Below are 71361 nucleotides of genomic sequence, written 5' to 3' on the forward strand. Positions count from 1 at the left end.
TGTGCAGCCTGTCATTATTACTTTGTTCCTCTGTCTTTCTCCTGGCTTGCTTGTGTATAGCGGAAAACATGGACTATCACATTCAGCGCTTTTGTATGTATTCTCCCTTGCAGACTATGACGGTTTTAATAGCAAGCTGCTACTGTCTCTTTAGCATGCTTTGCATGCTTTTCTTGTACGCGTGTTGGAGGCAGCCAGGTGAGAAACAAGTTGCTATAGACAAAATGGGTTAGAAAATGCCCATTAAATTTCACACTGGAACTTGAAAATTAGTCATGCTTAATTTTAATGTAATCTCACAGTAAACTCTTCTAGCTGATGCGATTACAAGTGAGTACCTTCACAGAAACCACCTCCTCCTCCTGTGCATGTCACACTGCTAATGCTCCAAGGCCTTTTCTGCTGCGTGAATTACTACGGGGACCTCTGGCTTAACCGTGAGGAGCTGAATGGAGAGGAGCTGACACTGGGTTAAGTAAATCCATGTAGGGTAAGGTGGGCTGTCCTGACCATCGTACAAGCGTGTGCAGCAAACCTGCCCGATGCTGTACACGTTAGTGCCCATCTGCTGTTATGGGCTTGGTGATACAGCAGGGTGCTGTGAGCAGTGCTGTGCGGCTCAAATCCTGCAGCACAGGAGAAACTTGCTCTTGCAGCCTCAAGGTAAAAGCAATAGACAGAGGCTACTCTGAAAAGGTAAGGTAGCAAGGCGAGTCCTGTACATCTCACTCCCTTACATTTATCAGGGCTGGGAAAGGAAAGTAGATGTCCAATTACCTCATACATCTCCTGCCTCTTCCTTTCAGGAGATATTTTACTTGCAAATTTGAAGCGTTGTGCAGACTAAACTCCACTTGTGATGGTGTTTCTCCTTCTCTTCCCTAAAGCAGTAGACACGGATAATTTGAGCTGTTGTTGAAATACCTCTTGCAGCTGAGGTGCTGCGGGAGAGGATCTCTTGTGCTGAGGATCCTGACATTACAGGAGAAACTCAGTCTTGCAAATGGATCTTCATTGGCCTTTTGAACTAATACAGCTCAATTGAAACATTCAAAATTGACCTTAGCGGACTGAAAAATGAAAGGGCTGGTGCTGCCATTTAGTTTGAAAGTGAATTTCATCCTTTAAAGTTAACTTTCCCAGTACTTTGAATAAGAAAGACGTTTTTTGCTAATTTATACCAGGTTGACCTCGATAGCAAATGCACTATAAAACAAGTAATGTAATGGTATGTCTACGATCCGTTTATTTTTTTTCAGGAATAACATACGTAATGCCTTGGGCGGATTCAAAATATCATGCGAATATCATTATAATAGTTATTGTTCCCTGATGTAAAACTCATTAAACTTTGTACAGTCTCCAGAAAGCAGAGTGGATCTCCCATGGTTTGGCTGAGGTCACTGGTGTTCTACAGGGAGTGCTCACTCGCTCTTCTCTAGTCTCAGAGGAGCATGACGGCCTCGAAAGGGTGATTAAATGACATGCTCGTTTGAGAGGTGAGACCTCTTCTCCCACTCTCTTTATTCGGGTTACTCAGCTGACTTCTCCTGCAGTTATTCTGGTTTGCGCAAGCATGAGCAGACAGAGAATCAGGTCCTAGCTTTTAAGACTCCTCACAAACCAGAGAAGTCGGTGTGATCTAACAGCTGTTAAAGTAAGTGAATAATTAAGACCGTCCCTTTTTTGGAGAAGGTCCTTTATATGCAGGAAATGTTTGTGCTTGCCACATCTCTCTCTGCTTGTAGCATAATGTGTTTCAAATAAATAATGTACGTTGCTGCTCTATCAGTTACCATGCTTGCTGCAAAGAGTGGGGATGCTAATCTGGTTCCAGTGCCTCCAGCCACCGCTGCTGAAGCACAATTTCCAACGCTATATCCAGCGAGACGTAGCATTTCAAGTAATAAGGACTGTGCCCTTGGCTGTGTTGCTTGCCGTGCAGAAGCCGTCCATCAGCACGGTGCCAGGACACCCGCCAGCAGCGTGACTTACAGCAGTCGTGCAGCATTGCTGTGCTCTGCGTGACTGCTCACAATGGCCCTGGACAGCAGATCGGTGCGCGGGGGCAGCAGGCCATGGCTTTGGGCTGCTGTGCCCGTGGTCTGCAGAGCCGCGAGACCCCCGTGGGTGTGTGGGCAGGCTGGCGTCCCACCAGCCCTGCCCATCCCTGCTACTCCCTCCCTCCAGCCTGGCACCAGCAGGTGCATGGGCCAGGGAGCATCCCTGGCCCTCCTGCCCCTCCTCTCACTGTGCTGGGGCCATGGCGTGAGCTGGACTGGGATTGCTTACACCAGAAGAGTTTTCTAGGAGGGAAGGGAAAAAAAGACCTCAAATGTGTGGATCTTTTATAATAAGACCCAATAATAATTAAAAAAAGATTACTCCATCAGCTGATCTGCTCCTTGAGACAAGGATTTTGTCTAAAATTCACAGCATCTCCAGGTTTTCCTGTGATACATAGTTGTACACAAGTTCCGTGGTATGTCTGGTCGACAGCCAGCTGAACATGAGCCGGCCGTGTGCCCAGGTGGCCAAGAAGGCCAACGGCATCCTGGCCTGTATCAGAACTAGTGTGGCCAGCAGGAGCAGGGAGGTGATCGTGCCCCTGTACTGGGCACTGGTGAGGCCGCACCTCGAATCCTGTGTTCAGTTTTGGGCCCCTCACTACAAGAAGGACATTGGGGTGCTGGAGCGTGTCCAGAGGAGGGCAACGAAGCTGGTGAAGGGCCTGGAGCACAAGTCTGATGGGGAGCGGCTGAGGGAACTGGGGGTGTTTAGTCTGGAGAAGAGGAGACTGAGGGAAGACCTCCTCGCGCTCTACAACTACCTGAAAGGAGGTTGTAGCGAGGGGGGGTCGGTCTCTTCTCCCAAGTAACAGCGATAGGACGAGAGGAAATGGCCTCAAGTTGCGCCAAGGGAGGTTTAGATTGGACATCAGGAGAAATTTCTTTACTGAAAGAGTGGTCAGGCCTTGGAACAGGCTGCCCAGGGAAGTGGTTGAGTCTCCATCCCTGGAGGTATTTAAAAGACGTGTAGATGAGTCGCTTAGGGACATGGTGTAGTGGGCATGGTGGTGTTGGGTTGACGGTTGGACTCGATGATCTTAGAGGTCTTTTCCAATGTTTATGATTCTATGATCCTGTATAGGAGGACACAGGCTTAAATTAGTCCAGACTCGTGTATATTAGGTACATTCCAGGTGCATCCTATTTATTGTTGTAGTAATCAAACACAAACCCTTAATTTATCTTCTAATTGGGACTAAATTGTCATTATTATTCCTAAAAACTGAAATAATACTACTACTTGATCCCCTAAGACTATTACTATGCCAGGAAAATCCTTGCAAATAGACATTTTGACAGACTACATACTTAGTCAATGGCAACTGGCAGCTACGCGGTTTTATGCAAAATTAAAATGCTTAATTCTTCCCTTCTTTTTGGAAAACCTTATGCACTTTGTAGTTTGCCAGTTTTCTGAGCAATGTGTAGATGATAATGTTCCATATTGAGGAGAAAAGTACATGCTCGTTTTAGGTCACTTTTTCCCCCCCATCTACTGTTTAATATTGATGATATAAGTTGCTGTGTCAAAATATTAAATAATTGTAACCTGTATAGGAAAGGAGTTTTATTTTAACCTTTGAAAACTATATTTACATGTTTTAGTATGTATGAATAATGCATAAAGTTAGGCGCTAAGGTTATTTTCAAAGTCAGTCATTTCAGGATCAAGCTGTAGAAAACAATAAAAGAGAAGAGCGGTTTCTTTTCTCTTGCTCTCCCCCTTTCTTTAATTCCCCACGATTCAGGAAATAGCATTGAAGTCTTATGCCATTGGGATTTCTCACTAAACTTCAAAGCTTAATTTAGTCTCTGCTGGAATGGAGAGAGGCATAAAACAGGCACAGTGGAATCCATTTAAATGAGTGACTGCGAAAGAAATACAGTTTCTAAGAAAACAAATGTTCTGCACAGTCTTTAAACAAAAACTCCATCAGAGCACAGGGGCTGCAACGCAGCCATGTCCCCCCACCCTCCGCACGGCGCTGCCCGAGCTGTGCCCCCCCCGCGGCACAGGGACGGCGGAGCCCAGCTGGGGATGCGGGTGGGGGTCCTGGCCCTGCGCACCCCAAGGCAGTGCAGCGGCTCCAGGGGACTCGAGGCAGGACAAACCTCCTGGTCCCTTGGCAAAGGACGCGGGACCAACTGCCCATGCGGTCACACGTGCTTGCATGCGTTTGACAATTTTCCAGAACATCATTTTAATAGGGTAAGTCGGCATGGAAGATTTGGTTTATTTTCCAGCATATTTGATGCTTCATGAAGGATGCAGTTTTACTTCAGACCGCTCCTTTATAACCCTACTCGTCAAAGAAATGTTCTTGTCATTAGCAAGGTGTTTCCTTTAAATCATTTCCCTATCTGTATTTTTTATCCATTGTGATGTGAATTTTCTTCTACGAAATGAGCTGTATAATTTTGCTAAGGCAGTGGTTAAGTGCTTTATTTTAGAAGCATTATAGGTTAATGCAGACTTTCGACATATCTTAAAAACCAAAGGCTATGATCGTTTGTTCTGCTTCTGCAGTGGTTTTATGATAATTGCTTGTAATCCAGTCAATGCGTATCTGCAGGAACTGCTCCAGCTACACAGTATTTCTTCTAACCCACCCCACTGATGCAGAACTGACCTTGAAAGATCTCTCCACTATGGTCCACACGAGAAAATTATTCTGCTTTTCAATAATTGTAAGAGCTTGCAATTACATAGCATCTCCTGTCTGCAAGCCTCAGTGCTTTACGTTTGGCAGTGCTGAAGGGCAGCAGCAATAACCAGGTGGGCAGCCAGATGTTGTTCATTGCACTGGGGCAGGACCTGAAGGAGCTCTAGCCAAGGCTCTGCCAGGGTGGGCGGGAGGCAGGAGCCAAATTGGCGGCTGCGGACCACCCTCCCCTGGGCCGGGAGGGGACGAACAGGCTCCAAAAATAGGGGAGAGACACAGCTCTGCAGTAAAGGGGCGGGCAGGGAGAGACCGGCTTGATGAAATGAGATAGCATTAATTAGAACTGATTTCATTTAAAAATCTTTGGGTCTATCACACCGTCTTAACTATTGCATAAAACATTTCATTTTAATAATGCACTTCAATCATACCTCTTTTCATTTATGGGAGTGCTTGACACCATTTCATGTGTCTGAGAGCAGCCGTTCTCTTTGCTGCTCTTACAGATAGCTTGGTCAAAAAATATGCATCTATTAATGATAACCATGCCCCATGTGTAGAAATGATATACTTTCTGATACGTTTCTTGCATTTTCTTGGACATGCATGTGAGTTGCTGTATTTGTAAGAAAAGTAGCATTATGGTACCACTTGAGAGGCCTGCGGATTGAAACTGGACCACGGTATTTGGGTGGTAGGCTGAGTACTGCAATTGGAAAAACTTCTGACCTGAGAACCATTAATTGCAGACAAATAGATGCTGTAAGGAACCAGAACAAATGCTGAGAAATAGATATGTTTGCTGGTCTGAGTATGAAAAAGGCTAAAAAATGCCTTCCTATGAGACGTTGTGGTTCAAAGGGCAAGAGCTGATTTACAGTCCATTATAATTTGTACATCTGGAAAATTGTTAGAGTAATTAAATGCTAATATAAAGAGGAGATTCAAAGGGATAGCTTCCTTAAAGATTACTCTCAACTACCCAGGGTCAAAAGTAAATTATAAGTAATGCAGTTGAGAAGTTGGATCTTTCTGGCTGAGAAAAGCTGTAACTCAACTTTCTATATTTGAACAGCTCATTATATTCTAGGCCATTGAAAGACACATTAGGTTCCAGAGAGGTGACACGTAAGGTCTCATGCTGATAATCCATCCTTTAATTATTTTATGGAGGTTAATGTTGCTGTAGCAGAGTAGTAGCTTGGTCTTAGCAGTGAATAATAGGTTTTAGTAGAAATGAGTTTAATGGAAAATTAATAAAGCAGTGTAGAATGGCTGAATTGCATATGAAGGCTGGTGATGATGTTCATGCTTTTTTAGTATTGCTTTAAAGGCTTTATTTTGCAGTTGGTTTCCAGGAAGCAAACCCATTTTCCTCTGTTCCTAGTAAGGTTTACCTCCCTTCCCCCACCCCGCATAGAACAGTGCAAGTGCACTTGAGGAGTAAGTAGATCTCTAACTGAGATACCGACCCAGTCTCTCTATAGAGAGGTTGTCTCCCACCTACATGTAAAAGTTTTCCAGGACCTCAGCTTTGATAGGGGGAGAGGGGCTCACTGTTCCTGTCTTCAAGCCAAGTCTGGCAAAACTTGGTTTTGGTTTTGTGCTGTTACAGCATGTGTCTATAGTGAGGTTACGTGCATACGGCGGCCTGGTTTGTAGGGAATGTGCTCACCTGCATTGTTGCTGCCTGTCAGCTTCGGGGATGTTAGCCTGAGCGAGCAGGCTTTTCGGTATTCGAGCACCCGGGGAACGTTGCTCATTGACAGGGGTTGCAGAGTGGTGGGGAGGGTGTCTGCAGATGTTTTATCCTGTAGGTCCTGGCAGTGGCTATTCTGGAAGGAGAGGAGAAATGCAAAGCATGAGCAACTTCTTTCTTTAAGAGAAAGCTAGGTGGTGTGGTTGGAGGTTGTCTTTGAGCTCTTGAGTCAACAGGAGAGCAGCTGGGATCAAACAGGAGAGTGGTTGGGGTAACCTGAATCCAGATGTGCAGCAGGACAAAATGTAGCTGCAATTTAATGGAGAATCTTGATTCCAAGTTGTTTATTGTGACAGTTGTTCACTTTGAAAAATTCAAGTGTTAAACTTTTCTCCTTTTTCAAATGTAGCATCTCTGGTTTGTTCTAGTTGCCTGCTTATGACTTACCACAGCCTTAACTTTCCTGAAGAAAGCTTGAGGGAATTGCATGCATGTTTCTATTTCTAATATGCTACTACTGAATATAAAATAAGAAGGAAAATGTACATGGAGTGAACATCAACATGGCTTTTAATGGCATGATAGCTTTTTTTTTTTGACTAAAACATCCTGGTTAATTAAAGCTCAGTGTTATAAGCACAGAGCTTGTTGAGTGTAGGAAAACCTGCCTTGCAGGGAAATTGCTTGGGTTTTTTTCAGTCGTTTTCTTCATCTGCCCCTATGTTTCATTAAAATGGATGCAGGGGGAGAAATAATTCAATAAAACCTGACAGTCACCGATAGGCTTCTACTGCGTGACAGTTCCAAATGAAACTTAATTTGGCTGACTTCAGTAGGTTTATTGCTAGTGGCATGAAGCAGAGGAGTCCCAGTAAAATTTGGTCCAAGATCTGTACTGGATATAACAATCTGCTGCTTCAGAACCTTCTGTTCTCTCGATCCTCGTGGCAGGTTTTGGACTCTGACCATTGCTTCACCTACCCAGGTACATGGAGAGGTTTACCTGGGCAGCTTGCAATGTATGAGGGTCTAAAATGTTATGTTACTTTGGGATATTCTCTATTTAGAGATAACCCCAGGGAGAGCGGGAAGGATAAGCAATCTCTGAACTAAGTTCTGGGGTTCACTCTTCCTTCTTTTGTGTGTCTGACCAGAGTGCGTCCACCCAGCTGTGACATAAGTGAAACTTGCATGCTGTTTTTGAAAGAAATGCATATTTTCATATTCCATGAATGGGTATAATATCTGTGCAAAATTCATGCAGCGCAGTGCAGCATGCCGGCATCAGTGTCTGCTGTGCAAACCTACTGCAGTGCTTAGGTCAGCTGTGGCAGAGAGCTTTGTCTTTCCAAATGCTATTGAATTGCTGACTTAGGATACAAGGCTAAAGCAGCACAGATTATTTGCCCTTGCAAGATGGAGCTTGAGAGTGGATATGATCAATGTCTGCGAGCACATCTGGAGGCAAATAAGAAGGCCTACTTAAGATAAAAGACAATGCTGGCAAAAAAAAAAGGGGGGGGGGGAGGACAGCATGAGCTCCACGTATGGTCAGGCTGTCGGTTTGGAGGTGGTTCCTAACCATCAGAGGAAAAAGATTCTGCAACCTTCTTCCTAGGAGAGTCGGGTAAAAATACTGCAACTGTTTTTAACGTAGAAGTCAATGTATTTGTGTGAATAACTTGCATGTGGTGATGCAGGTAGTAGCAGGGATTGTGTGCAATGGCCCAAGAAGTCCTTGTCTATTCCAACGGTCTTAAATGAACCCTTGCAGAACATATACCAAGCTGATACGTACATATGTGTATGTATACATATATATGTATAATGTATATAATGTGTGTTTATATCTATTTTATAAAAAATATATAAATAAAAAGGCAGTCCCTATACCTCATTTATTAAGAATTGGTTAGCTACAATTTCTTTTTTAAATGAGCTGATTTTTGGCATGCATACAGCTAATGAATATTCATAATTTTTGCCAGTTCTAATTTTAGCCACCTAGAGTCTTCATTACAGGACATGCACATAATTAAATAGCCTTGAGAGTTCACAAACTGTCCTTACTCTCACCATTTCCAGGTTTGAAATGATCAAAATATTTTTTAAATGATCCTATAAAGCTATACCAGGCTAGAAAGGCAATATAATAAAATGTCATTCTCATAATCTTAATGTTTTGTGGTGGACCCAGATTCTGGTCTGTGGTCTCATGCGTGTGATTCAGTGAGGCAGAGAGCACCTTCTCTCTGTGAAGTATTTGTGCACCTTGCATAGGCTGGGCTCAAATTCCACAGGACGTAACCCACATCCACCAACAGCAACTGGTGCCCAAATGGACCTTCGAAGCGTTTTAATGCCTAATTTCAGAAAGAATCTGCTCTTTACTAAGTCACAGTGAAGATGATGATAGTCCTGTTTTGTAGCATCCTAATTTATCCACTTCGTGCGTATGTTTCTGTACCTGTGTGTTTATATATTATCTGTGGTGTTTGCTATATCTATCTAGCACAATATTATTTGTTTTTGAGGCTAGTAGGGGACCTGTGGAGAGAATATTAAAAACACTAATGCGCACAGCAAGGTAGCAGTCCCAGGCAGAACGAGCCTGGGTGTTTGGCATCTCCTCCCCAGCAGGCGCTCTAATGGCTGTATTTGCACCCATGACTCCCTGATCCCCAGCCCACACTGCCGGGAAGCCCTGCTCCGTGTGGGGGCCGCATGGCATCCCGGGGAGGGCTGCACCCGTGCCGGCACCGCAGGGTCTGTGGCACACGGCCTCGCGCATGCTGCGCCCTGATGCCTGCCTGCGCCCCCCGCAAGTGCACGCGAACAGCGGCCAAGTGCAAGAGCAGGGAAGGCTCCAGCTCGCTGAAATCGGGATTTGCTGATTTGAAGGCAATGTACAGTGCAGTGTGTATACTGTTTTAGAAATATGACCGTTTTTGCTATTTAAAGCAAGTACTTTTAAAAATTCTTCCACTTGCCTTTGTCTGGACTTCCAGCATTCTAATTCAGTTGCTTTTCTTCAAGCTGTGCCACTTCCATAAACAAAAGGAGATTTCGGCTTTCCTTGTGAACCAGCTTGGTCGACCACAATCCCACACCACTTCCCTGCGGCACTGGGGCCTTTGCTGCTGGGGGAGGAACTGGGGACTGGAGATGGAGGCACGAGAGCCCCGCAGCGAGGCCCGTGCCCGCCGGGTGGTCCTGAGCACAAAGACGAGCCACGTGTGGAGCGCAAACAGGGAGAGACTCAGGCCAAAGTGTGCTCCATGTCCTGTATTTTTTTTAAAGCACCAGTGATACACATGCAGAGGAAGTCCACCTTCCTTTATATAAACTTGTTTTATTAAAATTAGTATTTTTCACTCGAGTTTTTAAGGAATCCTTTATTTCACATGATCAAAAGCATCTTGCAGCAGGGCAGCCCCCTGGGCTGTGCGGTTTAACCATCTCTGAGTTGCTCCGTCGGCTCCTGCCTGCAGGCAGGACCATGAGGCCGGCCGCCCCTGCACCGCACCGCGCTCCCTCTGCACGACACACGCGGCCCAGCACGGGATGAAACAAACCACAGGGAACTGCAGTGAGTTAGAAATAAAACACGCATCGCTGCTGGGGATGGCTCCAGAGAGCAGCAATAAGTAGCTCAACGTTTTTCAGGTTGGACTTCCTCAGTCTTCCTCCAGGGATGGGAGGGGAGGTGGGATCCTGCCCATGCTGGGGCTGGCAGAGCTGGGGCTCATCCCCTTTGGCCCTGCTCCCCGTGTGGTCTGGGCTCACATCAGTGCTGCCTGGCCATGGTCACTTCTAGCACCAAGCGCACCGAGCGCGGTGACATTTGGCCCGGTGTCTCCCCAAACCCACCGTGACTCTCTGGGTTTCTCTGGATGGGGGCACAGAAACCTGTGCTGAGCCCCTGGCCTGGGGAAGCAGCCCCTCCTCTCCCACATCTCTGGGGCCTCCTCCACGCCCCTGGGGCCAGGTCTTGGGTCTGTTCAAGACTGGTGACACCCAGGGATTTCCACCTCCAGCCATGCTGAATTTCTGGTTTCTCCTGGCCGTGTACCTCACTGCGGGGGGATGCTGCGGCCGCCCACCTCCCTGCGGAGCTCGCGTGGCCATGCTGTTCCTGCAGGGAAGCCTTGGGTCGGGTCTGAAGCATCTCTCTGCGCAGCATCCGGGGCGCCTTCACCCACCGGTGCTTTTCTCCCCCTGCACCTCTGACACCACTGTGGCAGGGGACCTGACCAGCAAACCTGAGAGAAAGAAACTAGTGGGCTATACTAAGAAGAAAGTAACTGATTTTCTTAAATGCTTAGATGAAAATTGTTGATCAGTGTTAAGACTTCCCCCCGCTCCTTCCCCCTTTACGTATGTCCATTTCCAACACAGTTGCTGTGAAAACCCAAGCAGCCCCTGGCAGCTCTGTCATGGCAGCGGGGGCAAGAAAGCAGGATGCCCGGCGCAGAAGCAGGGGTGCTCCGCTCGAAGTTCTGAGCCGTTTGTGCAGGGAGGGGCACACACAGGTAGACAGTAATAGCTTTTTGCCTTGGTTTATAACCCAATTTCCATCCTTCATTGCTTGCCTTCTTGGAGCACTTAGTGCCCTGAACAACACCCAAGAGTGAAGAGAATTTGCACTGTTCAGCAGACTCCACAAGTATCTTTGCTTTAGCTGCTATAAAGCTCTGGTCTCTTTTTTTTTTTTTTTTTTTGAAAAAATTATTTTATTTTTAAACACAGCAGAGTGCTACCAAGCTATCATCTTGGCACATACTCTCTGGGCAGCCCTGTGAAGTTTCTTCCTCTCAGGGCTTCATCCACTGTCAGGATGTATCTGTTGATAAGATCTTTCATTTCCTGGGTGAATGGCTCAAAATCTTTTTGCTTAGCACCAGACCGCTTGAAATTCCCATCCCTGTTGTTCTCGACACAGAGCAGTCGGTCTTCTGTCACCGTCATGTTCAGAAACTCCACCATTTCCTTCAGCTTGGGGATGAGGCTCTGCTTCAGGTCCTCATAGTGGATGATGAGCAGGCGCTTCCCGTACTTCAGCCAGTCCAGGACGTGGGAGGCCCACCAGGACGCATAACTGTTCACGAAATCAGGCCACTCTAGAGGACCAGAAAACCAGGAAAATGAGACAATGTTAGCTATGCTGCATTTCAGCAGTTTTCCAAATGTTACCTTGCGCAACAAGACTGGGGTTGCTGGGCATGGTCTGATGTTGCTGGATGGGCGCGTGCTGGAGAAGCGCAGTGTGGCCGGCTGCTGGGGTACGGCAGCTTGGCTTTGCAGCTTCTGGTGTGGAGACAGATGATGCTTAACCCTGCTGCCCCCCAGTCACCTGGACTGTGCAGGCCTCGTGGCTCTTAACAGGGCTGGGACTGTCACCGAGTTGCCTAGGAGTCCCAGGGGAGGGACAGGGCACGGCAGCAGCCAGGCGCGCAGAGCTGCAACTTCGCATCTTTACTGTGCCTTACGGGTAGGAGTTGAGCTCTCTGTGCACGCCAGCGGTGTGTGTACCGGGCAGGCGGCTCTGCGCAGGGGCTGGGGGAGAAGGGAGGGAAGAGTTCCAGGGGAAGAGTTCGACTGAAAGCCAGTGAAGGGGTATGAGCAGGGAAGGCAGCAGGTCCCGCTCAGATGGTGGCTTAAGCAATGCTTTGCCATGTAACTTCAAGCAGATTCTTTTACTTCTGTGGTTTTCCTACCCTTTTACCTCCATTTCAAATGTAGACTGAGAGAGAGACACGTTTATTTTTTAATATATATGTAAACAAATAATATATATAATAATTATATAATAATAGATTAACTTTTTTATTATGTAAATGCAGCATCAAGACACTGATCTTGGCTGGGGCCCAAGGTGTTCTTGATTTCCAAAGCTGTCAAATAACATATCTTTCTGCATGCCTACCAACCTGCTTATGGGGAGACTGGATAAGGAAATAGGATTAATAGGGAAGACTCTTCTGTTCCTGGCACATGGGAGGGATATAGGGTCACCTGCCAGGATCCCTGGGACAAAATGTACTGAATTATTTTCCCACCTTTGCCTTGGGCATTAATGACACGTCAATCTCTATTTGCTGTCTCTGACAATTTAATTTTCTGAGGATCAGGACAGTCCTAACTAAAGTTTTTGGGCTGGACAAAGAGCATTTGTGGCTGAAATGTAACAATTTGTAGTTTGCAGTACAGGAAAGCCATTCCCTCCAGACTTTTTCTCTCTTCTAAGAGCTGTTTTGTCTGTTTTTTGATGAATAGGTCTTGAGTTGTGACTGATGAAAGGTGATACATGAAATATGCTGTGACAGAGGACACTTCCCCCCAGCCACCCCCAGCCCTGTGCCGTGTCGTTTGCCAAGCCACAGGTGTAATGCCTAAAATATGCATGAAGAGAAATGCAAGCCGAATCTCTTCCCTGCTGCAGAGTCTGAATGCAGCAGTGTATTCAGTGGGGAAATTGCAGTCACACCATCCAGCTTGCCAGTCAAATGCATGAAGCGTGGCAGGCATATTCTGAAATATTTTCATGTGTTCAAGGAACACTGAATCTCAAGTCCCCTTATTGCTGTTACCCTTATTTATCTGCAGTGCAGTAGCACCTGTGCAGTGCTGTAAAATTTCCTTTAGGGAATGTCATGCTCCATTGAATCCTCCAAATCTTAAATTTGATTTCTCATGGTTAATACATGCTGCAGGGGCAAATTTTCTTCACCTCACATAGCTTGGCAAATGGGCTGTACACAGGGGTGTTGTATTTGGACATGTTTTCTCTGCCAAACAGTATGACGGCAGCAATGTTGCTACATGCCTGTGGCCACAGCGTTGGTGCTGTGCTACCTTCCTCTCCATGGTGGTGGATGTATGGCAAGACCACTCCCAAAGTGCAGGTCTGAGTGCTTTGGGGACTGATCTCGGCTGCGGTGGGACTCAAGTCCCACTGAATTTGTTTGCAGTGCTCACTCAGGTCCCAGCGCGTTACCCGCTTCCCAGCATGCCGAGAAGAGAAGTGTCAAACTGTGTCCAAAGCGGCAGCGGGCACCCCCAGCCCGTGCCGGGGCGGTGCGTTACCTTTGCTCTTCCAGTTGCGGTCGGTGGCGTACCCCAGGTGCCCGGCGTATTTCCTGTTGAACTCCGCCATCAGGGATTTGTACGGGTTCCTTATCAACAGGATCGCAGAGTCGAACATTTCAATCTCCGTCTTGCCACTTTCATGTGTTTTCACACAGATGGTCCTTCTACTTCTCCAGTGGTCTTTTTCTCCTTTAAAACCTGTTTTACAAGACAGGATGGTTGGCTTTTTCATTTGATTATATGTCTGTGCCTTTTCACGCTCTAAATCATTCCCTACAGTGGTGTAAAACTGTTGTGAAAGTACCAGTCAATTAAACGCATCCCTGGGACCAGGGCTGAATTTTATTCCTGGCCTGCCACTGACCTGCAAGGCTTATTGACTTTACTTGGTTGGGAACCATCTTCTTGTGTGCTTCTCCATGCCTGCTGTAAGGAGAACCCTGTCCCTGGCTGGAGCCCCAGCCGCTGAGCGGGCTTTCCTCCGCTGGGGAGGACTTCGTTGGCATCTCGCTGCAAAGGGGCTGTTTTTCACAGGGTCAATGCTTGGCGCTTGCTAAATATCGTGCCCCCTCAGGAGACTGTCCTCCCAGAATAATTAGTAACATTTAAAAATTCAACCCTTGTGTTTCATGTGCTACTGAAGGGTCTTACCCTCAGGGTTTAGTCAACTTTTTTTAGTCAACTGGTCCTTTGGACCAGTCTTTTAGACGGGAGCTGCACACGTGCATGTGCATAGCAGCACAAATGCAGGTGACATGCAAATTTTGCAAATCGAGAGCCTGGCTGTTGTCTGTGAAAGTAGCTGCCTGTCAGGCTCAGCGTGCTGCTGGAGCAGTCCCTGCTGCTGTCTGCAGCACATGAGACTGCTTGTTCCAGGCATGTGTTTAAATTTTACCGAATGTGCTGACAGTGCCAGCCTTTGGTGGCTCCAAGCAGAAGGATGCCAGAACGAATAAGTAAAGCTTTGTGCCTCGGAAGGGCTTTGTGTGTCCCATCCCTCTGGATACGGTACCTTTGTTGTAGAGGGCTCCATCGAAGTAGTAGCTTCCCGTGTAGTATCCTGTGGCATGCTCTATCAAATGGCGAGCCCACGTATTCCCAGCCCCAGGAAAGCTCGACAAAGCAACAAACACTTTGGATTTGGTGGTTAAGAATTTCCTGTCCGTGCAGCGTGTGTCTGCAAGTACAGAAGATATTTCATTGTTAGCATTGTGGCTTTTTAATAATTCCACTGACAGCTCTTGATTACAGGGTTATTGCTTCTTTCTTCTCTCTCTTATGAATATAAGATATCAATTTGAGTCCAGTTGTGAGTCAGCTACTTCCCAAAATTAATTCAGCCATAAGAGACCAAAGAGATTATCCTCACAAGAGGTTTTTGCTGGTTCTGTGTTAGGCAACGCTTTTTTGATAAAGCTGCGGCAAACCATTGTACTTGCCAGCAAGTTGTGATAAAAGCCCCTCGATGCCTGTTTGTTAATGGCTATTTGTCTGGCAGGTTGGCTCTTCAATGAAACCTTAAATGTGGCATTACATCTGGAAATTACAAGTTTTATAACGCAGAAGAAACTCCTCCTACTGAAAGGAGCTGGCATTCAGTTAAACCTCTAGGCTGTCATTCCCCTCTGAAGGGTGCAAGGCAGTGATGAGCTCACACTGCGTTAATCTCCCGTGGGGGCTAGACACCTGGTTTCCATACATGCTTTCGTAAATCCTAACCTTATTTCTTAGTGTGCCAATAAAAGCAAGGATAGGATGAGAACCAATCTTGACCCTCTGTGACGATTCAAAAAGAAGCCAGGAAATAAATTAGAAATTACTGTCTCCATTCTTCAAAGCAGCCTCTAGATGAAGCCATGCTAGAAAGTCCCAGCACAGTCCAGAGGAGGCTGTCTTCTGGCACTACTGATCTACGCAGATGTGGGAAGTACTAGCAATTTCATGAAAGCAATTGTTCTTGCACGATCTTTTCAGGTGCTGATGTCTGCAGTCTACCTCTGAACTGGGAGATGGAGGGAAGAAAAGGGTGTCGGAGAAAAAAAGCCCAGCACCAATCCCAAAAAACACTTAATTTGTTCGATTTTAAGCTTATGAGAAGTTTCATTGAACTCAGTGCAAATCATTGTATGCATAAAGTTGCCAGTACCACCTAAATGGTTTACTGGATTGGAGCCTTACTTTCTGCTTTATTTTCCGGCTTTGAAACATGTATGCAGATGAATATTTTAGAGCAAGATGGGTAGAGCAAAATTAGCGCTGCAGAGCTGCTTTGGTGGCTGGGTAACGTGGGAGCCAGGTGTGTGTTTAACAAGCAGGACTGGAACCAGAGTATGGGGTCCTCGTCCCCTGATGCCCGGGGTGCTGCATGGCTCAGGGTATGCCTTCCCAGGCTTGGCCTTGTTCTCGCCATCTGTAAAATAATTATATTTTTCCAGGGCGGGGGGGAGGCTGTGCTGCTTAATGAGAGGATGGAAAGATGCATATTTACGAGTACGATTGCAAGGAGGGGATTTAGATAGGGCTGTCTCCTAAATTCCTGCCTGTATTGAAATATAAACCATTGTGGCTAAGACTGCTGTAAACTAGATTACTTTTACCCACTGCAGAAAGGGCGCAGGGGCTATTTCCAGCAGTGGTGGGTCTGGCCCTGGCACAACGAGGCTGGAGCTTGTACCTTGCACTGGTGTTTGGTAGACCAGGCAGTATTTTCCCTCGGCAGCGCTGCTGGCGTTGTGCATCCCGCTGCAGAGCAGCCGGTTTGAGGCGTCGTGCAGTGAGAAGCGCCCGGTGGGGTAGCCGCAGTAGCACTCCCGCCCTTGGATGACTGCCAAGGGAAACTCCTACGAAAGAGAGAAAATAGATCAGTGCGTAAATGCCACAGCATCAACAGCCTGCGGGGAATGCTGCTGCTATACAAAGAAAAATAAATCTTCACAAGGCCACTGTCAAGATCAAAGCAGTGTTTGATATATCATTGTAAAGCTCATGCTTCTTATACTACTGCTGTCTTTCATATGCAATTTCTTAAAAATTGGTTTCCAGACACAAGCCTTGTAAAGCTTGAAAATTCACAATATTCTGGGTTTTTTCATTATTCGTAAAAATAATGTTATAATATTCCTGCAGCACCTAGTACGTAGTTCCACCTGCAAAACATCAGTGTGGGAAAAGTTGTTCTTATTTACCCCAAAATAAGCATTTTGAATTGATTATCTTTTAAACTTCCATTTGTATTCCCCCAAACTGAGCAGTCAGCTGTTAAACGGTTTGCCTTATACAGTTGATTTTAGCAGAGTTTGTGTGGAGGAAACTTGCCCTTAAACTTAAAGAATTTAAGCGAAGAAGGAAATTTAGACCCACTAACTACTGCAATCAAGTTTAAAAATAGAAAAAAAAAAATCCAAGCCGTAAAAAAAAGTATGCATCTTAGTCTGGCTTCTTCACAGTTTGCAAAAAATGAATGTGCATGGAGGGGCTGATACAGAGTTTGAGAGCTACTGTGTATATTTTTGGAAAAACTATTTAGAAATACGGTACCAAGTAATTTTTGGTACATCTATTCAGAGGGACTGTGCTGATGGCGAACATGGGGCTGCACCAGAAAAGGCAGAGGGGGACCTGGGGTGCCTAAGCACAGCCGTAGCCGTACCTGGTGCTGGGCGCGAGCTAAGGGCACGCACGGCTCTGCCTGCTGGTGCACGCAGGGTTAGCTCAGCTGGCGCCTGGGCTCTGTCTTCAGGCATGGACACTTCTTGTTTTTTGTTACCTTGCTTCTAGGTAGGGAAACTTCATATGAAATCCAGACTGATGGTTGCAAATGACAGGTATCTCAGCAGAGTGTAAAATGTGCAACTAAGGAAAATTATAGGTAGTGTTCACTGCAAGGAAGCAATTCCCAAAGAAAATTTCTGGCTCTAAGAAATTTCTTTTCAATGCATTTGATGAAAAGTAATTCAGGTTTTGGTGTACGAGTCTTCCCAAAACAGGCAACAGGCTGCAAAGCAGCGTTGCTGTGTGGTGGCAGAGCACTGAGGCTGGGCTGCTGGGCTAATATTGATGACAATTAAAAGAAGTTTGAGAGAAACGTGTGCTAATTATTTGCTGAAGAAATTAGCAGTCGCTTATGTGCTCAGTAGAAAAAGCACACTTAGTACTTCGCTGAAACTGGCCCTAAAATTCAGGCTTTCTCCTCTTTACCAGGAGGACTGGGGTTGTTTTTCCCTGGGTTTCCAAAGTCCCCCGGATGGCTTGCTCAGCGGCAGGGGGGTGCATTGGCGTGCAGGGGTGGGCTCGGTGCAGCGACAGAATGGCTAAAGGAAGCTCCGGGGTTATTCGAGCGCAGAGCATTCAATTCCACCTATTCCATATCAAAACTTCTTGCCTTTTAAAAGTCTTTTGGAGTCTGGGAGTGCGTGACAGGACTGCTGAGCAGCTTATCTCTCACTCTTCCCCACGTGTTCATCCTTTGATAAGGAGTCAAATACAATGCATGTGCCATCTGTGCCCAAACAGCCAACATTTGCTTAGCAAATGAGATATGACATTGTCAAAAACAACTTACAGATTTGATCCAAGGGCAGAATAGTTCTGTTTCTGCCTGCAAACAGCATTTTTTCCTTTACAATGAAGCAGTGTTTCTCAGTTTGAGAAATTAATAAGTGTCCCGGCCATCAAACACAGCCTAGAATAAAAATGTACCTTTACCTCGTGCCAAGTGGCACCTGCAAGCGATTGACTTTTCTGGAAGGCTGGAGGTTTTGTGAAGAGACCTAAGCAAATGCTTCTCCATACTCCTGCATCTGCAGAAGCACTGGTCACTACGGTGCTGTTCTGCAGCCACTCCGCATGCGGTTCAGGGTAATGGAGGTGCGGGGTGCCCAGCCCTTCAGGAAGCAGGGGCGATCGGGCTGCCCGCACCTGTGCAGCCTTCCTGCTGCTCGAGCAGCAAGTGGTTGGAGGAAGGGGAGAAATGGGGAGTGGGCTTCACAAGTGAAAGTTTCAAGTTTTCAGTGATGGCAGCACATGCACTGAAAGAAGCACGACAGTAGTTCTGGGAATCGCACCAGGATCCACAGCGTTGGTGCAAAGCGCTGTAATCAGCGGCTGATTATTTGGACTGTGCGTCTACCTGATGCAGCGCACAAAGTGACTGCAAAGTATTCAATCTTGACTTCCCATCAATATTTAATCAAAACTACAAGTTTAATCAAAACTACAAGCCATCCACTTTGCTCACCTGTGTATTTATGTATGCCCCAAGCTGTGGTTATGGCTTTAAGCAACCGTCTAACTTTTAAGTGCAGAACTAGTCCTCAAGCTCAGCACACACAAATCTGCGATGCTTCACTTCAGTTACACACAAGTGTATCACCAGAAAAATCTGTGGGTCTATGAATAAGTATTTTTCTGGATTAAGCTTTAGAGCATGCATTGACAGGCTCAGGTGTCCATCCTGCAAGCTGTAATTCAGTGAGAGTTGATGTCAATGGGACTATTTACATAAGAATTTGTTAGATGAAGCCTCAACAGGTAGTTTAAGTGCTGTAAGGAAAGCAGTCATTCTCCAGTAGCAACACAGATGATGTGATGATTCAATCACTAATTGTTTTTTATTAGATTGTATTCAAATTAAGAATTATGACTAGATTAAAAATACATTTAACTGGTTCTACTCTGATTACTCTGCTAAATCACTTTCTTTTCCAACTTCCTATACTAACTCTCCCATCTGACGCAGTTAAGCACCAATCTACCAGAGATGGGGGGCTAATCACAGAAGGAAGTCTCTCTCCCAAGTAAAAATGACGGGTTTGGTTTATTTAAAAATGGGCATGTTCATTTTGCAGCAAACCTAGAAGTCATTCTTCAAGTTTTCATTGAACTGGATATGCTAAAAGCAAAGAATGAATACCATAAAGCCAATCATGTCCTCGCATAAAAATTCTGTCTTGTTTTACACTGTGATCTGTTGAGGCCAGGGGACAATTCCTCAGTGCACTGTTATACCCAATGTGACCCTGATTTTAAATGCTCGTCTCTCACTGCTGCAATAAAGTCAGCAAGGCTGTGGTTATCTGCACCAGTTGAGGTTCTGGCCTACTTACCTTTGTTTTATTGTGTTTAAAAAAAATATCTAAATGAAGCTATGGAAACACTCTGGATGAATTCTACAATGGGATTTGGATCAAAATCCCAGGAGTCTTTTGTTTATGAATAAATAATGGCACAGAGCTACATCTGGAATCCAAAATAGCAGGTCTGTTTTTGAAATAAGAAGATTGCTGTATTCTGCGTATTGTTGTATAAAGAAAAGAAAAAGCACCTTAGAGTTGGTCATGTTCAAGTGTGCAAACTTGCTGGCATGGCTTTTGGATGCATTGAGATACTGGGGTTCTCTCCTCAGGCTTAGTGTTCTTCCAGATTTTATTCATATCGTCATATATAACTGCATACAGCAGCTGAGTGGTAAAAGGACCGTTTATTTAAAAATATAAATTTGAATGGAGACAGCTCGTTTAGTATGCAGGTTGGCTTATAAAAGAGCATATATGAAAATTATGGCTTCTGGCCAAGGGACCTAGCACAGAAACACATTCATGGATCTGTGTTATGGGGTGATAATGGGTTGCTATTAAGCCATGTCATCACTCTGTTAATTAAGAAAGAAGTTGATAATTAAGGGTATTTAGCAGGTTTCATCTGAAGTTGTTACCTCAAATTCATATCTCAAATGCTTCCAAGGGCTGGAGCTACCATTTCAGCTGCACAAAGCAATTTGCAAGGCTAACAAATAAATATGGTATGCCTCAATTTGCTTTTCTTCTAAGTCCCAAAGAGCAAAAGACTTATTAATGTGTTTAAGCATCCAACTAGTTCCATTTAAAAGCCCACGAGCTTTTTCAGGATACATAGAAATTGGTGGGATAATTCCTTTCAGCATAACAGGCTGGACTAAAATGACAGTGCCTTCCTGATTTCAGGAGAGCTAAGTATGTTGCTATCAGCTAGGAAGTTGTCCATCTTATTTTGAAAGGAAAGGAACCAAAGTCGGAACAAACGTTTGTAGTGTCATAATAGGACTTGTTTTGGTATCTAGAGTTAAAGCTCAAATCAGCGTGTAACAATTGGACTTGTGGATATGCAATTGCTGCTTCTTAAGAGGAGGGAGACCTTGCCAGTCTTTTTGTAGGCAAATATTCTCTAATAGTCACTTTCTAAAGGGTAGCATGGTGCCTAGCAAAGCTAAAGGAGGGGGGGGAAGGATAAGCAGGTTGTTACCTGCACCGTTTTAGGGAAGGAATAAATGAGAACGGTACCAAACCTTTTCTTCACCTTCCTTCAGTACCTTTTCCTCTTAATGTTATCATTTCTGCAACCCTCTCCATGCTCTCTGTGCAGAAGGAGTCTGTTTAGATAATCCCTTAGAATATCTGGTTTGCTGATGGCTTTCTCACACAAGCTTCCTCAAGCAAATATGCATTGACTCAACTCTGGGAAGGCACTAGCTGTTCTGAGAGATGGACAGTTTCCTCCATCCTGCTGCTCTCCTCTATCCTGGTCCTGTTTGAAAGTCATGCTAACATGGTACATTTTGGTTGTGGTCCTTTTCCTACCTTTCTCAGTCACCAGTAATTTCAGATGCTTCCACTTTTTGGCTGCACAGCCAGAAAACCTTGAAGGAACTACACTTCTGAAAACCCACTTATTTAGAAAAGTAATCTCCCCAAACCAGAATGGCATGACTGTGCTTAAAAACATTGACCTCATGTTTGAGCACATCTGAAAACAACTTCTCCAGATATTTCATACCATTCTCCCAGATAGAGAAGCAATAATTAGTTGCACTTCATCAGTAAATATTAATAAAATGATGTTACATGTGGATAAACGGACACAGAAAGATTAAGATTTTTTCCCACCATTAAACAATAGATAATGGCACAGCTTGGAAAGAATTGCTCATGAAGTCCTGCTTTACTGAACATTTATATGCATGGAGGATGTGAGAGTGTGTTTGTATGCATGTTTGTAAGGTATTATATACAGGGTATATGGGTGATTCACTGCAATTTGCTGCACTGAGTTAATTCCGTGATGCATTCTTAAAACACTGATGAGCTGGTATAGAGGATATGTTGACTGGGAAAAGCTCTACCTAGTAATTAAGAAGGTTTGTTGTTCATGCCTTAATAGTTTTAATCAATTTTGTGATGCTAGAAGACAAAGTAATTGAATGTTCAGTTTAGTGCATGAGGCTGAATGTGGCTGCAGGCTAAATCTGACCACACAGTGAACCCTCCTCTGTACAAAAAAATAAGCCCCATTGGAGTGGGGAGGAAGGGAAGGGAACCAGCCTCAGCAACAGCCACTAAAGCAGAGGATGCCCTGGGCCAAACGTTCCCTCCTGTGAGGATACCCGAGTCCATCAAAGTCAAACTCCTTCAGTTCTGAAATTCATGGCCTTACTCTGCATTAAGTGTGGAGGATGAGCAAAGGTGATGCTTCAGGCCAAGAGTATGCACAAGGACAGTGGATGTTAGTATGTCCCTTCTCACCTTCTGTCCAAAGCTAATAAGCACACAACTGACCTTATTCGTTGCTTTCGTGTAGTCTTAGATATCAGCATGAAGTTCTACAATGGTTCCATTTTAAATTAAAATATATTACATTTAAACTACACAGGTTATAGTGAAAGTGGTATAAATTCTTCTGGTGTGGAAAGAGACACATCTGTATAAAAGTACCAGGAAAGTCCACCTGCTTTCAGTGTGCTTATCTGCTAAAATTTTTCTCTGGCAGCTTTTTTTTTTAATGTTTGAGATTGTATCACGTTCCTAGCCAACACAGTTACACACTGATGTAAAAATTGTGTGTAGATACCTCAGCATTAAATCCTCTTGTTCGCTATGGCAGTGCCTGCTGCTGCACTGTCAAGGAGCTTGAGACCAAAAGGACCGCCTTGGAGGGGAGCAGACAGGGCTGCACAAAGTGGAGGGTGCTGGGGGTGGATTCTCCCTGCCCTGCCCACGCACTGCACGCGGCTCCCTGAGGGCTGAGTGGGGACCAGCTCCCCGGAGGGCACTGGAGCCACGTTTTGGGTGCTGCTCAGCCCACATCCACCCTCTGGCAGCGTGTCTCCCCATGAGCCACAGCCACCGAGACCTCCCCCGGGGTCAGATCTGGCTCTGGGCTTGGTTTGAATGTGACATGGAAATGGTATCGATTTCCTCATGGTCGATACTCGTCACTTAGAACGGCTTTTCTGTGCATTGTATTTAGTGGCATCACTCTGATGGCTTTCCCTCCCGCCTTCCCCACTCGAGAGAGCGATTGGACCAGATGCATCACTGGGTATTTACTCTGATGAGTTTTGTCCTATAGAAACTCATTTACAAATTCAAAGCTCTAAGGCACTAATCTCTGCTATTCCCTTAGTAGATTAAAATTTAAAATAAAAAAGAAGAAAGGATGTGAAATGAGAACTGTTCTTACTTTCTTGGAGCAAAATTCAGAGCACATCTCCACCGTCAAATTGGGCTGTATCAAAGAGGCTGGAAAGGTGTCTGTTAAATTTTCTGGAGCTCTAAAACATCCTCGATAGATAACATTCCTCCCTGCAGGGATATGAAATAGGTTTCTCTTGAGAAAACAATGTCCGTAGTATCCTGCCTCTTTCACAAAGAACAATATTAGGTTCAGAAGCTAAAAATAATAAAATAAATTTTGTATTCTAAATGCTGTAGAAATAAGAGAAACCATGATATGCACTAGAAAAATGTGTTGCAAATCCTGTGGTACTAAAAGGAGCACATGCCTTTAGCTTTGTACTAACCACTGAAAGTAGGGCTGCAGCAAAGAGTTTAAATTAAATTCCACCAGTGGAGGGCATTGCTATTGTTTGCAAGTCCCAGTTTTATTTTGAAGATGTGCTTTCTCCTGAAAGACTTAAAAGCCCCGATAAAAATCTACAAAGCTTCCCGTGATCTGCACCAGAAAAGGAGAGGAATTTAAATGAATCCTGAGAGCCCCCACAGGGACCCACCTTCCTGCACATCTGCTCAGTTGCTGAGCTATCCCTCTCCTCTTCCCATTCCTTCTTTTCAGGGCAAGGGAGTTTGCTGCAGCCTTCGAAATCTGAACTAGGCTTTTGTAAGCTGTTCAGGGAGAACAGCTTTCTTCAAGTCTTTAGCTCAGCCTCTGATCTCACCTGCCTCTGTATAAATGCCACAGAGCTTGGCAGAATTGCTCCATTTTTTGCATCACTGTGATTGAAGTCAGGATTTGGCCCAAATACTTGTTACAAGCAGCAATACAATTTTCCCTCCTGCTTAAGAGAGAAATGTCCCCTGACAGAACCAAACAAAAACCCAAAGCTGTCATGGAAACTCACTACCCCAGGTGAGACAATGCATTTGCACAGATGAACTAATGGTAATGAAGAAAATAACATTGTGTGGCTGGCTAGAAAAAGAAAAAAGTCTGCGTGTTGTATGACTCTTCTGTAATTCGTAGGATTTTGTGGGCTTTACAAAAGTGGAAAATGCGTTTACTTTATCGCGGTGTACTGACTTTCTATTGACAGAATTTGCCTAGCATGACTCAATAGGGAGAAAGGTAGATTTGGGAATGAATCTGGGTCTTCTGAGTCCTGGTCCGCACCCACTGGCTACCTTAAACAATACTCACCAGAACTGATGTGCGAAATGTGTTGGATGACAGGAGAGATGCAGTGCAGTTTTGAAGGAAAAATTTGGTTCTGCATGAATTTCCTGGCAAAAGGGCCCAGATCCTCCAGCATGAGCCAAGAGCAATCTAAGGAGAAGCTGCTTAAATATTGTTCTAATAACTGTTGAAACCAGTTACTAGAAGCAATGCTCTATCTTTAGGATCATTCAGGAGATGTGAAAATAAAATAACTCGATACAAGTTGGGGGGAAGCAGGAGTCTCCCTGGGACCAGATCGCTGCAAGCATGGCACCAAAGAATAAAGGAGCAGAAGTTTTTTGGCTTCTTGGGATGTTCTTGAAAGACTTCCTACTAAACCTCACACTAATATTTAATTCCTGAAACAAAATGTTTATGAACATGTTTAGAGTTGTCTCAGCGAGTCAGGAAGAAAGCTTGAACGGTTCACACCGGCACTCGGGAGGGAGCAGGGTTTGCAGAGAACCCACAGATCACACTAGAAATGTGCTGGATTTACATCATCTGCCTGCTTTCTGGGGAAGGATGGCTGAATTCTGCCCCAAGGAAAATGGCCCTCTGTGCCACAGCGATACCCGGGCTGCAATAGCTGCAGACTTTGAGCTTCATTGCATTTAACGTGACGTGGGGGCACGAGTCCTGCGGCACAGTAGCAGCATGGCTCATGGCACCCGGGGGAGCCAGGGTGGGAAGGGGGAGGTGAGCAACGGAGAAGGGAGCCAGCAAACCCCATGTCTAGGAAGGTTTAAATGGAGATGCCACTGGATCTGCTCTGCGTAAGGAAAAGCCTTATGTGAGGTCTGTTCTCTATATTGCATAGTGTAAATCACAGATGCTGTTACAGTTTCAGAGTTACTTTCCAGTATACTTGTTCATCGTGATTAATGCTTCTGTTGGCCCCTCAGCTAGCTTGTGTCAGTGGGATTCTTCAAACAGTCAAATATCAGATATTACTAAAGGCAAACAAAATACAAATCTAGCTCCAGGCTAGACTGATTTGATGACTAACTCATTAATACCTAAAAAAAAAAAATGCCGCCTTTTCCTGTGAAATATGTGTATGTATTTTATGTTGAAGATTTAAACAGTGATGCATGTCCCGGGAAACCTGCCAATGTGCCTGTCAACTTGACACTAGCAATTTAGGTCTATGTACCTTTGATATATAATTTATATGTAGCTGGGTGGATTATTGTACAAACCTTGACTTGTCTTTAAGAAGAAATGAAGTACCATCAATATTGGCACAACCTAAGGTCTTGGTGCTTCTTCTCAGCAAATAACATCCGTTAAGGTCTTGTGAGCTTGCCAAAAGTAAAGACTGCTCAGCTGTTAGATATTTTATGTGCTTTGTGTTGGCCCAAAGGTTTATCTATTCTATCTCCTGTGGTAGCTAATTGAATGACAAGTAGAGTAAGTGTTGTCATCTAAAGATGAAACAACAATCCCAACCACCGCTAGAATAGAAGTCCTTGGAAGAGCAAAACTCTGTGATTTCATTTTGCTCATTTAGGAGAGAGATTGGTGTGCCTCTCTCTGGCCTCTACTTATTCTCCTGCTGCAGTCACATAGCACTTATTTTGTTTAGGATCCTTTCTGAGCTTAGGGTGGCATTGATACAAGTGCTTTTCTGCCCTTCCATTATAAGGCGCCCACTTCCAGGGTTGTTTCTTAAACATGTGGGGGTTTGTCCCTCTGCAGTGGATGCGAAAGGGAGTAGTTTTTCCTCAGCTGAAATTCTGCTGCCCTTGCAATCGCTCTGCACTGTATTTTGTTTCTTCCCCAGTGACACTAACTTTCTATGTGGCAGCCCTCAAGCAGCTGCGCCAGGCACGTCTTGCCGCTCCGAGGCGGTGAGCAGCGCTGCTATTTTGGGGAGGGAGCCAGGGACCGGACCAGCAGCAAATGGACACTGTGCCCCACAGGCACCTTTGTCCTTTGCTGTTTCAAACTGGCAACAAATGGAGCGAGAGACGAGCAGCGGAGACAGCCCACACGCTCAGCCTGGCTGCGGCGTTGCTCCTGGGGAGAGCGGCCGCCTCCCTCCGGTCGCACACCCACTTACGTCGTCTCGCTCCTGCCCGCAGCTCCTCCACCCTGTAGACAGAGAGCCGGTTCACCCCTCCGCAGACGGAGCCCTTTTCCCCCTTGCACTCGCTGTTGCACTCCTCGGGCTTCGAGGTGGTCGCTGGGAGCTTGTTCCCGCAGTAGCACTCTGCTCCGTACGCCAGGCCCGCGTAGGTGTAAGCCCTGCAGGGAACAAAACCAGGCATTGTCGGTACCGGCACCCCGTCTGTTCCTGAGTTTATACCTAACACAGGCAGGAGCCTGTCCCCATGTACGGCATACGCTTCTGCTGCCTGGCTCCAGAGACGCAGCAGGCCCCGGGGACCAGCGTGGCCCCTTCGAGGCGGGCAGCCACCTTGTACCGCAGGTGACCGCAGGAAGCGGTGGTGGTCAGAGTCCGCCCGGTGCGGCCTGCCTGGGCCCAGGGCAGTCCTCGGGAGGACGAGGTGGGCTTTGCCTCCTGCTGTGGGTGTGTGAGCGACAGCCCTGTCTCTGGCTGCGTGGATGTGCTCTTGCCGTTCCCGTGGGAGCATAGCTCGCCTTCGCCTGCCCAGCACCACGGACGTGATGGCCTCACTGCTGGGGTGACGCCACCCCGACCCAGAGCTACCATTTCAGGTTTTGATCAGAAATATTTCAGCTGGTTTAACAGTGACAGAGAAGAAAAGCCCCTTTCAGAGGTTCTGTTAACTGGCATTTAAAACTGGGCATTTTGGATCCAGTCAGGCAATTTTCAAATGCTCAAACCAAGGCGAGGATGTTGCTCGAACAGCAGGCCCAGAGCTCATTGCCTCTCCTGAGGTGCCCAAGCCATGGCCTGCTTCCTGCCACCGCGCTGGCTCCAGGAGTGGTCGCTGCTGGCCGCCAACGCCTCCTACGCTGCGCAAAACCACCGTCCGGTCTGGGTGGGCTGGTGGCCAGCGCTTGCATGGAGGCTGCAGCCTGTGGTTGTGGTGCGCGGACCTTTGGGTCCCCTCTGCAGGGCGAAGCGCTCCCTTGGGCCTCTCACACCAAAGGCAAGCATGCATCGTGCCCACGCAGGGCGCGTGCGGGTCCCTCCGGCCAGACCCCACAGCTGACCCCTCTGCCGGCTGCACCAAGCCAGGGCCTGGCTTCGTGTCCTCCAAAAAGTGTCTGATGGGGCCTGACGGTCTGTCTACCTGAGAGGAGAGTACCGCTTCCTTCACCCAAGGGCCAGCTCTGTCTGGAGCATCGTTGTGTGTGCAGTGGACTGGGCTGGAACAGGGGGGTCTGAAAGCCAGTGAGATGGGGTCAAGCTGCAGTTTGGGCACGCCTAAAGCGACGGGCTCCATGTGCACTGCGTTGCCCTACGGACCAAAGGAAGCACATTGCACAGGAATAGCTCTAAATTGCATTTGTTTCTTCTGCTTTCTCTTGCGCTTGGGAGCAATGGGAAGTCTTTTTCATAAATAGTTTCATATAGTCCTGCCCCAGATCCTAGTGATCATCCCTGGTCCGCACCCTGCCTTGGCTGACCAGGGCAGGCAGGGCGGTGGCAGGAGCTGCGCCTGCCTATTCCTCGATGACCGGCAGCTCCCCGGGCTGCGCTGGGAATGGCCCTGCTCCCTACCGCATGCCCGGTCGTCTTGCTTTCCCTTGGTTCTGGGGGTGCTTGTTTGTTCATAGTTGTTTTAATATTTTAGATCAAAGATTTTGGCTAGAGGGCAATATCTAACAAATATCTAACAAAGATTATCTAACAAAACAGTAATTTTTGACCAGGACAACGGAAAATATATTGTAAATAGCCATGCTATAATAAAGAGGATAGGCAGCAGTGAAATAGTCTGCTTTAAGCAAGGTAGCAGAGCTATGCCATGCCTGAAGGTATGAGATAATCTCAGTTTTCACAGATGCTGTATGTTTAACATATGCGTGCTTTTCCCATTTCAAGTTCAGTTCCACTTATTGTCAGAAAAGAGAAAACTCACAGCGAAAAAATACCACTCACCTCTCAGCACAAGCTTCCTGACAGTGAGATACTGTCATTTTTCTTAAGTCATAAAACACAGCTCCCTTCAGTGTCCTCTCCCTTGAATCATCGCTGAAGCATCCCATGTAGGTGCCTGTGTGCATGCAAGACCAGAGTTAGGCAGCACGCACGGGATGGAGATGCGGGAAAGGGAAAAAAACATCCAGCAGCGATTCAGTGCCCTAAGTTGCAAGCAGGGCTGTATTCGATGAAGTCTCAACCTGTCTGGGGTCCTGCCTGCCCTGCAGACCTGTCTGCTGGTACCGAACCTTTGTAGGTGCTATTGAAGGGCTAAGCTCAAATGTCCAATGGAAATGAACAGAAGGGAAATTAGATTTTTCCCTTACCCAGGTTACTTTAAGCAGGCCTGCCTTTGCAGACCGAGTCTGTGACCGCCCTGAAGCCACGGTTCCCGCAGGCGGCTGCTGCCTGCTCAACTCCCTCCCTTTAGAGACAAAGCATGGAGAATTTCTAAAGTAAAGGAGAAAGTAGTCTTCAAAATGGTATAAACTTTGAGAAATCTTGTTGGATTTCTCCTAAGTTTTCTTGAAAATCTCTAGTTGAGAATAAGATGGTGCAAGAGAAATATTAAGAAAATCAATTTTCTTTGGGTACACAGAGTTATATTAAAGCTATAATGGAAAGATAACTTCAGTCTTAACTAGGCAGCACTGTCTAGCTATCGCATTGAACTATCTCTTTTTCTCCAGTGCAAATGAATCTTTTAAAGTACGTCTTGCTTTACTTAGCATATGAAAGATAAATATTTCTCTTAGACTGCATCCTATGTTAAGCCTCTTTTTTGTGGTCACGAACAAAATACTATAAAAATCCAGCCCATGTTTTAATACATGATTGGAAAGGTGGTGTAGAGACCCACTATTATACAACAATTGTGTGTATATAAGTACATTTTATCGTTAAAATATGAAGGAAAAAAGGAAATTTGATTTTAGAAGTAGCAGTATTGAGATGATAACACAGGGAAATTAAATAACATGAGCTGTGGATAGGAAGAGAATATATGATGAAAAATGAAACTAAAAAGCATTACATTAACAGTAAAATAATCCACAAGAAAAAGAAAGTTCAGGCCACTCTAACAGAGATTTTGGAGCTAGGAATAATAAATCAAGCATTTAAATATTACAAACACAACAGCAGTTTCAAAGACCTGCACATTAGTAATTTGCAAACATGCAATTAGAAAATTCACAAGCTGTGAATATACACCCACAGCTCGCTGTTAACGAGATGGGAGTCACACACCTGCAATGAGGATGTTCTGCATTTTACTGAAGACTTTTGATTTGGGTACTTTGATTCAAACCAGTAGCAGCAGAAAACTCAGCGTGTGGGGCCGAAGAGCCCAAGCTGGGAGGCTCGGGCAGGTCAGCCGAGACGGGCAGTGTCTGCCCTCCTCCCTGCGTCCCTCCCACGCCGCCGCCAGCCCGGCAGCAATATCTCATTCACATCCTCCTATGAATGAGTCACGGAGAGACTCCCCGGTCTTAGAGCCGAACGTCACATCACATCAGCAACCCAGTCTCTGTCACCTCTGCATCCTGTGCAATGGCATAACCAGGCCAGGGGAAACAGTATGAAACACCCCATCTGCTGGAAGCGTTCATAACAGAACATTTTCATTTTTTACCTCACAAATTCCTGTTTTCATTTGTTGCAGTAATAGTATTTGCCAGTCTCCCTGGCAAGACACCCTGCCCTGAGCCACTTGCAATGTAAGCAGGCAAGATAGCTTGATGTGAAGAAGGAAAACAAAAAAGGACTTGAATTTTCTCACCCAAGGCCATGTGATCCTGGGTGGACAGAAAGCAAAGCAAAGCGAGCCAGGAGGTGTTCACAATATGCTGGAGCAGATGCCATCGGTTTTGTCTTAGGTTAAGGGTCTGCCCCGGGAAGCCCAGAGGGCTGTCTTGCAATCCCTGTGCATGAGCAGGGGCAGAGTGGCCGTGCTGCATGGGGAAGCACGGGCGTTACTAGGATGGCACTGATGAGGAATGCACAAATACAGCCTCCGCGGTAAGGCGATGTGCCGCTTTACTGAGCGGGAACCACAGGCCAATGCTGAAACTTTTAACAAGCATTATAATCACGGAGGAGTTCATTATATCTTGGAAGGAATCCATAATGAAATGACAAGCCTGTAAGTTTACTAGGAGAAGTGGGGGCAGGGGGGAGATAACATGCTCTACATAGGTAGTTAAATTTTTAATTGATAATAATTTCCAAAGGCATTCCAATGCTTGTTAACAATACTGTTATTAATAATGTCACTTCAGGTTCAGTCAGATATTCAAATGATGCATATTTGAATCAACATAATTCAGTGGGATGTAACAATAAATAGTCCTGCTGGCTCCTCTCAGTCAGCAGTTAGAACTTGAGCAAGGCACTAGCTTAATGGCTGATACCCACACTAGCCTTAACTAACTTTATGGATAATTTTCAAAATTTATTTTTTTTGTTTTAATTGAAGATTTTAAAGAACAGGTTCATACTCTTCTTGGTATTAGAGTAGCTCAAAAAGACTCACTACGTTTCTCTACTTTTTATCTATTCTTTCGTTCATCAGGGGAAAAAAAATCACCAAACGCAAGGGCGAATAGAGCAGCCCAAGCAGCTGCAGTCCGTGAAGGGAGAGCCAGGTGTGTTGTCTTTACACAGTTGGGACTGGGGAAGAGGCAAAGCCAAAGAGCTCGTGGGCACTTGCTGAGTTCAGCAAGCCAGGTTTACTTCATGGAACCTGCCGAAACTACCTGTGCTGCCAGAGCACATGCAGCGTGGAAGTGCAAATCACAGGGCATCTGGAGCAAGGGAATGTAACATGCCCTATTTTATTGTATTGCTTTCTCTCCTCCCCGGTCCCCTCAAATCTCCCGGCATGGAACAGCAAGCCTGCCCAGGCAACACCCCGCCTGAGCCCCTCCTGGTTAAATCGTCAGCCTCTACTGAGCAGCTGAGATCAGGGTGCCTGCTGCTTGCAAAAGAGTGAAAAAGTAATACTTTGTGAATATTAAATACTGGTTTTATGAGGTACAGGTACGAAAGTGGTAGCCTGGAGGGCTTGTGTGATTGTTTTCTGCAACTGTCCATGAAGAGCTTATTGGTGGTGACCAATGTCAGCAAAAGACATATTTGCTGAAGGTGAAGGTGCGTCTTCCTCCTGCAGAGAGCCAGCGGTGTCTGCGTCCAGCCCTTCCCAGCGGGGACAGGGATGGGGACAGGGGCCCTCCCCAAAGCTTTCCTTTCCTCTGCGCCAGGCTTGTTCTCTGGCACGCAGGATGGAGTAGCTGCAACCTCGTGTTTCATGCTAGCCCAGGGGCTGTCATTAGGCTCTGAGCACCCAGGCTATGTGATTGGGGCTATGCAGTGGGGTTCCCTGGGAGACATCTGCGCTTTGCAGCCTCTTTTCTCTGCCACCAAAACCTGCGAGCAACGGGATGTTATGAAGCGCCTGTGGAGCACTCTTGGAAGCTCCCCCTTGGTGCTTCAGGTAGCTCCAGCAGTTACTGTTTGCCTGACTCACGCTGTGTGACTCACCACCCATACACCATCACTATCACCTTCTCGTTCCCATTTCTAACAATTAACTCAGTAAGAGTCACAAGGTGGCACCCATTTTGTGGGATTTTTGCAGAAGGGGCCCGTTTGGGTAAATTTATTCAACAAACTAAAGAGCAGTTTAGTAACGTGGTGTCTAGTCATCCAGTTCCCGTTCCTTTTTTTATTGTCAGTGAAACATCACCAAGAACAACTAAAAGGCAATGGATCAAAGATTGCAAAGTCATAATTTGATGCTGCAGCCTTGAGAGCATGGTCAGTCACCTAGCTTGAATCCTGATGCTTTCTGTATTGGGCTCCTCAAGGGGGCTTGTCTGCTCCCTGGGGCCGCTCAGCCTGTGGAGGTGACGGCAGAGTTGGGGCTCCAGCTCCCCACTGCACAGCGAGCAGCTCAGCTGTGTAACAGCCCAAGACCGTGGGCACTCAGCTTTGTGCACCTCCCCGGAGCCCATTGTGGGCCCAGCGAGGGGGTGCCGGCCCACACTCGCCTGGGATGATGCGGCTCTTTGTGGTGGGTCATAAGGGCATAAAGCCATGCAGGAAATGTGAACATCTACAGATTCCTGTTTTGCTTCTTTGCTTGGGCTGGATAATAGTTTCTTACAAGCTTTCCTACCGAACAAACCAAAGCAGTCCATGCACGTATTTATCAGCAGCAGTTAGGGCAGCAGAATCAGGCTCACAGTGAAGTGAACTCAGATTTCTGTCAAACCTGAATGGCTTTCCATTTGGATTGGAAAACGTACAGTTTTGTACGCTGTGCTGTGGCCGCTGGTGGACTGCACCCATGCAGTGGTGGAATTCCCTTTGTGTTCCCCTTGGCCTGTTGCAAATTTCCAGCAAACTCGCCAAACACGAGGAGTTTGTTTCTGATACAGGAGTTCTCGTTTCATGGCAAGGGAAGAAGGGTTGTATGGCCCACATCTTGTCCCCTTAAGGACAGTGTGCTTGCAGAGATGGTCACAGAAGGCAGGTCAGGAACAGCGAATGTGTTTGCAATTGCAGAATTTAGTATATGCTAGAAAGCTGTAGCAGCAAGGAGGCACTTCTAGACCTAAGTTATTGTGTGGTTTTGGATAGTTAATTTAATAAAACCCGCTTTTAAAGTGTTCCCTGTTCTGAGAAAGAAAATCAATTAAACAGTGTTCATTTCTGTCTGCTTGAAGAGAAAATAATTCAAATTAGGGAAGCATATTTCACTGTCTGGGCTTCCATTCAATCAATAAAAATACATTTTTGGAGAAAGTTACAGCTCAGCATGACCAGAGACATCAGGATTGTACTTTGGCCTGTGCATACAATTAAGAACTGGTTTGAAAGTGGTGATGAGCCGGGAAGAAGGCGTTTCTGCAGGCAGACTTTTTGGGGCTCTCCAGTCTCTGCCTGGGACCTAGGAGGAGGTGCAGTTTATGCGCGTGCCAGAAAACGGGACAGGGGTACATCCCTTACCTTTGTGTTCAGCAGTGTGCTTCATCGCTTTAAATCCCGCTGTTTGCATGGGCTCCTGATCGCTGATGAACCTGTGAAACCACCTTCTTCTCAACTGCCTGAGCTCCGAGTTGCGGGACACGAGCCACCGCGGGCTGTGCCGCTGGTCCATGCCCGGCTCCTGCAGCGCGTCCATGCCCACCAGCAGCCTGGGACCAGGGCGGGGGTTTTGCAGTGTCCTGGGGTCTACAATCCCAACCCCAGCCATTCCGTCCGGCACGGGCGGGGCCTGATTAGTGGAGGTCCCACGCGAACCTTGTTGGATAACCAAGCGGGTCCGCTGTAGCAGCAGGAGGCTGCCAGCCATCAAGTAAGCTGCTGTGAGGAAGAAGAGCAAAAACTGGGTCCGACGGAGAAACTTCTGTAGCCTGAAGAAAGCTTTGGCCATGCCCTTACTGAAACCGGGCCCTTCACGCCTCCCGACGGGCCCCTGAATCTCCACCTGGCTGGGCGCTGGTTCCTCCCATAAGTTCAGCCCATCACTTCGGTGCCTGCTCCCGACGAAAAGCCTTCTCCCTGGTCGACTGCGGCAGAGAGAGCAGCCCGGCGCGGCACAGCCGCTGGCCTCAGGCGCCCGGCTGGCCGAGGGGCTCCGCTCGCACCCGGGGTGATGCCATTGTCGTGCTCTGCCAAGCTGCCTAACAGCCGATGCTGAAACATGAAATACCAAGGGGGGAAGGTTGGTTCACATCCAAAGAGAAAATACCCGTCATCAGGGTGACTTTCCCCCACCCACCCCTTTTTTTTTTCAGCTGAGTGTTGCTCCATCTGTTGCTTATAATTACGCACTTCAAAAACTATAATCCAATGAGAATGATTGATTAAGCAGAAGCTAGTTTCAGATCTTCAGCTTTACCTTAGTTTCTTTTAACTTGGAATGCACAAGAAATACCTTTATGATGAGGATATTTCTCTTGGGATGTTTGGAAAAAAAGTTCTTTATTTTCTTTTGTGAATAGCCGACATCTCCATTCTTTGTCACTGGCTGGAACAGGCCGCCACAGTATAGGCATCTTTTTAGGAAGGTATTATCAGATTCCTTCCTTTCAGCGAAACAGTAGCTAAGCTACAAATGCAGATCAGAGGGAAACAGCAGTGTGGGTGTGTGGGGAAAAAAAAGAAATTGCATCAACTCACAATAGATAAGATAATTATTATTAATCTCTTTGCAGCACAATAAAGTCAGGCTTTATGCTGGAAGGATATCTGGAGTTCTGTACTTAGAGCTGTGTGAGTTGCTGTGCATGTCGCTGTAAAAGAAACTAGAGATCCTGCTATTTTTTTAGTAGATTTCTATTGCCAAATATTGACCTGTAGACGCATGGACACAAACTAGTGAATGTTTGAAAAAAATTCATTTCAAGTTTCACCAGATATCTCTGGACTGCTTCTGAGCTTTGCAGGCTTTAGTTGTGCTGATGTATACTATGATGGGATTGTCTGGGCAAGAAAAGCTCCTTTGTGCTCTAGGGAACTTTTAACCTCCTGTAGCAAATAAAAGCTGGCATCTCCCCGTAAGTTCCTGTTTTCCCAGTCAATCACTTCTCTGTGGAGCCAGGCAAGTGTGGAGAAAAGATGCAGTGTTTTCAGAAAAGAAAATATTATGGCTTTTGCTTAACTTGCATTTGGGGCACACTCTTGAAATCCACAGTTGTGGCAAAGAAACATTCATTCGCTGTATGTATCGTTTCAGTATCTGATTTAAAGTGTTGTGGATATTCACTTATGCCTCTTTCTTAAATAGATGCTATCAATTAATTCTCCACCCATTCCCTTTTTCATTTAGTTGTGCAACTTCTTTCTATCTTAAGCAGCAATCAAAAACATAGCCCAAAACCAACTAGGCCAAAAAGCTCAGCTGAATCTTTTGTCAATTGAGCCTGAATTCCTTTTGTGTGACCTTTCAGCTTCGATTGCTAAACGGGGTTGGCACAAGGCAGGAGTCCCTGTCTTCTAATCTTACAAGTCAGGTGGTCTTGAGCACCTGATTTAGATGCTTTTTAAAAATTTTTTTGTTAAGTTCATGTACGCTGGTCTCAATTGTATAGGGATGAGTAATATCCAAAAATATTCTGTGTGTTTATCTCTACACTTTCTCCAAGAGCTCACTCTGACAAGGACTTACTACTCTCTTTCCACCAGTACCTGTGGATTTGTGAGTAGCCAATGAACTCAAGAGAGTGAGCAGGTGCCAAGGGCTACGAGCTGTAGCATGCTGTAGTAAATTAAGACCACTTTCTCCCCTGTGAAAGTTATCACAACTCCCTTCTGATCAGCTCCAAAGCCAAAGAAAATGCATTGATTTACACCAGCTGAAGAGCTGACCCTTAAAGTTAAATTATTGAAAATCTCTGATCAAGGTTGTGAGTGCTCAAGAATTACAGTAAAAGGGTCAGAAGTACCTAGGCAGATGAACAAGAAATTAGCCATAATTAGATACTGCAGATTGTTACTGCGCTACTTTATCTGAAGAAATACTGTCTATCAGCATAGGTATGATTTGATTCACTAGTTGTTCCTGACATGGGGCTGCTGGAAACTTGAGCTATTCCCAAAAGAGGCTGTCTAATCTAAAAGATGCATGCGTGTTAGCCATTTGAGATTCTGACTGGGAAATTACCATGCTCCTTACAGCATACAGTATTTTGAGGTAAGGCTTGGCCAATGGAGGAGGCAGCCACATGCCACAGTGGCCGGTGGCTGAGCAGACAGCACTCCGTTCAAGTTGCCATCCATAATGCAAAGGGATGGCCCTTCTTAAGAAACGCTGCTGCAGAGCCTCATCGGTGAGATGATAATGGCTGCAATCGCATAGGTATTCAAAAGGTTTAAGATTTTTTTTTTCCCCCTAGCAGCAAGATGAGGCTAGATAAATTTATCAGACTTGCAGTCATTTTTGCCCAACTGTAACTCAGGGTTTCATAGCTCTTTTGGTTTACTCACAAAGTGATCAAGTTACAATATCAAGAAATGCTTCGAGCCAAAGTTCTCAAGTGCGTCCAAGTCATTTGCATTGGAAAGGCAGTGCTGTGGCAGCCAGGAACCTTTAGGGGTTGCTAATAAGCAATGCCGAGAGTGGCAGCTCGGCTGGAGAAGGACCATCGAAGCCGTGTAGCGGAGACTGGGCATGTTATGCTTGAAACTGCACCAGTGGCCCAATTTAGTCCCTTTTAATGCCATGGTGTGCTAGTCCTTCAGTGGATTTCAGTCGAGTTTCTCCGTGTTATGGAGAAGTTATGTAAAGTGAGGCAGCTAGAAGCTGCATTGTCCCCATGACGAGAGGATCTGCCACTTGTCTGGGCAGCACGTGGCGATGCCCCCTCGTGCCTCCTCGTGGCCAGGTCTGGCCACCACCTGCCCAAATGATGCCTGTGCGGGGTGCAGCTGCTGCCTCCCATGTTAGCAGGATGAAAAGCCTACTGTGCATCAGCAGAACTAGGGTAACTGCCCAAGATATCGGACCTAATCTAAATGTGCAGCAAGCTATGCATCCAAACACCCAGAAACGTTTGGCGTTGCTCCTGTTACTCTGCCTAGTTTGTTTGTTTATTTATTTACTAAGGAGAAGCTGCTTCTCAAAAGGCTAACTTTGCCTTTGCCCAGTGGTTGAAAAAGTTTAAATTGTACAAGCCAATTTTACTGCAGTCAATATGACATATATAAATTACCTCCAGATGCATTCGCCCTCAGTACAGTTGCCATGACAGTACACTGTAGTAAAAACCAACCAAATAAATAAGCAGACTCTCCGCCCACAGCAACTGCTGCAAATGTGCAACTCAAAAATTAAATGTTGCTTTTTAGTGGGGAAATAGCAGAGAGTGCTGCTGACATAAAAAAAAGTAATTTGATTTTTCCATAAACTGGATATTGCAATATCATCGAAGTATGCCTAAAAGAATTGAAGTGCATCACTTTTGATGATGATATTAAAAAGGAAAGAGTAAGGAGGATATGAACTAGTATCTGGTAATAGAAAATGTATCATTTGTCTTTTTCATACATGTTTCACTTAAAATGAATGAAGTGAAATGGAAGAAAAGTAGAGTCTTCTGTTCCTATTTATCAGTTCTCACAGCCAAAGGGGGTTTAGGACCATATTAATTGAGAGTTGAGTTAGTCAGTAAAATCATAAAACGATAATTGAAAGGACTTTGAGATGGGCAATGAGAACTGTTAAACAGCAGGGAAGACCTCTAGGTGAAGAGAACAATGAAAGGGTTAACGCTGCAATTAAAAAAAAGGAAAATAATTATCACTGGCAAGGATCAGCTTTGGAGATGGTGAGTGGTAGTACAGAAGATCTGCTGGGTGCTGTGCCTTCAGCACGAAAGGATCCCTTGCACCACTAAAAAGGTGGTGCGTCTGGTGGCTATGTTTTTATAAAATGCATAATTATCTGGTTATTGAGGGCAAGAATTTGATGGGGTTCAGAAAAGCATTGAGTGATCTTATTTTATAAAATATGAATTTATTCACTTTACTAGTGACAGGCGAGTTTTTAACTGTTCAGAAGTCAGATAACCATTCAGTTGTTATCTAATTTTTAGCTGTTTTGGCCGAAATTTTTTGTCTGGAAATGTCATTAGAAAAAATAGTTCGAATTTTTTTTCTGTAAGACCTCTATATATACCAGCAGGACTGAATGCAGGGCTGAAAAATGCATCTTACCTGAAATCCCAGAATCTCAAAATATGAATCTGTTCTGATCTGTTTCCTTAAAAGGGCAATGCTGCGATTCTTCTCACTGTCTCTGGGAAACCCAACATCTTAAAAGAAAGATTCCTCTAAATCTGGCATGACTTGATCGCCAGTGGGTTTCCTTGGCTGGTAGCCAAGTTTTTGGACCACTGTCCCAGTGCTGGGGAATCCTCCCGAGTGCTGTTGCAGGTGGGTTATTTGTTTATTCAGGCTTCAGAGTGCGTGGTGCTGGGTGCCAGCTGTAAGAGATGCTCTCCCAAAGGTTTTGCACGAATCTGCAATGCTCGGACAAGGCATGGTCCTACCAGCACCCATAGAAAAGCTGCTTTTCTTCTCTGCAACTTTCCTGCAGGCCACTGCTCAGAGCCTGCTCCTGTGGGGTCTTGCCATTGCCCAGAAGAGTGGGGTGGCAGAGGCAGCAGTCCTTGAGGGGACTTAAGTGGTATCCTCTGAAATGAGCTCTGGCAGCCACGTAGCGCCCAGCTCTTCTGAACGTGTCCGTCAGCAGGCAGCCGCCTGTTTTCGAGGGGATGTGAGCCCCTGGTTGAACTCGCTGCAGACGCTAGGAACAGCCACTATGCCTGGTCAAGGATATTGTATCTCTGTAGAGCTCTATCAATATTTCATAAAAACGATGTGGTTAACAGGTAGGGGAACACCTGCACCACTGACATGACTGTAGGGAGCTCTTTTTGGAAGGAGGCAGAAAAGGTAGTTGTCCGCATGTGCTACTCATTTCAGACCACTCTGGAAATGTGCCCCTCCCTTGCTGTCTTTGCAATGCTGCGAGGTTATGCACAGTGTTGAGAAATGCCAGAGCACAGATTGTGAACTCAGCATGTTGCGTCTCAGAGTGCACTGACGGGACTAAGCACCAGACCTGAGGCATTTCCAATTTAAAGTGCTGGTTTTCTTTTAATCCATATTTTTCTTTCATTACATATATAATACCAGATTTGTAACTGCCACTAAAAAATTGCTATAAGGAAAAGCAGGTCAGTACCTTGCTTCCAAAATGATCTCACAAAGTGTGACAGAAGATGTCACACTAGGCAGCTGCATTAATATATTTGTAAAGAGAAACAGAAGAAAAATTGTAAAGTTCTTGGCAATTCTACTCTCCTAGCTAAAGGAGTAGATAGGGAATTTTCAAGGGAAGACTGAATACTTTCAGTGATGCTATGAAAGCCGGTAAAGGCTGAAGACACTAAAGAACAGAGCCAGACTTGCAGTTGAAGAGTTGTTCAGTTGAGGCTGTCCCTTAATAGGTTGCTCAATGCAGAAACTTAGGTCAATACTGCATTGACGGCTGCAGCTCATCAATAGTTGATCTTGTCTAAAGACCAGCAGGATTTTGCAAATTCAGAGTTCTTGGCACGGAAGCAAGACTATGTTTTCTATTGTAAACTGAAGGAAATTGGACTCATGAACACTATTTTTAGAAAAATCCATCCGTCTTCCACATTCCTCCTCTCTTTTGTCAGCTTTCTTTGAGGACAAATGTAGTCAGTTAGGACCTAGCTGAAGGATTCTGGCTTGCAAGCCTTTCTTTTGGATACACACTGCCATTTTCTTCAGGCTGTTTGGAAAGTCAAGGCCAACATATACTGCATGAATGCACATAGGAATAAAAACTCTTGAGAAGCCGCAAATTTAATGTTGGGATCCTGGCAAATATTTGTAGTTCCCTTTATTCCGACAGCTAAAAGCACCGTGAGTAACCCTGAGCATCTGCCAGCGTTGGTCCTGAGACAATCGACAGCAAGCGCTTCTCGCAGCTGTACTTTCATATGTGGCCAGAGCCATCTCTTGAGTTTTGAGAAGGGGGTTATAAAGACGACAAAGCTGAGCTGTCTGAGCTCTCCCCTCATACCTCGAGTGGAATTGACAGAGAAATTCCACATTATCCCAGTTTCCAAATCATGAGATAAGAGAGAAAAATGAAACTGTGGATCACATTTGTGTGGAAAGCAGCAAATGCTAAAAGTAAAGCTTAAAAGAAACATCCTGATGCTTTACTGTCTTAAGCCAAAATCCGCTCAGATCAAGATATAGGTTGATGCTGATGGATTTTGGCTCAGGTCCATTGTTACTTTTTCTACGTTCTTAAGAAAGTGTCATATAGAATTGTCTCACTAACTTAACAATGTAATTTAGGTATTTATGCAAAGGAAAGAAAAAGAGGTGATTTCATAATTGCATCACCTTTCCTAGGATATTCTTTCACCAAAAACAGAGGAAATTTTCCATGAAGAATTACTATAATATTCATTTCCTTCACCAACTTAAACATGTACTTTTCTGTGAGATAAGGTCTATGGAATGTAACCTGATCGTTGACCTTTCTGGCAGTTACAATGCAATGCTCAAACGAGACCCATCGAGAATCCAACAACCTGGCCTTCCCAGAGCATTTGGCTTCAGATGGAGAGGCAGAAACACCCTCCAACTCTGGCCCTGGGCAGGCATTCCCCCTGCGCTCTTCCAATAACCCTGCAGACGAGGCTTTTATCGTAGCCACCGTCCCAGCAGCGCGAGCTGTCCTGCACGGGCAGGGCCAGGAGACAGCCCTGGCGCGGCTCAAGCCTCGCACAGCGACGTGCCACGTGGCTCCAGCAGCCGCTGCAGCTCGCGATGGTTCTGTTGCTCTCCAGTTTTCTCACCCCTGCCCTTCCTATAAGGCAAGTGGAGAACTCAAGTTGCTCTTCTTCCTTGTTCCAAGGCAGGATGTCTAGCTCCAGCACGTGTGGCTGAGGATGAGTTAGTGCCCGTGCTTTGCTCGTGCAGATCCTGCATTGCCCTCCATGTGAAACACGCCACGTCATTCAGCTCTGCTGCTGGAGAAGTTGCTCAGGGTTTGTATTTAAATATGATAAAAGGGTTTCTTCCCCATCTCTTGCCAAGTCACCTCCAATAATTGGAGAATAATTTGGCTTTTGAATATTTCTAGAAACTAACTCTTCCACCCCTTTCCCATCAAAATGAAGCTTAACATCTAGGGATTTTCAGTGAAGTAATGAGGTGCCCAATGAGACATAAGTGAAGGGACCTTCAGCCTATCCTGACCACTGAAGCTCCGATGTGTCATGCCATCTTCCCTACCAAAAGATCTGGCCTTACTATCTGGGCTTTCAAAAGCAGGAAGCGCTTCTTCAAACTTACAAAGTTTTTCTTGCTAGAGGATGGATCTGTGCTGACTCTATGCACATGCCCCCTCATGAGCAACTCTCTCCTGACACAATGCTGCTCTGAGTCTTACTTTAAGCACAACATAAGGTCTGTCAACAAACTAGAAATGAGGTAGAAGCACCACAATTTCTTCACATGCTGTAGTGGCAAACATTGCCACTTGAAAGGGCTTTCTAGCAAGTTTGCCATTTCCTCCCTCACCTGTCCTCCCTTCTCACACTGTGTGAAAAGTGCACTTGCTGCAAGATGTAAACGGATTGCAAAGTTGTCCTTGATGCTGATATCATTTTAAAACTGTTAAATAATGATGAACTGTGATAAAGCAGAAAAAAAATTTTATGCAGAGATAGCAGGAAGATGGAGAAAAACTGTATAGTCCATAAACTAGTCAAATCAAGTTGAATATATACTAGTTAAAAATATACATGATATCCACTGTATACAATATGGGAGGTGTTTTACAGCTGACAGATAATTTAGCTTTGGAAGTGAAAGGCGATGTCACAGAACAGAGCTGCAGCCTGAGGCTGGAGAGTCAGTGCTAACTTGTGCAAATTTGGTCACAGCAGCTCTTTCACGAGATATTCCACTGTTTTGAGAGCAATTTTCTAGCATAGGTAGGTGTAAATCCAGGCAATAATTTTGTTGGTGAATGCAATAGCCTATGGTGAGGGATGCAGAAGAGCCTGCAGAAGGCAGCTGGTCCAGGAAGGCTTGTTGTGAGACAGAGTGCTGACTTGGGAAGTGTTCCAGTGACAGCTTGTAACAGAAAGCATACCATGGCGATATGGTATTTTTTCCATTAATCCAATACTTTTTACCTAGCTCAGTGATAAAGTAATAATCAGGAGGTCTGATTCCATGCCAGTATGGAAAAGATGCAGACATATACATACTTACATTTTATATGTATACATACACACACATATGTATGTGTGTATGCATTCTGTACATAGAGGGATGTGTACTCAAAAGATAACATACAATCTGCTGTCACCATTCACTGATAAACGGAGACCTATGAGCAAACAGTATTCTTGAACCTAGAAAGTATTTTGATCAATAATAAACCATTCATGCATAATGTACATCCCTTTGATATTAAGAACTCAAGCACCCAGCAAATGATGCTTTATCTGCAATTTCCAAAAAAACCAACATAGTTCTGTGGCTATAGGCTGAAGTTTTGCAAGAGACTGTTGTAAAAAATGCACCCTATATTGATTTTTCTCTCTAGCCCTCAGCTAGAGATGAGATCTTTTCCTGTGTGCAATGAAATCTACTGGAATTAAAATAACACGCAGATCTGTAACTAAATCATAGGTATTTAAAAAGTGTCTTTCATAAACCCCTCAACATCCAAATTCCTGCAACATCCACCTACTAAAAATTGTTAGTCTCTATTTATTTAGCACAATGATGCTTCAGAAACTGTTCAGAGAAGCTGAGCATTCTAGTCTGCCTCACCAGGCTATGTGACATAAACACACACTCGCATTATCCATGCCTACTTTTCAAGTATAATGTTTCCTGGATGCTCAGAGAAGGGCATCTCTAGAGCAAACTGCAATCTTTATAAATGATGCAGCTAAGCCTCGTGTACTTAGATGCCATGGATAAATTTAATAAATCAAAGAGCCATTCAGACTGCAATGAATGTTAATACCTCAGCCTCTGCAAAAAGTTGTTTGGTTATTATTTGTGTCAAGGCCAGCTGACAAACAGCTTGCAGAAGCAGATAATGCAACTGTATAAGAAAAAGAGGAAAAAACTCACCTTTCTTTTATGGTCGAGGAACTCCTGTTGTAGCCAGGCAAAGTCCTAGACAATCCAGTGAAACATTATAAAAAGCTGTAATGCATATCTGAAAAGCTGAAATCCTGCTCCCTCTGCCCTTCCCCACTAATCCTTCTCCTGCCTCCCGCTTCCAGCAGGCAGAGCCCTAATCCCCCCGAGCACCCCTCCGTGCTCTGCTGTGTCTGCGCCGCGCTCCGGTCCCTCCAGCTGTTTATATCAGTAACTAACCCAGCCGCCACGCACATGCTCCCTGCTCACTGCCGCCCGTCGCGGTCCCTCGCCGGGGTCCCTGCGGCTCACCGGGCCGGGGCGCCGGGGTCCTGCGCCGTGCAGGGGCTGGCGGGAGAGCAGCGCTCCATGGCCTCCTGCGCCAACAGGCAGGATTGAAGCAGCCTCAGCGCTGCGCTGCCAAAATCCTCAGCCACAGTCGGTACACCCGTGTTTCGTAACGCTCCCCCTGTTCGGGGAAACAGAGCCTCTCCTTTACATCTGCTTCACGGAAGAGCTCTGCAGCCTTCCGCAGCTACAGACGTTTCCAGACCTACCCATACATTCTATCTGTCTATATATTTGTCCAAACGCACGGGTGGCTGCATAGGCAGATATCTAAGTGGCAGCAGCAGCAGCAGCGTGAGACCTAATGCGATCAGCTGAACGGATGCTCCTGTGTTTGTTTCTCGGTGCCTCTTCCCACTAGGGGCAGATCCCTCTGGAGCCGCTCCTCTGGAGACCCAGACCCCTTCCCAACAGATCCAGAGGGTCCCGGGAAAGCGAGTCCCTGGCAGCCTCCCGGCACCAGCTCGGAGATTTCAGGCAGCAAATTGTTATTCTGGGCACAGGTGGATAGAAGTAAATTATTTATAAATGTGAGAGCTGAAAGGCAGTTTGCTCGGTGTCCTTAGGACTGCCTGCTTTGCTCTGCTGTCTTCACTGCACGTACGGACTCCTTTCTGCTACTGGTTCACACGGCGATTGATCCATTTATAATTATTCTTAAAGCATCTGCATTTAAATGGGAGTAGGCTGCACGCTTGTGACTGCGTGTGGTTTTGAAGCACCCCATAGTCTTTGCATATTTAAATGAAACCTGTGGAGATTTGCCTCTTGGAGCCAAAATCGGATGCAGTTATGGGGACCCTCGTTTACTTCCTCTGCTGAGAAGTGCGGGTCAGTAATGTCAGACCGAACACCTGCCTGGCTGTGAGAAAGCAGCACTCAGGGGTTTTCTTGGATCTGAGAGAAAAGAGGGAATTCAGATGCCACGTGGGGACTGATCCTGTTTCACTCCTCTATGCTGCGCAGTACTTAGCCCCGCAGGTTTCAGTGATGCTGCATACGTGGATCTCTCTCCATACAGCACACCCTGTGAGTGGGATCTGAACTGCCCACGTGATGCTAACACTGCTTAAATTACACTTGGCTTTTCCATCTCCGCACAGTTTAGGAGAAGAGGGACCTGGCTGTTTGTTTCAGATCTCTGCACACACGTTAGCTATTTTCAAAATACTCTAGTTGTGAAGCAAACCTGGATTAGCAACACACACAAAGACAGGAGCTACAGACTACAAAGACGGGAGCCATAGGCTAATCTTACTTGTTCGCCACCTTGCAAAAAATAGCGCAGTGATGCTGGAAAGGTTCAATCTTTAGCTGGCACCAGCATCAAGGGATGGATTTTACCACCTTTGTGTTTGCATTGCCTTAGTTCCATGTGAGTTTCTTGTCTTAGACATATGTAAGCAAACTGTGCTGTGCCTGGCCACTGGATTTGGCAGTTTACTTTTTCCTTCCTTTTTTGAAGGCTGTTTTGTCTTCTTGTGTTTTGCCTTAAAAGCAAACAAATGCAGGAACTTGTTTCTGGCTACAGAATATGGGAAATAAATTGCAAAAAAATCCCCAAATAATTGCATGGGAAATAATGACCATAATTTGGTCATGGCAGACCAAAAAGAAGGACTTTGCATTTCTGCTTATTGCCTTTCAAGGGTCAGATACTGAACCCCCAAAACCCTTTTGCAAGCAGCTTTGGCTGGGCAGCGGTCAGGAAGCCTTGGCTGGACGGGCAGCGGAGGCCCCTCAGCTCGCCGGCGAGCCGGTGCGGGTGCTGTGCAGCGGGAGCAGAGCACAGGCTGCTGCCACCAGCACCTAGCACCTGGCAGCGCCTCTTCAAACGGCGACCGCGGCGCTTTGTGCCTGGCCCCTTTGTGTGCGGCATTTCCAGTCCTCCGTTTCCAAGGGGCGAGGGGGGCGGGCGAGGCAGGCACCGGCACTGAGGGGGACGGCTGGGACATGGGAGTCTCCTTCCAGCTCTGCCCCTGAGGCCCTGGCGACCATGGGCAAGCTGTGCACCTCCCAGCACTGCGTGCCTCGTCCTGCTCTTCGCGTCCCTTGCCACGTCCGGCTACGTGCCGCAGTACTGTGAGCGTGTACTTTGGGGCTTGTGACAAAATTTAAAAATATAAAATCATAATAACAATTGCAAATCCCTTTAGCCGTAAGATATGCGTATCTTTGTCTATGAGAAAAAAAATGCAGTTGCTGGCAGAAGATCCTGCTATGAACAAATTTGCAATAGCTGCAAATAGTTTTCATATACAGAAATCCAGGAAGGATTTCAAGCTATTACTGCATTCACATAAATCTGATGATCCTTCAGACCCAGTAAGATGTGAAAATGAACAGCTAAAATGCTTTTGCTCTTAACAAATGTTTTCTGGGACCTAATGTATTGATAGGGCTGCAGTTGTACAGTGACTTTGTGAATTTTGGTTAACGGAGAACCCTGAGACTAAGCAATGTAACATTCAAATTTTAAAATACTGATGACTGGAGATGTATTCTCACCCTGAGAAGTTGTGCATCTGTTAGACTGCAACCCATCCAACCTTTATGTGTGCATACAGCTTTAAGGCTGCAAAAGTCTGAAATTAATTTAATTTTTCTGAAATTAAATTAATCAAATGTTTAATGTAATGACATTTTAAAATGTTATGCTGGGTTGGGGCCTAAATCAATAGAATTACAGGAATCTGCCCAGGTGAAGCAGTGGCAGGAAATGAAGCTCAGCATTATCAGCGAGAAAAATGATGCTGAAAATGTACCAAAGTCCCAATTCACGCTACAGCGTATCAGCAGCACGACACGTGCACCCATGACGTGGCATTGTTTGGTGCTGTAGCCATGAAAGCAAACCTCCCCTCCCCAATACCCGCACCAGCAAAGAAGCCCTTTCCCTGATGCACCAGCTATGAACTGAAGGGGTGGCTGAACTCTGCCAGGAACCACCCGGTGCCGGCGGAGCTGAGGCTGCGCTGGAGCGCTTCCCCGAGCAGGCTCGCCGGCGGCGCGGGCAGCGCAGGTCTCTGAAGGTGCGTGTGGGCAGGAACGGCTGCTCGGGACCTTTGCTGCAAGACTGAGCGCCAGCTCGCGTGTTGCATGCTTCTGAAGGTGTTGGCGAGACCTGCTCGGCATTACGAGAGTATCCCAGGGGCATGCTATCACTTTGACGTATGAGCTGTTTTCACAGATTTGACATGAAAACAACTACTATCGTTTGGGGGTCTTGCAGCTGCTCTGCTTTGATTTCTGAACTCAGGCAAAGCCCAGACAAACTGCCAGGTTTTATAAAACATCAGCCCCGCTGCACTTCAACACCAGCTTGTTTCCAGGATTTTGTGTACAAAATACTACGTGGGGGCTGGATTTGGTGCAGCCATGCTGCTGCCATGAGGTGACCCGACCGAGGGGCTTCCGGGCTGCAAACAGCAGTGTCACGTCGCTTTGTTCAAGACTCAAACCAGCACCATTTTGGGGGGATCAGCAAGGAAAATAAAGGAAGGGTAGGGTTGTATCCCAGGGCAGATGGCAACATCCTCTCTCCTGAGATTATTGCAGTGGAGTATTTTGGGGTGGGGGTAGGAGGTGCTCTGTGTCCCCTGCTGATGCTGCATCACACTGTACGGAGCAATCGTGAGAGTGTGCCGTCGGGGGGGCATGGCTGCCCTGGCCCCTCGGAGCGGGCACGGGCAGCAGCAGCACGCACAGTGCTCTGCTCCGCTCGGGCAGAGTGCCCTGTGTGGCTAGGAATCTAGAGTTTTCCTGTACGCAAAGTTTGACTGATTTAATTTAACTTCGTTAAAGCATGCAAAAGACAGTTTTAAAGCTTGCTTTGTTATTTCAGTTTAGCTTGTCTAGTGAGACTAGATAAGAAGTTGGTAAACCCTTTGGACAGGGTGATGTTAATAATCACAGGGAGCTGTGAAATCTCAGTTCTGTGAAGATGGGAATTATAACGTAGTTTCAATAAACAAAACAAGGCATTCATAAATTGAAGTAAGGTTGTCCACATAAGGTTTACAAAGGCTTAATTAAGTCAGCTGAATTAAATTGATGTATACTTTTACAAAGCCACCAGATTAGATGCCATAGTAAAGTGCTTTCCTGTCAGCATAGTCAGCACTGGTAAGACCTGCATCACATTGAACAGTTTCTTTTTTAACAAAAAAAAAGTTACTATTCTGTGATTAAATAATTAACAAGTCTCTAGTAGTACCATCTAGCAACTGACATTAATTTGCTCTCTTCTTACCCAAGGGTAACAAATTGGGATTAAATCCATGGTAGCTTTGGGGAGGCCATTTTAGCAAGTATACTTTGCATCTTTTGCAAAATATCTATGTATCGAATCTGCGAGGTCTCCTTTACCTTTCGGTGTGCTGGTACTTAATTTTTTTGTGTATGTTGCAATTATCTTTCATTCCACAGTGCTCATGTCAGCTCTGTTTTGTTACTAATCTGCTATTACATGGAAAAAATAATAATCAATAGAGTGTTCCAGTTGAGTAAATAGGATGCCAAACTCTGCTTTTTCTGTGCCCTGATGTAAATTTGAAGTGATTCCCATAAAGGTAGTGGGAACCACTGCAGATCTGCACCTCTGTAAATGAGAGCAGGACCCTGCCTGGTAAACCTGGGAACATGGAGGTGGATGTCAAAAAACATGAAGCTGTTAAAAAAAAAAAATCAGGAGGTTAAATGTAATGAAAGGTTCTGTGAAAACGCTGAATTTTTTGGTAAACGGAAAGACAGCTGAGATAATTGACCTCTATATGGAAACTGTGATGCGAAAACTGGGGGTGGCCATAGGAATCTGAAGGTCTTTCGCAAATGCTCATCAACAGCACTTTAGTTTTTATAATCCAAGAATATTCAGGATACCAGTTCACCAACATCTGGATTTCAATTAAATCCTAAGAGGCAGTACTGTTTTTGGCATCTTATCCTGCCTGTGCATCTAACCTAATACTTTATTTCACATGGCTTCAATAAAAAGTAAGTGAGGACTTTCTAGGACTAGGAATAGAGCTCTGACCAGAGAAAAATAACTGTAGAAACACTCTGAACTGGGAAAATCATCTGAATTTTGACAAGGCAGCTGACTGAGGAGGGCCCGTTTCTGCTGTTGGTTATGCCAAATTCTACTCTCAAACATGGATGAAAAAGAAACGCGGCGTTTTGTCTAAGACAGTGGCCATTGACTTGAGGGACCTAGGCTTAGTTCCTAGCTTTGCCATACACTCATCATGTGGTCTTAAGGTGTGGGGTCTAAAAGCCTTAACAGGGAGACTTCTGGTGCCTTTTACAGATTTCAAAGAGAGATGGAAGCCTAAATGCCCTTCACAGTCCTGGCCATAATCTCTCCACTCCCCAGTTTCCGTCTGGTTAATAATACTATTTTTCTCCCATTCCCTGGGGAATTTTTCCATCCCTCACAAGGAGCAGAGGTTGATCTTGCCGCACGGACTCTGCCTCAAAGCTGCGAGATGATCACCTCTCTTTAATCCAGCCTGACTGGAGGGGGTGCTTGTTTTAATATCTTGTTCATGGTTGCAGTTTAAATGCCTTAAAGAGAAATATCTGTTCTGTGTTTGAAGTGCTAACACAGTCTTGAGTATGGCAAAGTCATCACTCTGAAAAGTGAGCACGGAAAAGCCTACCTGAAAAGCTTTAAGGTGATCGTGAGTGATGGGCCTTCAGCATCCATCTGCATTAGCTCTTGTGCCACCACCTTCCGCTCCCTCAAAGGGGACTGCTGAGGATACCTACTCTTCAGAAGGAGAGGTTAAAAATACGATGCGCAGTATGGGAAGAGGCATGAGTGGTGTTTATTATGAAGAATGATGTGTGAACATTGTTTCACGTGTTTTCAGACTCAGACCTACAGGACATTATTCTTGTTTCACTCGCACTATTTTCTCATCTGTGTCATCCCATTGTCTACAGAGAAATTGTACCTTGACAAGACCCATGTAAGTGCCTGTTGCAGCTCCTATTAAATTAAGAGGGAAATGGATCAGAGGATTGTAAATTCAAAGGACGATCTGATGTTTCACATGGCAAAAGTAGTATAAGAATGAGCAAAGAAAAGGAAAACTAGGTGAAAAGCTGAGCAGGATGCAGACATGGAAACACGGTATCTAATGACACTAAGAGAAAAGGGGCAAAACTAGGAAAATAAAGCATGTATGCATTATGGTCACGTAAAATCAGTAATTTGATGGAATGAGTGGTAGCTGGAGGCATTCTGCATCTGAGTAAAATCCTGAGCTCTTTCTTTCTCTGCTTCATTGTTGCACAAAATACAGTGCAGAAATTACGAAATGAGTGGCATTACTTTTAGAATCCTGTTGTGGGAGCACTTCTTGTGCTAAATGACTCAAACTTTCAGTCACTTCAGAAAATAGGCTCAATTGTAAAAGGTAAGGATCAGTTGAGGAAGGTGGCAGTTTTTGCTAGTGTGGTTTCAAGAAGAAACATCCAAAAAACTGTGTGGTTTCATAAATGAATGTAATGTAGCAAATAGTTTTCTGGTCCTTTTTATTTAATAATCCTAAATACTCAGGGATTAGGCATTCCATGTAATGCCTACCTACAATTTTCAGTTATTTCATGAAATGACTGAGCAAAACAGCTGTTCAGTGCAATGGTTGACAATGTCAGTCTTTTTCCAGAATGACTGCTTTCGTAACATAAATGCCATATTATGCGTAACCTAGGGAAAACTATCAGGTCTAATACAATTACTGGCAAAATTCCCAATGATTTCGGAGCGCCCAATATGTCAAGTCCCATGCACAGAGCATTTGTTGAAGATTGTGCAGATCAGCGAAGAATCTTATGCTCTTAAGACATCTCTCAGAATTTACTTCAACCGTGAAAAGAAAGGCAGATGCTAAAATGGTGCTAATCTGTATAGCAATACTGTGTGATTTATAACAAGTGACGCTGTAGCATAGGGTGTTATGCTGTTGCATCTGATTCAGGTAATGATGGAGTGTGGTTCAAAATGGTGGGAAGAGGTGCTGGAAGGTGCAGCACAAATCAGCCCATCTGGGTCTGGAGCCTCCGGCTCCAGAGTTTCCTCTTTCCTACTATCATTGCTGCTAAGGTGGGTCGTCGTTTTGGAAGCAGCTGATATCACTTTGCACTTTTTGGGGATCTGAAAGGACAGATGCTGTTCCCAATAACAAGTGCTTGAAGAAACAACCCCTTAAAAGATAAATGAACAAAACAAAAAGGGTAACATAAATGAGGGTCTTGAACACATTCCTAGTGTCTAAGTGGAAGTGAAATAACATTCAAAAATACAAGAGACATAATAAAGGAAAGCCAAGTTAATTTCCAAATTCAGGAGGGATTTGAAAGGTGAATGTAGACTTTCAGCATAAATAAGGATTGCTGTAACTATAACTGTTCCTATTGCTCGACTTCCAGTTTATTAGAGACTGAAGTATGCTGTGAAACAGGAACAGGTAAATATGATGAGTTTTGGTCAGGATGTTGCAGGCCTAACAGTCATTAAGATTTTGTTTCTCACCTTTAACATAACATCACATAAAACGGTGAGAGGAAGCTTCAAAATAACAAAAAGTGGCGGTGGTTCTTTGCACTGTGTGTAATTAAGCTGTGCAGTTCCTTACGGCTTCAGTAATCATCACCTAGTGCTAGCACAGAAATGTGGGACTGGTATGATTCAACTGAAAATGGAAAAGGTTTGCGGAAAGCAGCTACTTGGTGCGCATTTTGGGAATAGGCTTGCTTTGAAACGAGTGGGTGTGGGGGGAGTGCTAGCAAACTGGTGGGAGAGCGGGATTGTGTAGCACTTGTGCAGGGTTTTTTTCCCATTTCAAACATTCTGAATTTGTTGATGTTCCCTTACTTCAGGCATACATTATGTTGTGTTACAGTTTTTGTCATGTTTCCTTTACACTCTTATAAGTTCCACAGATATTTAAATATTTTTTGAAGAAGTGCCAACTACACAGATGGCAGTTGCACGTACTGCTGCATAAGAAAGTATTGGTGGTGTGGTTAGCATCCCTGGGAAAAGAAATGCAACTGGTGGAACAAAAATTAGATGACGACATGGCTTTTCTGTATGATGACGAGGAACAAGACAGCTAGGTGTTGTCAGTGGACAGGAGAGGATTCAAGGTAATCAGCTGCAGGTACTGAGCAGAGTAGATAGGCATGTGAACATGAGTTCTGGGGTAGAATTTATTGTTACTTTTGCAGTAAAAATCAACATTTTGCTGATCTCTGCTGATCTTTGTGCTTGCAGCTTCATGCAAAAGCAACAAAACTGAGGGTTTTGCGCTGACCATTAAGAGATGATGGTGATGCAAAGGAATTGTTTCTAAGTGGCTGCTAAAGGTAAATTTGCTAAAAGCACCACTCAAAGATTCGGACCCAAAGAACATAGTAGCCCTTCTGGTTGGTAATGTGTTGAGCATATTGCAATATGTGTGCAGAAACGGTTTTATATACCTGTAATCTTTGAGGTGATTTGATTACGATTTGGGGAGTAACAACCTTAGTCATAAGAGATGGTCTCTGGTTTAGCACTTCCACAGGACACAGCTATGATGCAAGTTACTGGGCATTTAATGTCTGTATTCTATAGGAAGCTGGACTAAATGGTCTTCATTCTTTTTGACCTCAAAATCTGTGCAACACTTCTGGTCACATCTCCTGTAGTCCTCTCTGTTCTGCCCAGGCGTTTCTGTTGGCTCGTGACGTCCACCTTCCCTTGCCTCAGTAAAAGTACTTTAACCTACTGGAGTGGCCACGTATCGGGGGAGCTGGGGGTGCAGAAAAGCTGCAACCCCCCTCCCCCGGTTTGTTCTGCAGTGTCTCTCTACCAGGACCAGCAGTGCCGGCCATGCCAAGCCTGGCAGGATCCACCACTGCTCCACAGTGTGTGTCCGGGCCCCGGCCATGCTGCATCTCCGTGCTCAGCCCGCTGGTCCTGCTGTGGCGCAAGGAACGGAGCCAGGGAGCAATGGCAAAACGCGGAGCTTGGCTCATTGGGTGTCCTGGTCTTGAGTGCGTAAACACTAAGGTTTGTGAAGGTACACGGACTAGAAGAAAACAGCGTGTTTGCAATCATGCTGTGTGGAGTGCTTCCTGCTATTCAAGTGCCTTCAAATGTAACTCGAATGTATATTCCTTCCTGGTATTGTGTGTCTAACTGTGGGATCCCTTTGTGCTGAGCTCAAGGGAGATGGACAGCCGTTGGCCAAATCAGCTTACTATCTTTGTCCTTCCTGAGTGTTTTTCAGCCTCAGAAAACACATTTAGCTTAAAATACTGGTATTTTTCTGAGTGGTGCCTTTTGATGTTCTTGACCGGTATTATCGTTTAAATGCAGCTGTTTGTTGAAGAGAAGTAAGGCCAATGTACCTGTAGTTTCACCAGCACCTTGCGTCACTGCTGTCTTAGTTAGGTATGCAGTGAGTCCTGCACCACACCAACCTCTTGAGATGTTGCCTCCCCTCCTCCCATTCAGACCCAGAGCTGGGTTTGAAGGGGTGCTTTATTGGAGCTGCTCAGCCAGACTGTGTGAAGGAATAATGTAGCTGATAAGACCTTACATTGCAGTAATCACAAAGCAACACCAGCTAAAGTCTTCAATCAAATAAGTCTGTTTTTGTTTTCTGCTTGGAGGCTTGGTCTTTTGACAAGTGTAAAAAATGTCTTGTTCTTTATTTTTAGTGGACCACAATAAACCTGAGTAGATAGAAAGTCACCTGAGCCATAAACATTTGAATGTCTCCAATGTCTGCCTATTTCATAAAATAGCAGCACCAGTGCCTCTCAGATACCTTCGTAGCCTCCCTTTCAGATTCTGTAGAGAAAAGTGAGGTTGTTAGAGCATTAGATCGGGGGGGTTGTCCAATGCTGGCTGAATCATTCATTATCAGGAACTGACAGCAACAATTAGGGAGCCCCGAACACCCAGCACAACGAAGATCACACTGATTCAGAATTTAAATGAGAGTACAGTGGATACCGTACAGTGCTCTTTGCAAGCTGGCCTTGCAGTTAACACTCACCACCTTTTCTCAGCTTTGAAAGGAGAAATAGTTGAGTAATGGCAATTAGTCTGCTGTCTTCGGTGCCCATGAATTAGGTTATTGTCTGGCAGCACTGTCGAGTTGGCCAGTTAGGTTTTCTGTGGCAAAAGCTGCCCCCTCCCTCCAGTTTTAAGTGCATCACAAACAATAAACATGGCAAACCGTCAGAGGTGAATCAAAAGAGTGAGGGATCATGAAGGAAGGACAAGGGCAACATGGTAGAGAAATGTAGGAAGACAAATGATAGAGAAATAGTGAACTGGAGGTGCTAAGTTAATTTCTCTTGTAACATCGGAACAAGCAGGTGTTCAGCAATGCTCAAAGTGAGTTTCAAGACTTAAAAAACTGTTTGCACATTTGCCTGGTGGCACGCAAAGAGAGTGAAATATATCTATGTAAGGAAATAATAACCATCCCATTAGTGATCGTTAACAGAATGAAATAGAGTAGTACAGTAAAACCTTTCTTTTCTCAGTTACCCACAACACGATTTTCCTGTGCACTCAGAAAGTCTGTGCAAGTAGTCAGCATCAAGTGACAGGATGCTGAATTGTGTGGACAACTGGTTTATGTCCCCAGTCCTAATGTTTTACGTGATGAATAGAGCAGATGTAGATGGGCATTTTTGGTATTGGCACCCTCAGCAGTCTCGTACGACATTTAATCACTGTCGTTCTGCTGATACTTCAAGCCGAGACGTTTGAACCCAGACCTCAGCTCCATACAGCTCGGGGGGCTTGGAGGTGCTGCCAGGGAGATGTTTGCGGCAGTGTGAGGCTGTGAAGTTTCGGGGCCAGATCTCTTCACCAAATGGGTGGAAATAAAACCTCTCAGCTCTTTGTACAGCTTGGATATAAGCTTAGATTTTTGCCAGCTCAACTCATAGCCTAAATAAAGCACATGTGCCTAATTCTCATTTAGAACAGTAATGGAGATAACGAAACAGCTCGTGGATTAGATAAGTGTAATGATATCCTTCTCTGGAGTTACTGGGATGAAACCCTGTGGAGCTCTGGACCCAGCCGGAGTCATGGGTTTTCAGCTGCTCACAGAACCAGCCTTGAAACGTGAGGTCCCAGGAGGATTTATTTTCTTCTGTTAGGTCCCTGAGCCATACAAAATCCTGCAAAACACTTCAGTGTGTCCAATGCGTGTGAGAACTGTTAACTTTAATTTAGAGTTTTGTTTGCTGTTTCCCTTAGTTTTAGTAATACACATTAAATTATGCTCATAGTTACACGCACATAAAACTAGAGCTCTTCTGCTGCAGTTACTGGGTTTATTTCAGATTTTCCTCTTCTCTCTGTTCCTCCATCAGATCTGTCAAGTGAAATGCATCAGTCGGTTTTCCATCCTCATTACTTTCACAGCTCTGGTTTGCTCCTGGAGCAGGGGCTGGGCGGTGGCTGCTCCCTGCGGAGGATCCTCAGCCCCGCGCACCGCAGGGTGTGCCCGCTCTCCAGCTGCCCGGCTGCAGGAGCTCCCCGGGGCCATTTCCAGCATTGGGGCTATAGCTGCGGGGTTTGCCCCCCGCCCTTCCCTCCCCAAATTCAGAGGCGCTGCTGGCAGCGGAGCAGGGGCTCGGCTGTTGCTTGGTAACCGCAGCCACATTTCAAAAATGTACCCTTTTACAGCCAGCTTCCCAAACTAATGGCTTTGAAAGGAACAGTTGTTCTTTCAGGATCATTTTCATTTTGTTCTTTCTTAAAAAAAAAAAAGGGAAAAAAAAGAGTCTTTCAGCTCCAGCTTTGCTTTTCTTCTCCGCTCTCTTTCCTCGCATCTGGTCCCACAAAGGGGAGTAGTGTCACATGCCTGGGAGCGAAGCTCTTTCATCCTGCTCGCCTTAGGGCTTAGCCGTTATCATTTCTGAATTTCAGTATGAGCGGAAGGAAACTGTGAGCGCTTCTCATAACGTCTGCATTTATCTTACCTCTACTCTTTGCTGATCATAGTTTTCTTCTTCGAAGAGTTATACATTTCACCCTCTTCAGGGAGGATGGGTTGGTGTGGTAGGTAGGACTGGTGCCACAGAAGCGTTCAGTGTCTGTTCTCAGCTCTCATCGTGGTTTGCTGGATGTCCCTCTTCGACAAGTCACTTGCTCTACTATCTGCAGACCTGACTCGGCGATCCTCACGCTGTGCCCTGTGCTCTGCGGGTGGCCGAGCTCCAGGCAGGTCAGCCATGGTGTTTCCATCACGAACGTGGGGTGAGGTTGTCAGGTCCTGCTGGGGCTATACCTGGAAGAGTTGCATCAGTTGTAGACCACAGGCAAACAAAAAGCTTAACCGCCCTGAAACTAAACTGCTGCTGTTCACCTAATGGCAGCCTTCTGTTCCTCTTTAGCCTAATGGACAGCCATCTCAGCCCTGCGGGATGTGTCTGTGTAAGTCCCTGCATCATTGACTAGGTCAGCAGAATTACATGTAAACCTCCACAGGCATGATCAGTTGGCTTGGCTTTAATCTTCATGTTCCTGCCCATGTAGCACCTCGGTCATGGATGATGCAAGGGCTTTGGTCTAGTGGGAAGCTGAACAGCCATTGCATGTCACTCACATTGCAATTATTCCCAAAGACACAGTACAGAACTGTTGTTAGTAATGCCAGTCTTAAGTTTTTGTATGGCATCAATACTGGGACATCTTCCACATATTTACTTTTACAATGCTGGTAATAAATACCAGGAAGATGATCACTCTATCCTGATCTCTTGATTAACAAATTAGAAACTTTCCAAATTGTACACACAAGGGCACAAATTCTCACACCATTAAATTGCTGGGGATAGAGAAGTGGCTCTGCAAAATAATCAGAGTTCACTGGTGTAATGAAATATAAACCTTTATCATCAGAGCAGTGAGAAGGTCTGCTTGGTATTTTGACGCCAAGGCAGGTTTTTCAGGTTTTAATGATAGTTCCACAAGCTGTAATGTTCCTTGGCTGTCCAAATGGCACTCTTACCTCTGAAAACATCAAAGGCTGTCGTTTTGCATTTCAGTCCAGCCTTTAGAACAGGATGTCACAGAGCAGCGGATGAGAAGGCCAGCCACATTACCAGCAAAAGAAAGTAGTAGTGAGGTATCTTTCTATGCTGCTAGCAGAATAATGTCTAATTGTCTTGGCCAAATTCAGAGAGAGACAGAGCAGGCTGTAAGCATCCAACTTGATGACCTGCAAGTTGCTGCAGTACTCTGTGATAAGATGTTAGCCGTGCAATCATATCGTATAGGATACCAAGACAATTTTGTCTTGGTCCCTCTTGCTGTAGACTCTCAAACATCAGTGGGTGAGCCCACATAGGGATGGGGATGAGTCACACAGATTCAATGCTGGGTGACTGTCCTGAGGAGGCTGGTGGAAGAGCCCAAGGTCATTTCTTGTGTATAGGACCATGCACCTTGCCAAGATGTACAAGTAGCAGTGGTTGCAGTGTCAGTGCTGTGCATCTGAGAGGGCTCCTGAGCGCAGATGCACAACCCCTTTCCAGCAGTACCCAGATCACTGACTGACTAGCAGCGGCAATCGTATGAAAAGTTAGGTCATCCCTTGTGTTTTAAATGACAGTACTACGTCTTGGGCTCAGTGGTCAGTTCCACCAATCATGCTAAAGCCATTTAGGGCATCTGAAGAGCTGCATTCAATTTGTGCCAACTCCATCTGTTTAAAAATTGAAATGACAGCATCTTAACAACACTGGATGAGGACTGTCACTTTTTATTTCACCACTGCTGTCCCATCACCTGGAAACACACACAGCTGCAAAAGAAGAAATGGCTAGCAGTGCAGAGAACACGTCTCTGAGCCATATCCCGAATTTGTAGTGTCATAGCATATGCAACAAACCAGGCCAAGATTAATTTGGTGCTGGAGCCAGGGATGCCTACCTTCATGAGTTCAGCCCACTGCTGGAATGGGATATAAGGCTGACTTCAGCTGTCTTTGTGCCTCCTAAGTCTGAGCACCAAGGCAGGTCCTGAAGGATATCCATCATGGCTCAGGACTACCTGTGAGCTGTTTCAAGTGCCCGGAGCAGTCTTGGCTCTTCGGGGACCGTTTCAGGGATGAGGTGTGAGAGAGCACATCATGCCCCAGCTGTCCTGAAGGATGCTGGCCTCCCTTTGGAAACGCTGGGCTCAATGCTCTGGTATTTGACTGAATCGTGGTGGATCAGGTTTCTGTCATGTTAGTGGGCAACAGAGTTTATTTTCTGTTTATTGCCTTTCCTTTGCCCTGTTCCCCTCTTAGGAGATACTCTGCTAATGTGTTTGCTTGTGAAATCTGCCTGAAACTCTCAAAGAAGGTGAAGTAGGATGAGGGAAAAGAGATTTTCTAGAATAAATTGTAGGAGGAGAAACATTTCCTTGTAGTTTCCTGTCATTCTTTTTTTTTTTTTTTGGACTTTCACTGTGATGAACAACAAATCCATAAAAAGTCTCTATGCATCAAAAAAATGCCCATACATAAAACTAGAACGCTATTCCATAACGCAATTAAAACCAGGTATAATTCGAGCAACATCAATATTCTTTCGGAAGGTAGTGCTGCATTACAGAAGCACTACTCACACATTTATAAACATCTGTCAGAATTATTTCCTGAGGCAAGGGAAAGTGACATCCAGCACAATCTCTTGACTGAATTTATCCTAATTTTCAGAGCTGTGTATTGCTTACAGCAAATACCATCTCGTGCTGTAATGCTTTGGTGGGAAGAAGTACTCACTTGGTCTTCACCCATGCCAGGAACTGTGATTAACACCTTGTAGACCACCTCCCAAATGTATCTTTCTTCATCCACGTCTGTTTTCGTGTCCCCTTCAGCTCCCATTGAAGTCCCCAAGCCCCTTCTCCATTGGCCCTCTGTGGTTCTCCATCAGACCTGGCTGGGGCATGATTCTTGAGGTAGAGGTGGTCTTTACTTATGCCCCAAGCAGCACCACACCCATATCTGAGATTATTATTCTTGATAATAATCATAATCATTATCATCATTTAGGTACCCTCACTTGGTTTTATATTACAGGATGGGACAAAAGAATTGAAGATCTCTGAACCCTTGGCACCATTACTGAGTCATATTTCCACACCAATTAACATCTCTTCCAGAGCAGGCATTCCAGGCATCTGCTCATAGTCCACACTTCATAGCTACCTTTTGCTCACATAAATACTAACCATGGTCGGTTGGGCGTGGAAAGAAAAATCTTAGCCTCTATTACTCATGTATTGCTGATGTCCTCGTGCCAACCAAGTATTCAGAATGTCCCTGGAATGTTTAAGACGAATGAGATTGCCCATCTTAGTTTTAGACTAGCGATTAAAAACATCCAAACAGGCTGTTTACACAGTGAGAGTATATGACACAGAAAGAGCCATAGAAGAAAGCTAGCTGGACAAGCTGGGCAATACATGGGCACTGTGATAGCTGGGTGCAGAAACTGAAAAGCTGTGATGATGAACATGGTGTGAAAACAGAGCTGGCAGAAATCACAAGGAGAGGAGTCAGTGCTAATAAATATTGCATTAATAACAAAAAAGGATCTCTTGCAACTCAAGCTGAATGTATGCTCACCTCCTCTTTTAACAGCAAGTTCAGAACTGAGTGTTCGTTATCGGGTTTTGTTCTGCCTGTTTGCTTTTAATTTCTGATTCTCTGTTCTGGTTGGTTGCAACTGTCTGAACCTTTGGATGCATTAATATTTTAGCAAGATGGGCAACAGGAGGCTGTGAAATGTCAGTCATTTTTGAAAAGCAAAAAGGATTTGGAAGTAGATGACGGGCAGGTGGTTGTCTTAATTCAGCATTATAACAGCAGAGATAACAGTGACTCCCTCCTCTGTCTCCTCCCCCTCCCACACACACTCACACTGAAAGAAAAATAAGACACTTGCATTCATTGGCAAGCTGATGATGTGCTCAAAAGGATCTTTATCCAGCCCGTAAACAGAGTCATGATTCCCTCCCCTACCCTTCCCCAAATTCTGGGTTGATGACTAGTTTCCCTTTGCTTCTCAGATGGATAAGGCTCTTCAAAACATAAGCATCGATGTAATAAATCAGAGAAAGAAAAAAGAAGTGCACACTCATGCATCTCAAAGAGCTTGCTCAAGGCAAGCAAAAATGAAGTCAAATGGCACACTACTCAAAGCTGGCATTTTCAGAAAACTGGAGTCAGACCTTCCAAGTCCACACTTAGTGTCCTTTTAGGAACTATTCATTCATCAGAGTATTTCATATAATCTGGCAGCAAATTATATTTACGATGCTTTTAGCTCCATTTGGGACATTTTTTTAATACCACTTCTGGGATGTAAATTATTTAAAAATCGTCAATTTAGTTCTTTACATGAAGAGATGAAGGCTTAACCAAAAAAGCTTTCCTGTTCATGGCAGTCTTAAATTCTGTGGGAGATCTATGTATTTTTGCTTAATTGAACACCTAAAGAAAAAAAAGAGCTTGGCCTCATAGCACTTTTAGTAGAAGTAAATGTTAGATTTATTTAGCCCCATTGACTTTTGAAATACAACCACTAATAGCATCTGTTTAAATACTGTCCTCCAGAATGGATAAAACGTTTTATCACTAGGCATTAAATTCACTAACGGAGCATTTTATATACCTCTCTGTCCCTTGTACGGCTTTTCTGGCGGCTCCAACCATGTATTCCCAAGTGATGAGTAAAGACAGGCTCCCCCGTGGAAAAGGTGTTTGCGGTGCCGCCGCCCGGCTTCGGAGGGGAGGCAGCCCTGAGACCCCTTCCCTGCAGCAGGGGAGAGCAGGCGGAGGGGGTTCCTCCGCCCTGGGGAAGCCCGGGTGGCCAGGGGACGGCTGGGGCTCCGGACGGAGCCCGGGAGCCCTCCTGCTCCACCTGCCCGTCCGGAGGCGAGGAGGTGCCCACGGCTTGCTCCGGCCCGGCGGGTGATACCTTGGCCCTCGCTGCTGGCAGCGCAGAGGCTCCAGGACATCAGGGGGGAGAGGCTCCCGACCCCCCATGTTAGCCAGCTGGGCACGCCTAACCTTACGTGTCCGTGGACCATGCTTCTAGCTGTGGCACAGGGCAGTGCTTTGCGCTAGCTCTGTGCACGTTTCTTCCCCACAGCCAACCTGGTCTGGATGCCAGCAGGGCTTGTCCTGTGGTGTAACCTGCTGGTCACAGAAACTGATATTCTTCTTCCTTCGGTGATATTTTTGGTTGCATATGATTCTTTTGTCTTGGTAATTCTTTTAAAGAAATAATGGGAGCAGTGCTTAAGAAATACTTGAACTTGTGGCAGGTACATAGCAGACGTAAACAACCTCAAAGACCAAAGCTAAATGTAATTGAAAAGCCTCCAAATTAAAGATGTCTGTATGGATACCATTTTCCTCTCTGAACAGTTCCAACCCCAAACTAATCCTCAGGAAGTGGGTATGGGATGGAGCCACAAAACTGACTGCTCCTACAAAAGGGACTGCTCTAATTGCACAAGAGAATTGCAGTGAATGGTTTTGACATTCTTTTAAATCCAAAATACATCTGTCATGAACAAGAGTGTGAGAACTTGCTAAATATTCATGAATCTGGGTTTTCTTTTGTTCCAGTTATGCATGGGGAATATGGGATGTTTCTCCCCTGCCAATCATTGGCTGTCTGATCCCTGTCAGTGCAAATCTGAGGGCAGAAGGACACATTTCACATCAAGGTGCTGTGCCTGATGCTAACCTCAAAATCAATATGTGTAAAGTTGGTGGTTGCAGGTGAGTGTCACTACAGATGCACTAGAGACACTGGGATTCCCCACCGTAATTAGCATTGATTCCCCTTTCATTTGGGGGCTTTGTTGTCTCTGAACTCATTAAATTGTGACCTGCATGTAAGACTTGCATTTATGCTCTGGAAAAGGCAGCGTATTTGCTATAGGTTATTATACTCCTGAGGCTGGAGTTGTTTAAATGCATGTGATGAGAGGACTGTTTAGGAATATTTCAAGTAAGAACTATAAAAGCAGGTTCCAAGGGTACTTTTTTACAGCCAGAATCTGTTCTCTTGCCTAAATGTGACATACTAAAAAGGCAGCACTCTGTTTATAAAACCAGCGTGGAATCTCAATACCTGCACTCATTGTTCCTGATGAATAGGGGGTGCAACAGCACTGATGGAGCTTACTTGGAGGTTGATTTGGCTCAGTTACCGCTTTCTTGAGGAGGAGTTGACTCCATTTTTTGTGCTGCGTTGACTTCCAAGTGATGCTGGAAAATCCAGATCCAGCACAAGGTGCAATACATCCAGCGGGGCTCTGCAGAATCCCATAGGAGTCTCTGACTGCATGCATCCAGTAAGTACTTCTCCTTGGCAGAGGCTCTCCTCAGACTAGGTATTTGGGAAGAAGCACTGCTTGAATACGGCTTGATGTAAATAGTCGTCTTTGTCCAAAAGGAGTGAGAAAAAAAGGTAATTTTCATCCAAGAATGGACGTAAATAAACTCAGTTCTAAGACAAGAATCAACACACAACAAATCAACAAATCCTTGGTTTCAGTGTACATTTAGACTGATTTATGATACAAAAAAATAGCGTGCTCTCTGTAACATGAAAGCCCTGAGTCACAAGTTATATCTGGCAAACGCTTTCATACAACTAGTCTCCTGGGTTGGATCTCTGTACGGCTGTGAGACCTCTCTCTCAGCTGTTGATTACCTGCAAGGTTGAGATGACTTGAATTTAGTTTGGTTTGACACCTTTGATGTATTTAGCAGGGCAGTGAGAACCAATGAGCTATCTGCTCTTCCTTGCCAGAATAAAATAATACTGTTGTACCAGCTAACAGGAACTCATAATAAGTAACTCACGTTGCAAGAGAAAAGAGCTGGAAAGAACTGCTCCATGTGTGGTTGGCTACCTTCACCTGTAAACAGCTCTCCTAACAAAGAAAAAAAGGCTGCAATTTAGGACTAATCCTAAAAAATAATGCATTGTTTGGAGACTTGCAAGCTTGATTTTCCAAGGCAGAATTCCCCAAGGCATGGAGATACAGAACAATTCCTGTTCTCAAGTATATACCTGAAACCCTCTGTTTAGGGATGACATGGATTTTAAGAGGTGATGAGATCTTCTGTTAGCTCTGTGCAAAGAGATAAATGTCTCCCCTGTGTGCTGCCCAAAATTTAGAAGCTCTCTACACTGTAAGACACCAGGTGAAATATGTATATTTTCAGACCACACTCTGCCTGGAAAGATACCCTCAAGAGTATGCTGTAAATAAATACACAAACCGAAAACACGCCTGAATACGTCTAAAGATAGAATAGCACATATTGGCATTGTGGCAAGAAAATTATGGTCTACCCTGAGTATTTTAAATGATGCAGTGGACAGTGATAACCCTGAGAGTAGCTATGGTAACACACAAAAAATTCCTTTGTAGACGAAAACATTTCTTTATTTTTATTGCCATCAGACCACTAATTAAAAGAAGGGATCACAATAGAGAGGTCATGAGAACTTGACACAGTTTTCAGCTCTGGGTGAGGTTTGCTTCCACATTTGAAATGCGAAGAATTTGTGTGGTGGTTGTAGAGCCAGTTCTGTGCAAAAGGTGGAAAAGTTGCGATGGAAAGCATCTCCCCTCTCTGCCTGTGGCATGATGCAGGGCAGGTCACTGCATCTCTCTGCTCTGCTCCATCAAAGCCTTCTTGTTTGCCTGCTGGTTATTCCCCTGGGACTCTAATCCTGACCAGGGCTACCTAGAGTGGTAGCAGAAGTTTGCAGTTCATCATTTCTAGAGCATGGTTTGCGGGGCAGGCATGGGGGTATGTGTAGTCGAAGCACCTCACAGGTATTAGGTTAAAAGACGATGAGAGATAACTATAATTTGCCCCAGGAAAAGAGACATGGAGATGTGGACAGGATGTCACCACAGGCATTCCTGGAGCCCTGAGGTGGCAGGCTGGTACCAACACGGGCGAGAACCCCTGAGGAGCAGCTCGCGCATAGCCGAGGTCCCACCCCGTTCCCTGCAGTCAGCGGGGAGTCCCTGGAGCTGAGATTAACGCCTAATGTAGGGGAGCAACACGTTGTTCCAAACCAAACCAAACCAGAACAAACCAAAAGGTGAGCCTGTGTATTCACACTGCTCTGGCCACTTTGGGAGCCAAGTAACCCTTAGTGTGGTCAGTACTCAGAAAGGAGGCTGACCTGAGATTCTGCAGAGGTGAGCGGTGAGCACCTGTGTGGTGACCCCCGAGGCTGGGCCCGTCTCGACGGGCATCTCTCTGGAGCCACATCTGGCTGTGAGATGAGAGTGCTGAGTGTAGTAATGCAGGCATTAACTAAAGCTCTAAATAGAACAGTGCTGCATGGAACAAACACGGGAGCGTCCTTGTAATTTTCTTTAAGACAAAATTATTTCAGAATTCAGGGGATTTTAAAACTCACGGGATTTTGTTCCCTGTGTTGAAGGGGCACAGGGAATAAAAAAAGAATTAAAATGGGGAAAAAGAAAAAAGCACAACAGGATCATCTTAGAGCAGCAAGATGGTGATTAGGCAGCTGAAGTGTCTCCCCCTAAAAATTAACGTGATGTGAAAGTATGAATGACTTATGCAGAACCATTTCCTAATCCAAAATAAGAAGCAGCCCTTATTAAGAAATGAATCTTGTTGTTCTTACATGTGTTAGGTTCCTGGGATATGAATGTCCTGTGTCTTCATTACCCTCCTGAACATCTTTATGTATATTCTTAACTTTATCAACAGATGCAGATCCACTGAGACCATAATTCCACTGTGCTGTATTATTCTACCCTATTCTCCTTTATCCTCTTTTCCCCTCTCCTCACTTTTAACCCTGGGTATTATGTTATTCTAGGATTTTTTTTTCTTTAGAAGTCCTCCAATTTGTTTCACTTGATGAATAAAGGACTCAAGCTTCCTTTTAAGCACTAATGGGGAATGTGCGTTGTCCTTAAAATGAAAAATGCACTGAACATCCTTGTGCTGCGACTGGGCTGAGGATATTTACATGACTTATGGTTCTGTTCCTTTCTGTAGCTGCAGCACAAGTTTTGACCCTGTGTCAGGGAGAGAAAGCAACAGCTATTACACAAGCCAGTGCAATTTGAAATGAACCAAGTGAAGTTCAGTTTTTGTGGCAATTATGGAGCCGGTTCGTTTGCTGATGTCAACAAGCACCACTCCATTGACTGGCTGGGGTGGATCTTTGTTGGTTCATGCTAGCCACGTATCCTGTCCATCGTGCATCTCTGGTTAACTGGGGAGGTCCCGGACGACTGGAGGCTCGCCAATGTGACTCCCATCTACAAGAAGGGCCGGAGGGAGGATCCGGGGAACTACAGGCCGGTCAGCCTGACCTCGGTGCCGGGGAAGATCATGGAGCGGTTGGTTTTGAGGGTGCTCACGAGCCATGTCCGGGACAACCAGGGGATCAGGCCCAGCCAGCACGGGTTCATGGAAGGCAGGTCCTGCTTGACCAACCTGATCTCCTTCTATGACCAGGTGACCCGCCTCGTGGATGAGGGAAAGGCAGTGGATGTGGTCTACTTGGACTTCAGTAAGGCCTTTGACACTGTCTCCCACAGCATTCTCCTAGAGAAGCTGGCGGCTCACGGCCTAGACAGGTACACTCTTCGCTGGGTAAAAAACTGGCTGGACAGCCGAGCCCAGAGAGTTGTGGTCAACGGAGTTAAATCCAGTTGGCGGCCAGTCACGAGCGGTGTTCCCCAGGGCTCAGTGCTGGGGCCGGTCCTGTTCAATATCTTTATCAATGATCTGGACGAGGGGATCGAGTGCTCCCTCAGTCAGTTTGCAGACGACACCAAGTTGGGCGGGAGTGTTGATCTGCTGGAGGGTGGGAAGGCTCTGCAGAGGGACCTGGACAGGCTGGATCGATGGGCCGAGGCCAACTGTATGAGGTTCAACAAGGCCAAGTGCCGGGTCCTGCACTTCGGCCACAACAACCCCAGGCAACGCTACAGGCTTGGGGAAGAGTGGCTGGAAAGCTGCCCAGAGGAAAAGGACCTGGGGGTACTGGTTGACAGCCGGCTGAACATGAGCCGGCAGTGTGCTCAGGTGGCCAAGAAGGCCAACGGCATCCTGGCCTGTATCAGAAATAGTGTGGCCAGCAGGAATAGGGAGGTGATCGTGCCCCTGTACTCGGCACTGGTGAGGCCGCACCTCGAATCCTGTGTTCAGTTTTGGGCCCCTCACTACAAGAAGGACATGGAGGTGCTGGAGCGCGTCCAGAGGAGGGCAACGAAGCTGGTGAAGGGCCTGGAGCACAAGTCTTATGAGGAGCGGCTGAGGGAACTGGGGTTGTTTAGCCTGGAGAAGAGGAGGCTGAGGGGAGACCTCATTGCGCTCTACAACTACCTGAAAGGAGGGTGTAGCGAGGTGGGTGTTGGTCTCTTCTCCCAAGTAACTAGCGATAGGACAAGAGGAAATGGCCTCAAGTTGCGCCAAGGGAGGTTTAGATTGAACATTAGGAAAAATTTCTTTACTGAAAGAGTGGTCAGGCCTTGGAACAGGCTGCCCAGGGAAGTGGTGGAGTCACCATCCCTGGAGGTATTTAAAAGACGTGTAGATGAGGCCCTTAGGGACATGGTGTAGTGGGCATGGTGGTGTTGGGTTGACGGTTGGACTCGATGATCTTAGAGGTCTTTTCCAACCTGTATGATTCTATGATTCTATAATGTGTGTGCAGTTCTTGCAGTGGCCTGGTGCTTTCCTGCAGGATGCTCTCACTCTGCCTCCAGCAAAGAAACAGCCTTTGTAGAAGCTAAAGTAATAGTTTCCAAAAATTACTGATACACAAAAACTGGACTATTTTAGTCTTGAGCTCAAATACTTGATCACTACTGCTTTTTTTGACTGCTGAGGCCACTTGAGATTGCCTGCTCATCACTGTGTGGCAGTTACCAGTGCTATCTAGACACACAGTTGATTTTAAAGCACAGATCCCATTTTCCCTATGCCTCTGCTAAATATTCTGTTTTAAATTAATTCTGAGTTGCAGAGCTGGTGCAGATTTACCCGTTAGATCTGGGATAGCTCCCCTTAGCGCTGTTCAGAAGGACATGAGTTCTGTCTCTCATGACAGGAATGAAATTGCATAGAAAATATAACCCTGCAGTAACTGCACCAGCATTGCAAAAGGTGTAAGAGAGGAAAGTGTTAATGTACCTGCATACGAAAAGTAAGACTATGTCTGTGTCCGTTGACCAGAGTCACCTTTCACCTGAACACCCGTTCTGGACTACACAGAATCGTCAGCTGGCTTCACCTCCAGCAGCCAGGCTGGGAAGCACATAGCAGTGCAGTAGGGACTGTTACATCTCAGGGTATTTGATCTCACCATGGATGTTTTCCTGCTGTACAGGAGGCTCGTGTACTGTGCCTGTTCTCAAACACTGACATGTGTAAAGAGGACGGTATTTCTACAACTCAATGGATGCAGCTCCAGAAGTAAAAATGTGAAGAAGATCTTAGAACTACTGCAGAACTGGGCTCATGTAAAATTAAAAACACCCAAAAATCTTACAGAGATCAAAAATAGTAATATTGATTTGTCATAATAATGTTATAACTCTTAATGAGGAGCTGCCCTACAGATATGGATTGTTGTAGCACAAGTTGAGTCATTGCTGCTTTGCTGTGCGGACTGATTCATCATCCATGGCATTGACACAGAAACGTCATCGGCAGATGGCAGGTTTTGGTATAGATTAAGCACCTTTGATGGAATTATGCCATTACCGCAGTATCACACATTTTGATGATATTCACTACCACTGATACCTCAAACTCATGAGCTTAAATTTAGGTTAGTAGTGCTGGAATGCAGTGGCAGCTGAGTACAGTGTAGATTTGCAACTATGCGGACCACAATAGGAAAGTAAATAATTCAGCAGCATTTCTTTTCCTACAGTTTTTACATTCTACAGCAATTAGCTTAGGTTCTGATGGGATTTCTCTGCTTATGGGATGCCTGTCTACTTTGATCTAGATAAATTTAGATCTTCTTTGGTAACAATTTCTTCTTACGTGCAGTTTGTTGGGTGAGCAAAGCACCGAGTGCAGAATGGGGATCCACCCAAAGACCAGTTGCTGCAAGTGCCGTTAAATTGGACACCAAAGAGGAATTCAGTTACAAATGAGACTTGGGCCAATGCTATCCTGCACTTGTTACTATCCGACATTCATCTGAGCACTTCTGTGAGCAATTTTAGCTTGAGCAAGGTGTAACTGCATTGATCGAGTAACAGCAAGGGGGGGTTGCAAACAAATTGGGTTTGGTTAATGCCTGTGTCTTGGAGCAGCACCAGGGAGTGTCCTCGAATGCCGGTTTCTGCTGGAGAAACAGACCTGATGTTTAAAATACACGTAAGGGCAATGCAACAAAGTTGCCTGCATAAGGCCAGGTAATTCAAACAGCTGACAAAATTCTCAAACAACCCCTAACCGGAGTGTTAATGGCTTGTATGTAAAGCTGTGCTTTCATTCAGGTGCAAAAATATGAATTAGCATATGTTGCAGATCAAAGTTGGAATAAGAACATTTGGGATCAACTGCAAAAAATCTTTTTCTTCTGTTTTCTAACCTAATCAGGAAACTGAACCAAACATAATTCAGTCTTCTTTGGTCAAACAGTTCTTTCAGCCTGAAACTCAACTGTGTCAAAACCAACCTAGTGATATCAAAAACTGACTTGAGAATAGCATCTCTTCAACCTGATTCAGTTCCAGCTACCCATTGCATCCAGGGATACCTGACTGTACCACTACTGATAGCATTTTCGCAGTCAAGATCAGAGATGTTAAAATCTCCGGGAATTATACAATTTCCTTTTTTTTCCTTTAATAGCATTGTGGCTCTTTCTTTCTCTGCCTTACCGTACAACTCCTACTGACTACAGCCGACTCTGAGTATCACTGCATTCACACATCTTTCAGCAACTTAGTCCCTAATAATTTTGATTCAGTTTCTTCTGTTGCTCATTTTCTTTATCTACAGATTGCAGAAAGCATTTTGCCAAACCTGGTCATGCCTGGGTGCGTGACCTGGAAGCCACCGCAATACGCTCCTCTTCCCTCTCCTCCCTGTCCCTTTACACCTGAGGATGACCCTGGCAAACAACCTTTTTGTCTTACCTGCAAGACTTGCTCAGCCGAAATGGGTGTTATTTCTGTGCAGGGCATGGGTCACCCTGGGTTGCCTCGGAGCTCAGCCTCTGCTCCACAAGTGCCAGGATGCCCGAGGAGGAGAGGCAACCACTGCCAGGAGATAAACCCCCTTTTACTCACCCAGGCTAGAAAATAAACATTGCTGTTTTGGTGGCACAGAAGTCAGATAGCGTTGGAGGTTTTTTGGTTTATCTTGTTTTGGTTTGGGTTTTTTTGGTGAAATTTGAAGCTGAACATCTTCATCTAAATTGGGGCTCTCAGAAACACTTTAATTAATTACACCTTGCTCATTAAGCTCTTTCTTTCAAATCGAAAATGATGAACGACTTCATTTCACTGCGTGAGCTATGAGGGCTCCCTGAGTTCGGCATCGGTGTAGCTGGCAGGCGTCTGAATTGCTCCTGACAGGCCTGGTACTGTTAGCTCTCCCCGTGTGCTCTGAAAGAATATTATGCACTTTGGTCGTTTTTGTGGGTTTGGGGGGCTTTTTTTACCTTGGATTCAAAATAGGAATTTCACACAGTAAGGCAATTTATTGTCCCCACTCTTAGGCCAGTATTCATCAGGGGGCCAATTAAAATAGTGCAGTGCTTGTTAACATAATTCAAAGTAACTTTTCAGTTCAGTTTTGGTTTATTTAGTGATGCACGCTGGGACATACCCAGCATGTTTCAAAGGACCAAGCACCTTGCACAGACCAGACATAGCTCAAGTTCTCTACCTATTTAACCATGACTTACCAGGGCAGCTGAAGGGCAGTTTTACTGATTCTCAGTGGAAATATTGATAAGTTAAGGAGAAATTAGCACAAGGCTTATCTATTGTTTATGTCCCACTTAACTCCTGGGTGCTGAAGTGGAATTTCAGTTAAAATGCTGTTCTGGTTCTTTGCAACTCTGATGGACAGTGTCTCTACATTAGTCATTATACTACATAATAAAACCATGGCATGATTTACGTACTTTGGTAAGTAAATGGACACACATTCATAGGTCTCATGAACTAGTGAAGCTCCAGTGATTTCACTCCTACAGTTAATGAGTTGCTGGAATTAATTACAAATTTGGTTGATATTCACCTCTATATAGCTCTATTTAAACCTCTCCCCTCCAGAAAGTAAGCATGTGCTTACATTACTTGTCCTCAAGAAAACTCTGACCTGTGTTTTAATTTAGAGTACATGATTAAATCTTACTAATCTCAGTGGGGTCCTTTATTGAAAAGAAGTATTGTCTTTAGATATGCTTTAAGATGCATTCTTAAATGTGGGTGTCTATGTATGGTGATACTTTTGAAGTAACTGCGTAAGATCAGAAATTACGGAAATTTTGAACAGGGAAACAATTTTTTTTAGGCCTACTGATCCATCTGCATTTGCCAGCTATTTTTGGGGTGCTCCAATCCCTTCTGACCCAGAACAGGACCCTGGATGCACTCAATGGAGTTGCATTCTAAGTGCTGTGAAAAGGCTCTGCTGAGGCTTCCCAGCTAATTGCATTTATCTGCCGGGGCTGGGGCTGAAGTCCCATTGCTGAGGCCTCTCCCAGCTCGTTGGTTGCCCAAGTGGGAGCACCTGGAGCCTGGGAGGGAAGAGGGGCTGGAGGCGGCCATGCCTAGCTCCTCTGTGGTGGGGTGGGAGTGTGGGGCATCCTGTGCAGAAGGCTCTGAGCTCGCTGGAGCAGCTGCAAAGCTCCTGCTCTGGGGCAGGGAGGCTTGTTTTGCGTTATTCCTTAGTCTCCCAGGGGGTGATCCATTTTCCTCGAGGGTGGAGCAGAGAGAGAGGTGAGCTACATCTTCCTGCTGATGCTTTGCATGGAAGTTCCTCGTGGTCTCTCAGGGCAGGGTGGGGGGGCCGTGTCCCTGCTCCTGGCTGATGGCACTGGGGCGTCTCACAGAAAACCCTTACAGCTTGTTGTAAAGCTCCTGTTTTATATCCTTCCTGCTGGCTATTGTTCATGCACACACAATACCTCTGGCCTGGGTATGTGGGGAATTCCTCAGGAACCCCTCAAGATAATGGCATCCGTCAAGTCGGAGTCTGATTTCCTCTCGATCCAATAACGCATCAACCTATGGGATCTTTCTGACTCAGTGCGTTCTGATGAAGTAGTTGTACAGATCAGGTCCTACAGTTCAGTTAATGATCAATGTAAGTGTTTCCTCTGGCATTTTCTTTTCCTCATGCTAAGATGAAATAAGTCCAGGATTGTCATTGTCTGATAAAATGAAGCCTGGTAACCAACAGAGTAGAACTAGCGTGCGTGTGGGTGGTACAACACAGTGCTTTGTGACCTGACTCCTGTTGGCTGCGGGCTCACAAGTCAGGGAGGCGAACTGTGACGTACGAGGGAGCGCAGGCTGGGCTTGGCTGTGGCTAAAGCAGCAGAGGAGGGGCAGGGAGAGGACGGACCCCCTCGTTCTCTGAAAACCCAGCTTAGGACTTGGAGGTGGTCAGACCTTTGGGTAGTGGCAGATGCTGTTTCCCAAGGGGGCTTGGGGTGTGACAGTGAGCGCTGCTGCCTGGGGACAGCCAGCCCCTGGAGCGGGACCCTCCGTGTGTGCCCCCGGCCCCGGAGCAGGACCCTCGGGTCAGGGCCTCCGAGCCCTCCTGCAGTGCGTGGGCCGAGCCCGGGGTCCTGCCACACGGGGTAACTGCGATCCCCACCCGCGGGACGAGGGCAGGGAGGGCCGGGGGTCTGAGGGACAGTAACGTGCTGAAAAGGCAGAGG

The 71361-nt window shown here is 45.5% G+C and overlaps 1 protein-coding gene across 3 annotated transcripts; it reads right to left on the bottom strand.

Annotated features, from left to right (window-relative positions):
- Nucleotides 1–9702: 9702 nt before the first annotated feature.
- On the bottom strand, nt 9703–43998 carry WSCD1 (WSC domain containing 1). 3 transcript variants are annotated; one of them, XM_075169100.1, is made up of 10 exons: nt 43285–43998; nt 43021–43065; nt 33316–34005; nt 28264–28378; nt 26290–26474; nt 23013–23134; nt 16195–16360; nt 14533–14697; nt 13518–13718; nt 9703–11551 (listed from the first exon to the last, which is right to left on the bottom strand). In XM_075169100.1, the coding sequence occupies exons 3-10, from the start codon at nt 33740–33742 to the stop codon at nt 11199–11201; spliced, it is 1734 nt and encodes a 577-aa protein (XP_075025201.1). In that variant the 5' UTR covers nt 33743–34005; nt 43021–43065; nt 43285–43998; the 3' UTR covers nt 9703–11198. The 3 variants fall into 3 exon arrangements, with proteins under 3 accessions (XP_075025201.1, XP_075025199.1, XP_075025200.1); XM_075169098.1 differs by having other exon boundaries at nt 43342–43859; XM_075169099.1 differs by having other exon boundaries at nt 43270–43736.
- Between the last annotated feature and the right edge of the window lie 27363 nt (nt 43999–71361).

The sequence above is a fragment of the Calonectris borealis genome, chromosome 19 (assembly GCF_964195595.1).
Source record: "Calonectris borealis chromosome 19, bCalBor7.hap1.2, whole genome shotgun sequence".
NCBI lineage: Eukaryota > Metazoa > Chordata > Aves > Procellariiformes > Procellariidae > Calonectris > Calonectris borealis.

What these genes read in the sequence shown, in the direction of transcription:
- WSCD1 (XM_075169100.1), bottom strand. Translation starts at nt 33,742, where the DNA reads ATGGCCAAAGCTTTCTTCAGGCTACAGAAGTTTCTCCGTCGGACCCAG. An exon ending in GCACACTGCTGAACACAAAG is followed by an intron (nt 28,379 to 33,315) that starts GTAAGGGATGTA and finishes GCATGCACACAG; the next exon opens with GCACCTACATGGGATGCTTC. An exon ending in TGGAGCCCTCTACAACAAAG is followed by an intron (nt 13,719 to 14,532) that starts GTACCGTATCCA and finishes CTTGTAAAACAG; the next exon opens with GTTTTAAAGGAGAAAAAGAC.